Genomic DNA, 70,865 nt, shown 5'->3' with positions numbered 1-70,865 from the left:
AAATACCTAAAGGGTAGGACATGGCAGGGAGGAGACAGCTGAGGGTTGTCTGAGCAAAGGTAAAAGAAGGGTCATCCCCGGGTGTCTCTAAACATCCTAGATAAGCATTGTGTTCACCCCCACTGACAGGTCGGCACAGCTGAAGCTCTTAATGTTTCTTTAAGATTTTTTGCAGTTGCCCAGCAACTTCATGGCCACTACATTTAGCAATAATCACTGCTATAATTTTTTCATTGCATGTAAATGCAAACCTGAAATAAAAACAGCAAAAAATCTTAAGAGCCAATTTTGATAAAACCTCATTACCTACATTAAAAAAGGTGGCATCAAAGCAACTATCGCCTTTACCTTACAGGCTGATTTTGTTGAAATCAGTTAAATAAATGAATATTTTCACTATTTTTATGATCGTGCTCATTTTTCTACACTATTTTGTAGAAAAATATATAACAAAAGCAAAAATTATATTTTTTTAAATACAACCCCATTTCCAAAAAGGTTGGGACGCTGTGCAAAATGTAAATAAAAACAAAATGAAATGATATGCAAATCATTTAAACCCTATATTTCATTGAAAATAGTACAAAGACAACATATCAAATGTTGAAATCGAGAAATTTTATTGTTTTTTGAAAAATATATGCCCATTTTGAATTTGATGCCAACAACATGTTCCAAAAAAGTTGGGGCGGTGACAACAAAAGGGTGGCAAATTTGTGCAATGCTAAAAAAACACCTGGTGGTTGATTGGCAACAGGTCAGTAACATGATTGGGTATAAAAAAGCATCTCAGAGAGGCTGAGTCTTTCAGAAGTAAAGATGTTGAGCAGTTCACCACTCTGTAAAAGACTGTGAGCAAATAGTGCAAAAATTCAAGAATAACGTTTCTCAACTGTGGATGGATGCAGAGAATCTGGAGAAATCTCTGCATGCAAGAGACAAGGCCAAAAAACAGTATTTGCTGTCCATGATCTTTGGGCCCTCAGGCAGCACTGCATTAAAAACACATGATTCTGTAGTGAAAATCACGGCATGGACACTTCTGAAAACCACTGTCTGTTAAAACAGGATCCAGAAACACTGCCGCCTTCTCTGGGCCCAAGCTCATTAAATATGAACTGAGGGGAAGTGAAAAGTGTCCTGAGGTCTGATGAATCAACATATAAAATTCTTTTTTGAAATCATGGATAAATCATGGAAGCCTGTGTCCTCCGGGCTAAAGACCATTTAGCTTGTTATCAGTGCACAGTTCAAAAGTCAGTATTCATGATGGTATAGGGGTGCTTAGTGCATATGGCATGGGTGACGTGCACATCTGTGAAGGCACCATTAACGCAGGATGATCTTTACATATTTTGGCAACATATGCTGCCATCCAGACTACCTCTTTTTCAGGGAAGGATTTGTTTATTTTAGCAAGACAAAGCCAAACTACATTCTGCATGTATTATAACAGCATTGCTCCATATTAAAAGAGTCTGGGTGCTAAACTGGCTTGCCTGCAGTCCAACCCTGACACCTATTGAAAGAATTTGGAGAGTTATGTAATGAAAACTACAACAAATGAGACCCCGAACTGTTGAGCAGCTGAAATCCTATATCAAACAAGAATGAGAAAACATTTCACTTTCAAAACTACAGCAAATGGTTTCCTCAGTTGCCAAATGCTTACAGAGTTTTTTAAAAGAAGACGTGGTATAACACAGTGTTAAACATGCCCCTATCCAAACTTTTTTGGAACATGTTGCTGGCATCAAATTCAAAATGGGCATATAATTTTCAAAAAACAATAAAATTTCTCAGTTTCAACATTTGATATGTTGTCTCTATGCTATTTTCAACAAAATATAGGGTTTAAATGATTTGCACATCATTGCATTATGTTTTTATTTACATTTTGCACAGCATTTTCAACATTTTTGGAAATGGGGTTGTATCTTGTTGTTCAATCCAAAAAAGTACTTAATGTGGTAACAAGCAGTTTAGCTACAACCTCAGCAAAAATCATTCTATATAGTACAGTGGAGAACCTTGACTATTAAGGTTCTTGGATTAGATTCCTATTAAGGTGCTTGGTTTTCAGGTTGGACCATACATGTCAAAAATTAGGTAAATACATTAACAGTTGTTAGCGTCCCTCTGGGATTGTAGTACATTAGTGCTAAGTTAACAGCACTTCACACAAACATTTATTTGGCCATTCTAAATTAAACACTGACATTTGAAGCTTAAGCTTATAAGATATTGCATGTTTTAGGTGAAGTTTATGACATTTTAGCATGTATATTTTACCCTGTATGTTGCAGTTTTACAGTGCCCTGGCATAGATCTGCCATTGCTGGTTTCCACTTCTAACATGTGACTGAGGCTCAGTGGTTAGACAAAAACTCCTGTTCACAGTCAGTGACATTTCTAAGACTTCCAGAACTCCCACAGTGATGTTTTCCCTCACCAAATTTGTCCCTCCAATTGGAAATCAAAATGTGACTGATTCCTCTGTAAGTTCCTAACTATGTTAGTGGTCAATCTGCTGTGTTAGACCTTCAGTCCACCTCCTGAAGACCTAACCAGTGGGAGAGTAGAATGTACAGAGAGAAAATGTCATACTTGGATAATTTCCCATTGGACATTTCAAGATTTTTAACCCTTTCCCTCCAAAACCTAACAATGAAAAAAACTACAATACTTACAGAGCTTAAGTACAATAAGCATGTTGATTCTATCAATTGATAGGAAGTAAAAATAACAGACATTCATTTTTTTTATTTCACAGAACTCATAATGCCTTCTTTGAAGGTCTAGAATGCCCTCGTTTCTCGTCTGTTCCAAAAAGGTTCTTTGATGTATCTCTCATGAAGATCCATTTTAAAAAGGATCTTTAAATAACCATGTACAATAGATTTTCTATAGACGATATGCACAAAATAACTACTATATACTATACAACAATGTTCATTATTTCAAATCTTACAAACACGTCTGATCAATCTCTGTTTTGTTCCATATTTCCATTTTTACAAAGTAATTTGTGCTAAGTGTGTGTGCTATGAATAGTGAATTACTATAAAAGCTGTGCCTTAAAAATTAATTAAGTGGACTAAATAATGTTCAATCATTTATGTGACTTTGAAGTGTTGGGAAACCAATGCTGTTACAACAGTTATCTGTTTTCTAAATTCATGTGATTTTTCTCTATCATTTACTCATATGCTCATGTTTCCATTAGTGCAGTAGCAGATACCTGTCAATCCAGAGACTATTTATCTGAAAGACAAAATCACTGAGCAGAGAAAGTCCCAAAGGAGGTCGATTGAGAGCCCACTAGGGGGCTGATTAACACCTTCTGCTATTCTTCCATGCACAACAGCCTGAAATCAGTGCAAGCGGTACCTCTGCTTCTGATTTATAATTTTAAATTGCCTAATGGCTCCAATTCAGGAGCAGGTAAAATGTTTAACGAGAGCATTACAAATTCTAATGGGGTGATGTAATCTCTATGTGTGAATACATTTATTTACATTGACATTTACTTTAAATTTAGTTTTACTTTAATTTAATCTAAATGTGATGGTAATATCTTTTTGTGCTATTTATATACCTATAACTAACACAGCTATAATCATTCTTTTGATGCTTTGCTGTTATGACCATCACTTTTACAGTGTTAGTCTTAAGAGGATACCTTTGTTTCTGTGGATCAGACTTATGTCCTGAAACTAAAAACACAAAAATAAATTATGTAAAACTAAATCCCATTAGTAGTTATGTTTTACCACCTATGATTCACTCATTTTCATCTATCCTAAAGAGGTGTAATGTCCTTTTCAGGCTGAAGACAAGGATTTGGAAGCTGGATGCTCTTCTAGAGGCCTTTTTGGATGCTAACACAAGAAGGATGAATGCTGCTGACACTGCTGCTGACAAAGCCACAATGACTCAAATATACAGTATACAAAATGAGGCACCAAAATAAATAAAAAACAATGCACAAGCAAATACAAGCAAATCATTTGAGTAAAGTCAATTGCATGTTATTAATGAACTCTACATAAATAAATTTGCATGACCAAAATAAACTGAGCATTATCTTTCAAAAGCATCTTAATTCTAACTATTTAATGTCTCTAAAGGTTACAAAAACTGTCAAGATTTCAACAGGATTAATAAACTATATTAGCCATGTTTAAACTTCTGAAAAATGTTATCAGAAGCCTTTACTAATTCTAGGAATGATGTGTTGAAAATCGACTAAATATTAGATATTATCTAATATATACTATACGTACAAAAAAAAAATTAGAATAAATTCAGTAAAATGTTCTATTAATAAAATCTTCTTAATATATCATTTAAATGACACCACTTAGGTGAGACAGAACTACATTATGGAAATTTTATTACACTATTTATTGATTTGGAGTTTGAAGCTGGTGGAGATATATGCTTAAACAAGGAGCATAGCTATTCATTCTTTATTGCTGGTAACTTGTTCTTACAGCCCCCAACAAGAAAGCTAATAATTGAAGAGAGATGCAAAGGTAGGCCAGCAGACAGTGGCTAAGTACAATGGGGGAAAGACACACTCAATATAGAAATAGTTGGTGCCAGGAGCCAATACAGAGTATAAATTTGCTGTAGAATTAAGTACTTGGGTTGTATTGATGCTTGCAGTAACCAAATATAACAAGATTTAACAAATGGCATTTAAAGTAAGAACGGTATTAGGGACCAATTTAGTGTGGACTATAACAATCAGCAGCAAAAGATAATCTAAATGTCCACTTAGGTTAACCAATCACCAAAATGGTCTGGTTTCATGCTTAAAACCTCATCATATTATTACTTACAATACTGTGGCTTAATTGTATAGGTTAAATATACTCATAGTGTACCATATTCAGATGATATTTTTTACGATGTAGCCCAATATGCCTACTGTATTATCGAAAAAATAATATTACTTTATTGGTCAAGTTGTTGTATTACCTTATAAGGAAAGTTATTACATTATTACAAATTTATTACATTTTTGGGCATTATTACATTATTTGGAAATGATTACAATATTGAAACTGGACATCTCCAATCAACCTTTAGGCTTATTTATAACTGTAACATCCTAAATGTATTTCTGAAAATAATTACAGTTTAGAACAAAACTGTATAAAGTGTAAACTGTACTTTATTTAAATTTATCAATAAAAGATTGGAGCTTAAATTTAACTCAAATTTCCACATCTAAGGCCAGGGTGCTGATTAATACCTCAACATAGTACTGCACTGCGCTTCTAACCCTCTATGACGATTCTTATATAACATGGCTTTTCATGGATGACTGACTCTTCTAAAGGCACTTTGCTTAAGACACTTACAGCATACATATCACTGATAGATCTAACAACCTAAGTGGCTAATGATAGCACTGATAGTACTGTAGCTAAAAGAGTCTTGGTCTTGTCTTTGTAATACCTTCAGGACAGATGTGACATTAAACATTTCCTGAGGTCAATAAAAAATCTCCTGTGATACCGATGTCTGTAATTACAAGCACGATACTTGCTACTGACCATACGGCATTGACCGCAACCTTCAATGAACCATTAATTTTACTCAAGCATGCTTGAGTGTGCCAAGGTTTAATTGGCAACCAACCTGTTTCCACCCTATTCCATTCAATAGCAGAGAGAGTATTTGATTTTGGCTAAATGTCATTGGCTGCTAGAAATATGATGTAAGTGATTAGTGCTAATGTGTTTATCAATGAGTGAAGGACCAAGGAATTTAGAAAGTGTCTTCAAAATTACTGCCAAGTTTAATATCAGACTGACCTGACCATTAACCCACTTTCCAAGCTTTGAATTATTTCTCTAAGGTACATGTGTCAATGGAATTTGAGCTGTCTTCGTGAATGTATTCACCTTTTATTTTTGGGTATATTTTAATGTACATCTTAGACATCATATGGTTACCCTTTGTCATCACATTTTCAAGTTGAATCACACCAAGTATCCAAGAGAACTTTCAACACACTATAACCAAAGAGCTTGGCTGTGGTCCACTCTTATTTTCCATGTATACTGTATGAGCAATCAATTCACGTGGCTGTTCTTACACTGAGGATCTAAAGCTACACTTGCCTTTCTCTTCATTTACTTTCCATGTTTTGTAGTAGATAATCAACTGCAAACATCTCTTATTAGATAAAGACTCCTCAGCCAAAATTCTGTCTTGAAAAGACTAGATTGATTGACACCCCGTCAAAATATTTAACAGTGCTTACCATTAACACTCTCACTGTTCATCCCTCTTATAATTTTAAGAGCCTCAGAGGTGTTCTGTATGAACAGAGAACATTACATACACTATTAGAGTCCTACTCCATTACATTAGAAGAGAAGATCCTTCCTGACAGCAGAGGCTGCCCATGTTCCTACCCACACCTTCATTTCTAGACTTCACTAATAACATTACTTAATATCTATCCTATTTGGACTCTATTGATCTATAAAAAAAGTTCTCTCATGTGATGCTCTTAGATCACTCTGCTGTCTCCTGGTGGAAGTAATGATCAATTACAAAACTCTTGACTTTGCTTTTCAAAGCTGAAAAGTACCAGCTCTACACACTCTCCAAACCATGATACAGAACTACACCCTAGTGGGGTAATTCATATCCACCTCCTCGGAATGCCTGATATGTTCTTCCTTAACTCTTAAATGCATACCTCTGGTCACTAGCAGCCAGTGACCTCATTTGCCCTCCGACTTTCTTTTCATGTTCTTTAGTTACGTCCCCAAATCCCAAAATGCTAAAATATCTTATTAGTTTTACCCTATCATGGTAGTATGTAGAGTAATTTGTGCTAGGTTAAGAACTAGGTTGCTAACAACCAAAGGTATGCACGATTGTGAAACACCCATGCATTTGAAGGTGAAAGTCTAAACATGCTCTAAACAAGGCAAAATCTCATTGCTTTATTGTTCCTGCCCCTCTGTAGTGGAACAATTGTAGAACTTTAGCTCAAAATGCCCCATCCCTAAAGTCCTTCTATTGTGGTCTGTCCTGTGCGCTGTCATGCTTGGCTTGCTTTGTGACAATGTCTGCTGTAAAAGCACTATACAAATTAATCTGAATTGAAATGAAAATGTTAAATATGATTTTTGTCTTTTTGGTTATGCATTGGTTCAGATTTGATATGTTTTCTTTATTACCTCTCGTTTCCATGTCAACCTGGAGCATCTGCTAAATGAGTGAAAGTAATGTATCTATCAGTAAATTAGTATCAGTTAGAAGGTTTTATTTACGTATGCCTGTTTCAGTAGAACTCAGCCACGCTATTATTCCTAGAATAAAAGCTAAAAATTTCAAACAGATCAAATTGATAAAAAATGCATCTGGGAACATCAACACGGGCAATGAATAGCTAAACATGCTATGTAGCTGTTCAGCGTATGAGAAAACTCGCCTTCTGAAACACATTCATCCTCTTAGGCCACATTAAACCATTTATTATTTACACATGAATTTGTATTAAATCAATGTAGGATAAAGCATTTGTTCATAATCAGTGGTTTGCTTTGTGTAATTTCCTAATTTCAAAACCATTTTGTTGCTGCAGAACATCAGGTATTAGTATGGTACAATTTACTGTTGAGTTTGACTTCAGGGCCTGTTCAAAGTAGCATGATCATTGCTTCGCATTTTTAGCCAGCTGTAAACGGACATAAATTGCACAAATTACAGGGAACCACATTGTTTGCCGCAACACTGAAAAAGATTGTTAAAAAGTACAGGTTGTGGTTTTTTCATCAAATAGTCCAGCTTTTATGAGAGAGGCCTTGTCAGCTGTCATATATAAGAGGGAGGTTGTAAAGCAAAACTATAATGACATCATTGTAATGAAGCATCATTGATCTCGGGCCTGTTTAATGGAAGGCGGCCCAGCTTTCATCTTCTGCCAGCCGCTCTTTTTTATGATAACACTGCTGTGGTCTCCTTCCCGACACCTTTATTGTTTACAGAAGGGACTCAGGAGGCCTTCTTATGTTGTTCTCTGTCCTCTACTCTGGACTGCTTTGAAACATAAAAAAAAACTCTCAAGAATGCATGGACTTTAATGGTTTTCACACCTTCCTTTTCTATTCAAACTTTGTCCAATCTGACCTAATTAACTAACAGGGCACCAAAAGATTTTTTTTTTTTTCATTTTAGTTTCTCTTACTTCAACTGCAAACTCTGAAGTACAGAGGCTCAAATGTCACACAAAAAGGCAACTTTGCTCTTGTGAGCCATTTGTAACATGTCCAAATTCAGACCTTTTCTCCAGGCCTTTCAGCAAGCTACTTTTAATAAACAGAACTCAAACATGTGTGCTTTGGTTCTCCTGGCAACTGCGCTTGGCAGACTTCTCTTCCCTGCAGAATCAAACAAACTCAAAAGTTCTTTCATTTAGTCATAGTTGTTCATGACCTAAAGTGGGAATACCATATTGCTTCAAGCGCCGCCAAAACGTTTCATGACTGCTTTAAGTATTTTAGCCTCTATTGATTTTTTTTCCCCTTTTCACAAACAGGTGGGGACTCAACAGGGCCAGGCAATTTCTGTAGTTAATTCATGAAATATGTGGAATTTATAAGACACAGTAGGGTGTAGGGAGCAGTCAATGAGTTGCTGCTGACAGAGAGGGGGGAACATAAAATGGTTGTACTCTTTAATGCCCACAAGATGTCGCTAATTTCATAAGGTTGAGTAGGCTTTAACTCATGGGTCACCAGTCTTATTCACAGAGTCAGTGTGGCTGCAGGTTTTAACTCCAACCAAGCAAGAGCACACATCATATAATAAAGCAATTATTTGAAGACTGAGACTATCATATTAATTAAAAAATCAAGAGTGCTTTTGCTTGATTTGAATGAAAACCTGTAGCCACACCAGCCCTTTGTGGATAAAATTGGGGAACCCTGCTTTAATTACACAAACTAACTCACTAAAAATATTCCTGAGTTGGATGTATCCTTGGAGATAACCTGAAGAAAATTAAAGCAAAACTCAGCATTGCTACTAAAGGAGAAAAATATTCTGTTAGGAAAAAATAATTACTCATCTTTCAGTGTGTTCTCATATTGTCTGAACACATCATTTCAGGTGCCTGAACAGTAGCATTTATGGATTGTGTCATTGCTTTGTGTTGACTCGCTTTCAGAATTAAATCTATTAATATTTAATTGTGCTTTACAATACTATTACAGTACTGATTGGTTTAGAAACTGAAATTTATATTTTTGCTCTATAACAGTTGTTACAAATTAAAATAGTGAAGTAAACTCAAATATACAAAGCCTACTGTAATTGAATTATACTATAAATAGTACAGTTATAAAGAAAAATGTACTTAATTACTGTGACGAGAGTAGCTGTAATTCGCTACTTTCCAGTTCTCACCCTAATTTTACAGTTAGTGGTTAAGTCTAGTCACAGATTAACTGCACAGCGTATGGAAATGCTCGATTGAAAAAGCCTTTTGGTATTTTTTACAGACACGTTAAGTGAGTCTAAATAAGTGTACAAGTGTTAAAATCTTTGTGACCAGTCATTAATTTTCTGCACAGGGATTGTTAGCTGTCCTTGGCTCATTAAAGGCATTACTCAAATGCATATTGTATATACACTGGATTGTATTCCATGATCCAGGAATAATTGGGACTTGGCTTTGGGACATTTTTAATGCAATCCAGCACAAGTAAAACCACATGGATGATTAATAAAATAGAATTAACCCAAACAAGCTATTTCAAATGAATAGATTTCTATGACTATGGCTGTAAATATTTCTGTCAGAAAACCAGTGTACTATATCCACTCTTTTGTACTCATTGTGACTTTGCCTCCTGCCAGAACATTCTTGCTAATGTAGAAGCAGGGCCTATAGTATTGTAAAAAAAAATGTAAGGGTTTTTGTACACATATAGATATTAGTAGACTGATGCGACTTGCTAAACATTATAGGTCAACAGATTTTCCCAGATTTGTTCCTCAACTGCTGTGTAGTGAGTGCTAGCAGGTGACATGCATTAATATTCCATCTACTGGCCTTACTAGCCCTGAGTTATTTATTATTTTTGATTAAGAAACCAGGATTAATACGCAATGCTTAATAACTACAGTGCTTGACACTTACAAGAAATAATCCAGATTTGTCTTCACCTGACTGAAGTTACATGCAACTATTTGCTAAAATCACTGTTTGTTAGCTTTGTGGGCCAAATTTGAAAATGACCTAACAAATATCAACTAGCCTTAGTCATAGACTGTAGCTATTACTCTTGGAGCAAACCACTGATGTAGGCCAGAAACAGTAAAATCAGAGGTTGTATAAAGGTTCATAATAAAGCCATGTTTTGAATTCAAGAGAACAAAACAACAAGGTCCGACTCGTGAATCGTTCTGTTGAACCGATTCCTTAGAATAACTATCCAATCGATTTGCAAATCCAACTGAATCAAACGTATTTTTAGAGCATCTGCTCAATGATAGTCCAAGTAGACTGTAGAACTATAATTAAATAGCTTAGAATAATCTTAATATATGCTAAATAATATTTTCCCAATTTAACCTCATAAATTCTGAAAAAAAAACATTAATTCCATCGGTGAGTAGAAAACATTGTGAAACTCCAAATCAAACTCCAAAACATTGGTCCCTATTGGAACGTAAACGTTTACGTAAAATGACGCGCAGAGCGTGAGAGGGCCAATTGGAGACGAGGTGGGCGGGGCCTGAACACCTTAACTACAGAGTCGTAACCGCAAACGTTGTTCTGCGATACCACTAAGTTCTTCTGAGTAACGGAAACACGCCTCTCGTTGGGATGAGCTGTAGTGACTCAGGACCTGCGACAGACGCGATTATGTTAAGATAGCACTATCCTAACCTCTTCCCACGATGGCCTGCGAAAGTTTAGAGGACAAGTTTCCTGGCCTCAAGGCCGACTGCCCTCATCTTCATTCCTCTTGCGCGTGTACGAAAAACTGCGGCAGCTGCAGGTTCTTCTTCGGATTCTTTGTTGTCTCGCTGTCGTTACACGTGATCACGCTGTCCTGCTTTCTCGATCTTCGGTCTGAAGTCAAACGCGAGCTCTCGCAAACTAAAAGGCAGCCGATGTTCAACGCTGTCGCTGAAGATATGAGGAGACCCAGCGTTCCAGCAGACCCAGAAGTAAACGCCAACGATTTACTCTTCAGCTCTAATGTAAGCAAAAGTCTCCAGAACAGTTTTAACCCTAAGTATTGACTTCATAGCAGCGTCCCCCTGTGTTGAACTGAATTTGGAGTGCATGCAGTGAATGAACACACACAGTGGTCGTTTAAGTCGGACTGGACACAGTCGAACGGTATGGAAGTTAGTTAATTAAACACTGGGCATTTTCTGTGTCCCATTGTGTTTCTCACTAGCAATGTTAAGTTATAAGGCTAATTTCTCTTAGCTGTTAGCTGCCTAAGGCTCTGCACTGATTGCTGTGTGTCCTCAATGCTTCAAGGCAACGATGATTACCCTCTTAACTGTTAGCCGCCAATGACTCCTCTACTGCTGTGTCCTCAGTGCTTTCCAGTCACAATGCATGGTTGTTGCTCTCTTGGCTCAGCTGTTAGTTAACTTAACCAGTGGCACCTAACTGATGCTTAAAATCGCTGTTACTGAGGTAAGCATTGTGTGAGCTCCCCAAAGGAGAATGGGTGTAGTTTCCTCCTTAATGACCACCATTGGCTTCCTAATTTTCTTTAAAAAGGCCAGGCAGCCAGCTACAGGTAAAATGGAAAGTAATCAAACAGTCTAATTGCTGTTATATATTTTGGGTTGCAAGCTAATATAGTAGTAGATACACTTGTGTCATAAAAAATGTTCAGCAAGTTTTGGTTTGGTGTCAGTCAGAAACTACATTTTGCTGCATATTATTATTATTATTATTATTATTATTATTGTTATTATTCAAATAATGAATTGTTTATTATTAATTTAATTCCTTTTTAACCTTTGATTTCTGTACTTGAAAATGAATAGCGGTTGGTCTTGTTGCTTGAAATAGCACTAAATTTTTTAGTATACTTTAGGAACCACCAGAGGGGGTCAAATACTTTCAAAGCAAACCCTTATGTCAAACTGGGATATGCTGCTGTGAACTGTGCCTGTGACATTTCGCATATTTTGTGAAGTAAATTCTAAAAGGACTTCTAAATTCAGTTTGAAAAACTGTTTGTCCATTAGAATTTGAACCTAAAATTGCTTTGAGACTGGCTGGATATTTTGAACATATGTAGAATATGTAATGGGCAGTGATGAACATGCATGTACAGATGAAGCTACTCTGAGCAGAAGGTATTCTTTTACATAAGACTCCTGCCACTCAGATTTTGCATAATTTTACAAGATTAAACTGGTCTCAGATTATCCTTGAGGTTTTATAGGGCATTTGCAAGCCACTTTTCCAGAATGTTCAGTGTACAAAAAGATGATGTTATGTGATTATTAAGGAAATTCATAATCATCAGCAGTGAGCTGGATTGAATGGAAAGGCATAGTGTTGGACCTGTTTGCTGTATCAACATCTTGGTCAGAGTTTAACATTACAGTTCGTGGTAAGGATCCACTGCACAAACCACTCAGTGCAACTTTGTATATGTATTTTTGATAAATACCGTTAAGATGAGAGCCCACCAAGCACAGTTTTCTCTAACAAACCCAAATGTTTAGTGCGTTGGTGTGTTATACTCATTGGTAGGCTTTAGTCTTTTAAATCTGGACCATAAATACAGTTTTTGGTCCTGTATTTTGTAATTTCTGGTAGTTCATTGATGTTGTGATGAACCTGATTGACCACCTATTGACAAGCATATCAAAATCTAGGACTGAAAACTGGATTTAGAATGCTCTCTCTCATGCACACTGGTTCATTTGGCCTGTCAGTTCTTATTCTGGAACAGTAGAAAGCCAGTTGCCAACATTAGAACGTTGGTGTTTGTTGTCCGCACTTTAATTTTGTTCTAGACTAACATCTGTGAAAACGGATTAAAATGGCAAGGAAGTGCATGCTCTAGTCTTCACAGTAGGGTCCAGCTTTACATGAGCTGCATATATACCATGATCTTTTACTGTAATGCTATGTGCTAAAGAAAGAGAAAATTGCACTTGGGGAGACCCGTCTCACTTGAATGTTAACAACTGGAGCGTGATAAAGCAAATATGCATAATAGATGGAACAGAGAAAGCCGAGCCTTGGCGGTGCTGCAAAGCAGATGTTAGGCTGGATCTACAAGGCTTGTTTCATCTGTTTCTGTAGTTGTCCCAAATTGGAAATATTTGAATCCACAATGAATAGAACTGCATGCCATATGGAAGATTTAGGGAGCAGTTGACCATGAGGTAGCAGGTGGAAAAACATTAGCCAAATTACTAGCAGGTGCACCAGCTTTTGGAAATTTAGTGGGGCTTGGATGAACATCAGGAACTTGGACGTGTGCCATTCAAATTTGATATGTGGCTATTGAGTTGCGGCATCAAGCTTTGAAAGAGTAGGAGATGGAATTAATCATTAAGTTCCAGACAGTTCACGCCACTGCAATGGCATGAACACCCCCCACCCATAAAGAACAGAGTGGAGTGTTGTACTTGTTGTTCATTATCAGCTTTTGATGAAGTGCACGTGCAAACTGTATCCATGTCTAATGGTGATGGCAGATGACGAAGAGTCAAAGATAAAAGAGCATATGCATATGCCTTGAATGATGTATGTTTATATTAAACAGTATAGTAAAAATATTTGCTATAAGGGTTTCATTTGTTCAGCTGCTCAAAAACCAGTTCAAGTCTCAGATCAATACATAAGTGAGTACTAAAGCTGATATAAAAGTTATCTATACTATTTCCTTTTCCCCTTATTTATAGTCAGTTTCAAGGGTGTATCTCTCACTGAGGTGCTTTCTTTAGCCAGCAGTGTTGGAGAGTCAAATTCTTTTGCTGGCACTTGCTTGGAGAGAGTTTGAAGCCAGTCAGTGCTGTTTAACATTGTTGAAAAATGCAGTGTCCAGAGACTGCATAGTGCCATGCCATTATGCAGTCTACCACAAGGCACAGGTGGACAGGGGGCCTCTGTTATTATTCCATGAAAATGAGAATGCAGTCAGTTGTGTTCTCAAGAATTGCCAAAATTGTGCATCACATTTGGCATTCCAGTCTGAATTCCACTTGCAAGCCTTACTCTAAATGCTAAGGGTCAGCAATATAGCAAAAATATAACACCACAATACTTTAGGTTTGATAAGTTGGAACAGCCATGATGCACTAGCAAAACAGTTGTTCTGTCCAATGTTTTTACAGCTGATCTCTACTTCCAATCAAACAGGACAGATTGTGCTCTCTTGGAGTCTCAGCATCATAGGGATTTGAACTTGCAATCTCCTGACAACATGGCAAAACATACATCTACACCACTTAAGAGCCCTGTCTACATCTTTTTTTTTAATGAAACACACAGTAAGTCCGTGCTTTTTAGGTACAAACAATACCCACAAAATACTAAAAAAATATTGTAAGTATTTATCGTGATATTATATCATTATATCATTCACCCCTAATGGGTGCTACTCCGATGCATGCAAATCTGTGACAGTTAGTTAGACTTGAAAGAAACTTTGGTGTTAAATACCTGACATTGTTTCTGTGGTTGTTTTTGCTGGGAAAAAAAAGTCTGAGAAATGTCAGTGGTATTTAGGCCAGATGGTGATGCTCTGTGAGGTAAAAAACTCACGCAGCTGTAAACATTTAACGGCGGTGCTGTCCGATCCAGATGTCTGCATTAAACAATCGTGATTACAGATACCACAGTTTACATAGCTGAAGAAACAGGAGCATGTGGGACCAAATAGACTTGTCTCACTTGCGGACTGCCAGACAGCTCCACTTTGAAGATTTAAAAGCGCTTTAATTAATTGTTTCTTTTTTATGCGCATGCCTTAATTGTTGGCATTCCAACACCTGCTAGCTTGCAGTGTCACCAGGCTTTTAATCAGGGCCATGGAGGTAAGAAAGTTCTTCATGGAGAACAAGGGATCCAGTGTTAACAGTGTGTATATGTGTCTAATATCCAAAGTAATTTATTCCAAATGCTCTCAAATCGCTATGTATGTGCAGCAGAGAGGTTTTTTTTTTTTGACAGATTTCCACAATGAGGCTTGAAAGTTGGCTGCGAGAGCAGTTCAGAAAGCCACGTGTTGGAGTGTTCGTTGACACTTCGTTGACTTGAAACCCCTATGCCAGCACCTGGATCCATGCTGTGGAAACACCTGCACACCAAATGAACAACCCCACTGAACAGGAGAACATCTGGGAACTTGTGTGCAGATGAGCCATTCAATCACTGTGCTTTATCAGCACTGGGGTGTTATGCTCATGACTTCACACATACAACTGTTTGTTCTTGAACCCAAGTTGACTTTTATATGACACTCCCAGTAGTCAGTGGTATTGTCCATGGCAAAGATCCTCATGGGCTGTTCTCCCACATAGCACCTTAGGTCATTCTAGTTTTTAGTCATTAAAATTGGAAGGACCCAAATGGGGAAGTGAGGGCAAAGCCCATACTGAGCAGTGCTTGGCTTTGCTTGTATTAGCAAATAGTTCAGAACAAAGGAATACTCTGGGAATATTTTAGACAAATGCTATCAAAAAAGAAGTGTTTTCATACACATGGCACGCGCTGAGAACAAAATGAGGGGGAAAATGTTGTCCACCCAGATGATTTCTTCTCAACATCATTTTCAAGTGTCACAGCATTGAACACGCCAAAATGCAGCGCATGTCATCAAACGAATGGCGTCCTTTGAACAAATTGGTTGCAGATGTTGGGAGCGCAACTCCAAACGATCAAATTGTGTAATATTGTGCAATAATTTATGTCTGCCTCTCTCACAATGGGTCTTGGGAGCCCTCCAAAGAGAATGTGTGTAAACTAGCTGACAACAGTGAACTGTACCTTGAAGAAGTTAAACCTGGCTTAATAGAGCACCATGACCCAAACAGGGTTGCTCCAGAACGTGCTTGTGCCCGTAGGCACACTTCCAAGTGCTGTCTTTTCCATGAACGATGGAAGTCTGTTTTCCATCAGGCACATGCAGAGAGACCTTTCTCATGTGGAAACAGCCAGACAGTACAGGCCATTGGGGCTATTAAGAAGATTTCTCTTCAGCCAAAAACCTGTGACATCTTTTCTATGATCGGGCATTTGATATCAGTGTACCTCCTATTGAAACGCACAGGGTTTTGGAGTATTTTAAGAAGATTGAAATGTAGCGTAGATCTCTTCAGAATCTGTTCGCAGGGCCTGAGAGTCATGTTGCACAGTCTAGACGAGTTGTCCTGTTTTCTTGCCACAGGTCAGTATACACGCCATTGATCTTCCTGCTTTCAGACCAGTGTCAGTTGAACCCATTTGCCTTCTGCTCACTTACTGTCCCAAAGGAGAACAATGAAACAGTAATAGCATCTAAAGTGTAATCTCAACAGGTTAAAACAATTTGTGTCAGTTGCAGTGACATGAAAAATTCGATATGGTTGCTCGAAAATAGGTCATGTTAGGTCATCTGTAGTGTCACACTGAGACACCTGGGCAGCTCTTCGTCCAATTCTTCAGTTCTTCAATAGGAAATAGACACCTTTGTCCTGTTCACAGGGATGCATTTGGTCTTGCCATCTGAGACCTTGATACCATTTTTTTTTTTCTTCTTATAATCAGATAATCCATGCTAGTTTGAATAGAATGGAAACTGGAAAACCCAAGAATGAATATACTTCTTGGATGAGTGACAAATTTCCACCTTTTGTATACAGAGGTGAAATTCAAGGCATTTGTGCTCATGCAAGTGTCTGAAATCTGAAGTAGACAAAAGTGGTTTTGGTTACAGGGTGAGTTACAGTAGCAATGATTTAGACAATTAAATAACTTGTTCTCTTCTGTATTATGTCTCTCATTGTACTTTCATATGAATTTATACAAATCAACCTTGTTTGAAGTGTGTACATAAGCACTTAGTGGGGATCATTGAGGGAGGAGGAGTATTATTTGGATATGATGTATTAACTTATTATTAATCACTTATGATTGGCAGTAGGTTTCATTATTCATAAACAGAAGTCGGGGTTAAAAATACTGAATCTTAAAAAAAAAAAATCACAAGCTAGCAAATAAATTGATAGTCTCAATAAACTGAATAATGAGTTCTATACCAGTTCTATAGATTGTGAGAAGTGTCATTCACTACCCACTCACATAAAACATTGTGTAACATAAACTGCATTAGTAAACATCTATCAGGGTACTTACAGACCAATGTTAGTTTGATTATGTAGATGAATTAATGAAACAAGTGCTGTAACCTCATACATTTGTTTGTGCCAGAACTCACTTTTTGTGACTCCTGTCAGAACGACCTTTCAAAACTGAAATCTTTGGAAATGTTTGGATATTTCTGCCATTTTCAAAGGTTCTGACTGAAGAACTATGCTGCCACGATTGCCTGTTTAGTTTATTATTTGTGACTGTAGTATAGGCTTAGCATATATCCCTGCCTTATCCTTCTCTCAGCATTATGCCATGTAAAACTTGGCCCTTGCCTACTGACTGGCGATCAACTTTGGTATCTTCATCAGATAAAAGTTCTTTACCTCTGGACCCTGGTTTGTAGGGATTCATTATCAAATTGTGTAGGAACAAATATCTGTTTTCCCATCAAGCAGCAAGACTATGGGGCTGCTTTCCTGGGCATGAATTAAGCCTAATCTTGGACTAAATTGCAGTGCCATCTTTTTAAGTCTAGGCTTAGGTTTAATCTGGGTCTGGGGAATGTTTATGTGTAGTATGTTATTGTCTGCAGGTTAGCCATTTAAGGTACAAGAACACTCTCTCGGCAATGGGCCTCTTTGTTAGGCTGTTGGGCTTCAGTGCCAGGCTTGTGCTATACCAGTGACTTACGCCATGTGTGATGTCCAAGCACTATCTTGTCTGCTTGAACTAAAAGCTTTCTGGTTCAGTGGCTTCTCAGGTTTGCATTCATTCAACATTACGCTCTGCACAGAGGCTTTAAAAAGGAATTCTGCACAGCTGACAGGCTTCTTTCGTGTGCTTGTATGCCTTTATCATAAGGATATCACTGCTCCTTTGTTTTGCTCACTCAATGCTTCCACCCTAAAATATACACGTCTTTGGCAATGAAAAGTTTATTCATTGTAGGTTTCGGTGATTTTGACTATCATCACAGTATCAACAATCCTGACCAACAATGTTATTTTTACATTGAGATGGTGATCTGCAACTTTGTCATGCATGTTTATAGGTATGAAAGATGCTATCCACAAGTCAGAGTCAGACATATTACCACCATTATTGCAATGCTTGCGAAAACCACCATGTACAAACGTGAGAATTTGAGATGCAAGAAATACACAAATGCAATAGTGAGAAACAGTTTTCATGCAGTGGAAAAGAATTCTCAACATGCTTGACCATCAGTGAATGCTGCATGAAATTAATGAAGGTCTCTGTCTGGCCAACTTAGATTTATTATTTTTATTTAAAAAAAATTTTTAAGGAGCAAAATGAATTCTGCAGGTGTTTGTTCGAATCTGTTTTGAAACATGAACATGGCCTACCCTAATTTATTGTGTTTCTCTTTTGATCTAAAAAGTGTATCCAGAGCCATGTGGCAAATGAGACACTGTTCATGTAACACCTCTGTTTCTTTAGGGGAAAATGGTATTTCTCTTATTCGTGTGTGCTTTTTTTGTGTTTGTGTGCTCTTTGACTAACATATTTTCGGCTATCACATATACCATGCAAACCACAGTGTCTGATACAGCACATTTACAGTAATTGTTCAAGAACTAAAATCAAAATCTTATCCCTTTACAGGCAGAGATACCATTACGAATGCATGATTTCATTCACCTCACAGAAGAAAACAGAAATGTTCTCTGGAGAACAAAAAGGGCAGCCAAAGGTAAAGGTTTTATTTTACTGTCCGTTCCATTTTAATATTCAAACAGACTTTAAAATACCATTCGCTGCTACAAGTCAGAGACCTCAGAACTGTTGTTTTTTGATATCTGAGATTGTTCAGAAGTGTTTTGTTTGCATTCCAGTTTTATGTTTGAATGTTAAAAGCTAACTAAATTATAACAAATGTTTTAAGTATGGTGACTGGAAGACTGGAAAATGTTTACAAGAGATATCTGGACTGTTGGCATTTCCTTATTCAATTATTCTTTCTTTTTTTTTTTGTAATTTAATTCAGAGCGGTAATCTTTAGCTGTACATTACTGCTTTTAGCTGTACTTCTAGCGTAAAGGCACAAATTGCATACATATTAATATATAACATATTACATATTAATCAGCAGCAGAACATTACAGTGGGTCTGTTGCACCTATTGTATTCAAGTTTCTGTTTTTTAAAACACTAATCTGAAGCCGCAAATGGTTTATGACTGCTTGAGAAAAACAACCTTTTTGGGCATGTGACCAATATGTAATACTTGGAATAAGAAGTGAAAAAGAGAGAATGTTTTATTAATGTTACCCAAATTTGAAACAGATTCCACCTGAATACACAAAAGAAACATTTCAGAAACTATTCTGAATATTTCATTCATATTATGGAACACGTTATGCTAGTAAGACATATGTACCTGTGTCAGGGGTCTAGAATGTTGCATTGTAGTTGACCTAACCATGCTTCGACCGCAAATATGTTCTTTTGTAGCAACTGTTGAGAGCTTAGACAAGCTTTACAGAATGCAGACAAAAATCAGCATCAACCTAATGAGAAATTGTAGTGCACAGCTCAGTTATTGCCAAAATATGTAAATATAGTGTATTATTAATAATATTTTATGTGTGCAACTTGTGTAAGTGAGCTAATTGTGAGAATGGTGCCAAATGCATTTAGATAGCATAGTATTTTAAAATGGAAACTCTTTATGTAGTTATGGAGTTTGCAGTCCAACTTAAATTAATTTCATTGAATTGATTTTTTTTTAACAGCAAAGCTTGTGAAACCTGGCAAAAGTTGGTATTTGTGAGCGGAGCATGGATATGTAAATTCCCCGTGCCTTGCTGTTTACAGTAATTTACAGTCACATCATACATGATCCTGGTCAGGTTGACATGTCTGTATTATGATTTTTGACTCTCTGTAAAAGTTTATTGGCTCTGAGATCAATGTTGATTCTCAGGGCATTGTAATGTCTCAGCCAGTGATCCATATGCTCCATGCAGCTATGTGCTTTTGATGTTTGTCCTTTGAATGCATGCAAATCCCCCAGTGCTCATCCACGGTGATAATTGCTCACATACCCTCCAGAGATCGTCTCGCAACAAGTGCTACAGTATGCCAGGAACATGATAAATTTTCCCACATTCTATTGCGTGACAATGAGCACTTCAGGAAAGTGCACTGATTGTGTTTGAAGGAGCAGGGGAGCGAGAGAAAAAATGTACCTTGCAAGACTTTTGCTATAAATCAGTAAAATTTCGGACTCTAAACAATAATTATTCCCAGGTTCCCTGCACACACCATACAGACAAAGTCTTCTGTAATCTCAACTCCAGATCACAAAAGCCGTCTGTATTTCAGACGTTTGTGCTCATAACATGGACCAGATTTCAGATAGGGTTGCTCATTAGGACAAATTCATGCGGGTGCATCCAGTAATTTGTGCAGTAGAAAAAAAAAGAAAAAACACTGGCCATATGTCCTAGGGGGGAACTCAAACCGTGAATGTTTTAAGGTTAAACGGCCTTTGTAGTTGTAATGACATGGTATACATTAACCTAGAGGAGTGCACTTAAAAAGCATTCTTTTGCAACATGCAAGTGTGTAAACTTTACTAGTCAGACAGGCGTTGTAGTGATGCCCACCTCCCTGGACAACACACACACATACATGCACACACTTTCATCTACATTTTCCATCTGGGCCTAATTCAAAGGAAAGGATTTTGGCAGGATAATGTATCTCTCTAATTAACCTCTCGAGTTCCATTGCCGGCTAATGCTTCAGGCACATGTGTATGTACGGGAATCCACACTTACAAGCTGTAAGTGCACTGCTCTGAGTTACCTGGCCCAAAGTTTCTGACCACATCATTAAAATGCAGCCCAGGTCTTCTGCGAAGCTCAGTGAAGTTTGTGTGTGGGTGTGTCTATGTCTGTGTTTGTTTCTGAAAGGTACAAAATGAACAAAATGACAATTGTGCTTTCATAAGATTTCTGCCCAAGAGGTGCAGTGGGTAGAGCTGGACAATAACTGACTTTGACATTTCATTTATTGCATTGGCTATTTATTTATTTTTTTTATTCCATTTTATATTGTAAATAGTTACTGCACTGGTAATCCTTACTTCAAATACATGCAAACAGTTTATAGAACCTGCAAATTTAGACTAGTCAAAGAGAGTATATTTACAAAACAAACACATTATGCATCCAACTCATAGCACGTATTTACTTATTCAGCACTCTTTTGCTGAATTATGATCATTTGGTGTTTGTATTAATGTCACAACAGGAATAATTGGTTTCCATTTCCTTCTTAATTATAGTCACTTGTATGATTGTTAAAGACAGTCACAAGGTATTTTGCTAAAATATTTATCACAATCATTTTTGTTTCCACACTACCCAGTTCTACCCCAGGGTTTATCCAGGGGTTTTAATTGCGACAGTACACCAACTTACTTATTTTTTTTTATCTTTCAGAATCAGAAAAAAGGGAAAAACGGAAAAAAGGTAATTTCAGCTCACCCCCCCCTTCCAAAAATGTCATTCAAAGCAGGTTTATATAATTGTATAACTGATAATCATACCATGATTGTGTTATAGCCAAGAGGTTTTCAGTTATACATTCTGTTTTACAGAATAATTTCAAAACAGAGAGACGCTTAAATGTAATTATAATAAATGTAACACAGTTTATACATTGTATAAAAACCAAATATAAATAATACTATCTAATAAATATTTAATAATAAAGCATAGAGAACATTCAGGAATGAGCAGTTGCTACATCATGCTGTGCAGTGTCTTTAGGACATTATTACGGCAGGACAAATTTTAGATTTAGTTTGTTTTACTCTTAAAAGACAATCTTCTCTTTTTTGAGGTTTCTCATAGAAAATTACAGAGTTGCAAGGATTTTGCTTTTTGTATGCCTTTCTCCATAATGTTTCTTGCTAGCAATGCCAATGCAATGCACCCTAATAAAATAATGCTTCCACCATCATACTTCACTTTAGGGACACTTTAGGATAGTGAGACCTGGCTACTGGGCTGTATTTGATCAGCTCCAGACATACTGCTTAGCCACTCATTTTAATCTCACTTTCTGCCATATTTGTTCTAAGTGATGTTTTGCAAATTCTTTATAGACAAGAGTGTGTGTATATATAGAAAAAATATTTATATGTGATGTCTGTACCCAAAAAAATCAGTTGTTACATGTGTTTTAATGTCTTCACTTACAGTCAAGAAAAGATTGCCAGGTGCACCTGGTCCTCCTGGGCCTCCAGGCCCTCCAGGGCCACAGGGCCCTCCTGGTATTCCAGGGATTCCTGGTATTCCTGGAAGAAATGATTTAGGCCCTGCAGGGCCACCTGGACCCCCAGGACCAAGGGGCCCTCCAGGGCCACAAGGGCCAGCAGGTAAAAAATGGCTTATACTACAAACACCAAATGCTTATTATTTGTAAAAGCTGTGAAAATAAATGCATATTTTTTTCTCCAGGAGCTGTTGACAGAACAAAGTCAAGGGAGTTCCAGGTAGGTTTTTAAGCAGGACGTGGGCACAATATTGAGCTGTCTTATATGTTGTATAGGTGGTAATTAAGAAATCTCCCCATTGTTTAAAAAAGATGGCCTTCTAATAATATTCAAATTCAAACTTATCTTTAATTCTTGTTTGTTGTTTTTAGCCTGCTGTTGTACACTTGCAAGGTCAGGAGACAACAATACTAGTGAGAGAAGGTAAGGATAAAATTTCAGATTTTTTTACCTCTCATGAGGAAAATTACATCATTAATTGATGACTGTGGAACTGTCTTTTATTCTTGATGATGTGTCTTGATGTGATGTACTTAAATCAGCACACACTTCCATAATTTTACCAAAAGTAGAAAAGTTACATTTTTTGTGACTGGTATTGAGTGATTGGCTTTTTTTCCTCACACTGAGATCTTCCAGAGGGCGTGCTGAAAAACTGGAAAATGGTCTCCGTGCACCACAAGGTTTTCAAGATGCACTCCCGCTCTGGAGAGCTAGAGGTGCTCATGGATGGCACCTACTTCATCTATAGTCAGGTAGAAGTGAGTACGCTCCTGGGCCTCTTCTTCCCGGCATGCACCTCTACAATATGTGTTTCACAACAAGGATTTTACTTCAGTTCACTACTCCCTTAAAATTTACACTTTTACATATCTAAAACAGTAGGTTAATTTGCTGTCACCCTGACATCAAAACCACTGATTTAGTACTTCCCTGTTGATATAATATCTTTCAGTCAAATGTTAAAAGCAATTACTGATTCTAGTTTAGCACTATCATCTCGGAAGCATAATGCAGATTACCTATGATTTTACTAAGCATGTGTATTGTTAAAATGTTAATAAGCTGAGAGCAGATAAAACTATATTTTCATAGATCATTTGCTTATCAGGAAAAAGTAAGTGGAAAGTACAGTGGAAGGGGGAAAAGAATCACAAAAAAAGCACATGAAAACATTATGGTATCCTGTTCTGTGTGTTTTGGTGTCTGACCAGATCTACTATCTGAACTTCACGGACATAGCCAGCTACGAGGTGCTGGTGGATCGCGTGCCCTTCCTGCGCTGCACGTGCAGCATTGAGACTGGCCAGCGCAAGTTCAACACGTGTTACACAGCTGGCGTGAGCGTTCTCCACGCCCACCAGCGCATCTCCATCCGCATAGTTTATGATGACTCGCTAATCAGCATGACTGATCACGCCACTTTCCTGGGCAGTGTGAGACTGGGAGATGCGCCTTCTTCTGGTCTCTCATAAACAGAGAACATTCTTGCCCCCATGTATACTCCACCACTCAATATACATTCACACACATTTGCACTAAAAAAAATTATCATATTAGGCCTATACCTAGTAATACTGCTTTTATTAGTGTTTTCAAAGTAACAGATCAGTTTATGGAAATCATCCATTTCTTGATGTACATAAAATTATTTTCTCAATGTATATATGTACATAAAATAGAAAATACTTTTTTTGTAAATTGATTCAGGTACAATAAATACTCTAATTTGTAATCTATTTTGTGTGGACTGCAGTTTTCATATTTTAGTATGACAATATCTGACTCAAGGATTTATTAAACAGACAAAGAGATTCTGTGGCTCTGTGGAGATTTGAGAGAACCACACAGTGTGGACCAAACTTGGCCAAGCTACTAACAGGCATTTGCTGTTAAGAGGCCATGAAATGAAACATGGCTCCAGTGCCTCATTTTTTTTCTTTCCCCTTCTTCTCATGCTCTCATATTCACATTTTATTTTGTATGCTGAATTACTTGAATTTATGGTTAGTGACTGACACAAACACTAACAAGCTCAAACAAATCCTGTATGATTAAACAAACCCTTGGCTGCTCCATATATTTGACCACTGTTATACAACTTGACTGGTTTATTGTATAAATGAACAATTACTTGATGGAGAACGTTGTAAACTTAGTTCCAGTGGTATCCTAGTACATAGTTAAAAACTTGACTCCAACAACACAAGCGAGTAAGTTTTTTTTTTTTCTTCGTATTTAACAAGTTCCTCATTTGCAGTCTATTTTTAAAATTTCCTGTGAGAGTAACTTCTCCACTCCACCCTTTCAGAAGACAACAAGAAGTTGTACAGTAACTTTTACAGTATTCATACTTAAACATGTTCCACAAGAAGCAGTTTGTCAGCTATTTTAATCTGCTCATTTGTGTAATTGTATTATCAATAAGTTTTTGGGTAATCCAAGAAGTCAGTGTCTTGAAAAGCAAACTGAGGATAATAAAAAAGGATCTGCTCCTTCAGTTAGTCCAGCTGCAATCGTCAAGCACACTCAACGATGACATATTGATGTCTGACACATGGGAGGTATGTCAGGTCATTTCTCAGTTTGACTTACTGTGGTTTTGTTTGAGTCCCCCAAATTGCTTTGAAATTTTGACATGTTTGGTTGTCATGCACTTTATATTACTGTGTTTACTTGATATGCTGGAAACCAACATGACCAATGGTTATTCACTGAGGTCTTTCAGCGAATCAAACGGGAGCTGGCTGGCTGCACACGTGAGTACCAACACCACAGCCATATGTTTGCACTTTGTATGCTTGTAACTTATGGCTATTTTCACATGATCTACAGTTACACAGATCATGTACAGGGCAACATTTGACATCCATTAGAGTACCCACTCATAGCAGTGTATTCCTCACAGCAGAACATTCATTCCTGCAGCTAGCAGCAAAAGGTGATGAGAAGCCACAGTTAAGAGGTAAGATTCCAATCACAGATGCATTAATAGGGACTCGGCAATAAAGATTATAATTTGTTGTCACATTGCGGAGTTATTAATAATTAGTCAACAATATGCACACCTTGTAAAAATAAGCGTTCCTAAATGGTTCTTGACTTGGATGTAAACTTTAATTAGAATGTAACCTGTACCACTACTACTTCAAAAAAAGTCCTTTACTCGTATATCATATCAACAAAAACGGCGCTACGAAGGAGCCTTGACAAAGTTTTAAATTTATAACAGAACCACTAGAGGTTCTATTTTGATGTCTATTTTTAAGAGAGTATACTTACTAAATAATCAAACCTTTTTTTGTTTGCTCTTTTACTTTTTGTGATAAAGGAAATGTGACAGTCATTCCTTGGACTATAGCTGCACAGCGTGGACCAGCCCTAGCTACACTCAACAACAAAATTATAGTACAAGAAGACAGCTACTTCATGGTGTATGGCCAGGTATTATATGAAACTGATTCATGTTCAGCTTAAACTTGCTATATATTTCTCTGGAGAGTGTAAGCAATCAAATTATTTACACATCTAATAAGTGCAATAATGCTCATGAACCAGCACAAAAATGTCTTGAGATAGCTCAGAGGTCTGATTAGTGCTACAATCTGTCACTAATGTCAAGTGGTGGTGAGTAAAACTGTTAAATATTTCCCAAAGAATGGGCCTAAAGTCACTTTTTTTTTTCTAAGGCTTTGAGGCCCATTGCTTAAGAGTCGTTTCACAATAGTTTACAGTGTATATAATTTTCAGTATGATCAATTTTAATAAACTTTTCTAATTGTTTTATAAGCTAGGACTGGTCACTTAGATATAAAGTCTAGCCTGTAGGCTACAGGAAGCCTGTATAAATACAGTCAGGTGACAAATAAAGGGCAATGTTCGGAAGTTAATCAAAAAGTAATCCATTACACATGATCACTTCTCTCAACTGTAATGTGATTTTAATTTATTTCTTGAACAAAGTAATCTTTGTTTTACTCTGGAACACCCTTATACATCTGTATCAGCTGGAAAATGCAGAAGAAAACCCCTAAGTTCTCTGCAGTCATTTATTTAGGAAGAAACAGCCAATCACAATAAACATCATTTAAAAGACTTGTCACTATTCCTGACTTTAAAAAAGACAACCAGTTATGCTTTATCAAAATAATGAACAACTAATGCAGTTTGAAAACTTAGAAACTATTCACTAGAAATGGTCCAAAAGCAGATGTCTCAAAATAAAACGTTTACGAATGAAATATAAATCTTACAGAGCTGCTCTTGAAGGAAAATCGATTCTGGCCTGTTTAGGTGAGGTTGGGGCTTTCTCATCTTCAGCACCGGAATCTTTATCCATCAGTTTCATATTGTGATTAGATGCTTTGACAGACTCTTCCCTGAGTTCATGGTGCTTCCCACGCTCGCACTGTGCTGCACCAAAGTCCTGATAGGAAAGTCCGTCCACTCAGCGGCCATCTTGGCACTGCTGCTTGGCAGTTATTTTTACAGTCATGCGAGACCAGGGGGCATTTTACAGAAACTTCTTAACTCTGAAATCCTATCTTATATCCATTTAGTCACCATGGCAAGTTATGACTCAATTTAGGACAACAGCTAATACAGAACAACAGTTCTTAACCTCATAATTGTATTCTAACCTATCAAAACCAGTTTTGTAATGTGGTTTGTCTTTTTAATGGGTTGATATCACAATGCAAAGGAATAATTTAACAGCTGACCAGTGACTGATTTTTTTTTTTAAATGCATTTGATGGTTTCCTAATGGGATCCAAAGGTGTTCCACAGGAAACTACTGGTCTCTATTTGAAACCATTAAGCCAATTCCCATTAGAAAGCAAAACCATTAGGATTCAATCCTATTGGTTTCGTATTGGTACTTTTTCAGCAGGGAACATTTTACAGAAACCTATTACAGAAATCCAACTACACAAAACTTTCTAAATTCTGCCCTAACTTCAAGACAACCCCAGAGGTGTCTTAACTTAGATTTTAACCGTCTGTTTTTATTGTGTTATGCAGTGACAGACAGCATAGAAAAATCCCAAACACTGCAGACACGATCTCCAGTGTCCCCTCTTATTAACATTGCATGTTAATGTTGATGAAAACACGTCAGATAAAATATTACAGCGATATCAGTGAACAATGAGGAGACAGCATGTTTTTTTGATGGAATAACGTTAGGGCAGTTGGCTAAATCATTTGGGAAACTAACGCTTCAGATGAAGCGTCGCTCAGATAAACAGCACAATGCACTATCACTTTAAGTTCAGCATGGTTTAGTTTTGTTTGTTGAGAGTAACTAGCTGTCTGGCTAACAAACTTGATTATCTCGATTACGTGTTTACATTTCAGTTGTGTACTTACGGTCAGTTGCTTCACAACAGGCATGAGTTAATTGTCGAATTTGATCGAGTACGTTAAGATTTCCTAACTGGAGATGAGATGCTGTAAGATGAGAAAATTCCTAGATTGCTTCTATAATAAGAATTTGTGGAAAATATTATCTTGACCTATCAGATCTAGATGAACGTTTCTGTACTACGACCTCAGGCTCCTGTACTTTGAACGGGAAGAGACCTATAAAACAGAAACCAAAAGCCATATTAATGTTTAAAAACATATTTGAAATCACTGATAAAATCTGACAAACAGTGTAGTTTGTTGTGTTTGGCTCAAATAACACACAAAAACCATGATTTCCAGCTTGGTCTGTCTACTGCACTTGTGCAGATCTCCACAACAGACACCATGTTGAGCGTTACAAGTTTTCCCATTCATATTTCAACAAGTGACTGGTCTCCTTCTTTATAATGTCTCTGACTGTATTCACAATCTTGTATTCACAATCTTGTATCCACAAGTCACGTAGTCGGCTGACGCAGGGGCACGCGCACATGTAAATCAGGTATAGATAGTATCAGAGGATTGTGCAGTGAGCATAATTGCCACTGTAATGCCTGCTGGGTTTGTCAGATGCTAGAGGGCACTCCCAAGTGAGCCCAAAATGAACGGGTTAATATGGAGCATTTTTTTTATATAGAAGGATTCATTCATTTCCTGAACACAGAACAGAATGAGCTGATCAGCTCACCAACCAATCAGCACTCAATAGCAGTAATGCTAGCGTCCATGACTTCCTTGTGTTGACATTGATTGATGACTGAATTTTAGAATCTATCTATTTATGTTTAGATTTCTTCTGCCTTAGCTAGACAATGAATGCAGTTAACGCCAGAACGTTAGCAGGGCTCACGTAACTTATGCTTATGACAAGTTAACACTGCTTAACCTCATCAAACATAGATAAGTAGTAGGGATGTATTGATATTGATACTGGTATTGGGTATCAGCCTAATACCATTCTCATTTACCCGTACTTGACCCTAGAAAAATTCACTGATACTAACATCAGGTACAAGCCAATACCATGTGACGTTAGTTTATGCTGCCACGATAATGAACAAATAACTCAAGCCAACAGTGAACGAGGGTCTGCACACTCAGAGAATACCAAAAAAACAGTCGGTCACTTTAAATATCCTGCCTTGGCAAATTCCCGCCAGACATACAGTAGACATACAGTACAATAGAGCAACGAGATATAAACTGTAAAACATTGATCTTTTAAACAGTCTTTGTAAAACAGGCTGCAGAGAGGCTGTATTGTCCTACCATGTGCATCACCTGGTTTTAGTAGTTAGCTGAGCTCCTCAGTTTCTCAGCAGGTCTGTTCATACTGTCTTGGAGTAACCTACTTAGAATAAAGTAGTTATTAGTGTAAATAAGTGCAATGTACCTTAAGAGTTAAAACATTAAAATCTAGCTGAGTTAAATGATATGCTACATTAATTATCCTTTTGTTTTACATGAAAAATGTGCTTCTCTACAGCTGTAAGTAAAGTAAGTTTGATAGTTGTGATGCTCTTCATCTCTCTAAAACAGTCTCTGTAGCACAGTAACAGCAGGAATCACATCTGAGGAGCTTATTTTTGTGTTGTTGAAGTCTTTTTGGCTGGTTGAGATGTAGTTGAATGTCCTCTAAAGCCAGACATACACTGTGGAAAATCCATTCTATGTGAAACGCAGCCTCTATAGACAGCTCTTTTTATGGACAATTTCATATAAAGCTGTTTCATTCAAAATAGCACACTGCGTGTCTGAGTACTGAGCAAACACGCTGAGAAACTGAGCGGCTCAGCTAACTACTAAAACTGATGATGTACGCGGTAGGACAATATGGCCACTCTGGTGAGAACTAAAACAAAAACTCATATATGCAAATACTCATACTCTTTCTGAAACAAATGGTATCAGTGCTTCCCTAATAGCTATTACTCTCTTTGATGATGACATTTGATGGTGTACCTGATGGTACAAAAGACAGAATATCACTGACCGTTCCACAAACAAAATAATTATACAACTCTACCGATTTGTGTGCTGTTATCTCCTGTGATGTGTATGCTGAGGCAGTAATTACATGATAATTACAGATGTCTGGATATATTATCATGGGCAAAAATGCATAATTTGGACTCAAAGATAATAGCTTGGCACAGATCAGCACCTCAAAGCAAACTGACTTTTTCTTTATTATTTTTCACTATATTCATTTCACTTTGTTTGTCTTATGTCTGTTCTCATGATCTTTGGCTTTTCCTGCTTTTTTAACGTATCTTGTTTGCCTTGTGTACTATCTGTCTGTTGTCATAAAATAAAAAAAAGTAAAAAAAAGGAGAACAAAATGGTATAGGATGACTCATTTGACATTAACACTTTTTTTCCACGTGGTCTCTGTAGACCAGTGCGTATTTTTCACACCTCTGAACTCCTAGATGTGCATTTTGTTTGTTGTAATGAGGTGTTTATGCACTGCACCCCTACTGTGATATATCCGCCTTTATATAGTTGTTGACAGATTGTTCTTGCACTCTGAGAACATTCTGCAGTGACATTCTCATTTACCTGAAGAACAGTTGTTTTTCTGCTGTTCCTTACACACAGCATTAAGACACAAGCATCACGATTACTGAATGTGTGCTCTCAATCACAATTTCAAACCCTGTTTAGAGATGGCAGTTACGTTAGTCATTGTTATTATTGAACCTGTGGCTGTCAGGTTCCCAATCCTTGTCCTGCAGCATCTTCCGCTCTCCATGTTTTTGTATTTTCCTGCTTTTACAAACACATTTCAGCTTGATAATGACCTGGGCTGCGTCCAGAAACCCTGAAAATACATCTTTTTCCTTCTAATTCTCTTCCTCTCCTGGAAACCAATTTCTTGACACCATCTTACTAGTTGTTCCAATACCAGAGGAGAGGAAAGAAACACCTGCCAAAGTGGCTTCTAATGGAGGATACAGCAGTGTATGCTACCCAGTAAGACTTTTCAGATTTTAGAGTGACATCACTGCATACATGGCCAGAAAGGACAGACAAGCATGGAGCAATCCAAATATACTTTAAATTCTGTGTTTTGTTTGTGTTCATATATTCTCTGTGTTATGTTTTTTGTACTTGCTTTATAGTAATAATTAAAAAAACATGGAAAATAAAACCACGCAAATGTAAATTGGCTGGCTCTGTAGAACTGCTGCGATCGGATACAGGATTATTAGGGATGTGCTTTCAAATTCTTTCATCAATAGTTGACATCAAATATAATGACGCTGAAAGGAATCAACATCGTCTTGATCCAACATCGAGGTCAACTGTGCCTGGTCAGCATTTTTATACATGCCACAGAGCATGGCATGATTTAATTGCTTCATTCAGTACATCTGTCTGGAAGCATTTGCACTTCCAGACAAGTGTACAGGTTTCTCCACTCATTTATTCAGGATTTTGCTTTAATTTGTCACCTGTTTGTATATATGCACACCTTTCTATACAGGCAAATCCTATCTCTGTGCAGAGAAAAAGGGTAAAATATGAAAAAAACTTCAAATCCAGACCTAATGATTACTTTCTAATGGAAAAAAGATTTCTTGAAGATTGTGCCTTAGTACTGCACCTTTGTACTATTACTGAATGTCTGAATGCATGATTCATTCTACAAATAAACCAAACTTGCAATGTGCTAATTTTTAGGTGCTGTTTCTAAACCCGAGTGAAGTCATGGGCCATGTGATCACAAGGAAAACATCAAGTGTGGCAGGGAAGGAACAAACAATCACAAGCCTGTTTCACTGTCTGCAGGAAATGCCAGAAGATGACCCAGTGAACACCTGTTACACTGCTGGTAAGTATAAAGTATCATAAAGTATTACAATAATTTAATTTTAATAAAAAAGTAACAGAAAAACAAAACAATTTGGCTAGGGTAGTACTCATCTTTCTTTAACAGCTGTGTACATGACAATAAAGGTGTTATTACATGTCAAATCAGCTGTGTAAAGTAGATTCCCCTTGCTACCTCTGCCCACTTGAAGAACTTTTAACTTTTTTCGTTCCGTGTCCCACAGTTTACAACTGTCATACCAAGTTGAGCCAGATGAGGGCAGTGTAGGTTATACTAGCTCACAAAGAGTTTGAGAGAGTTTCAGAGTTGAAAATGTTAAAATATTTTGATGAAATCAAATGACCATCTCTGCACTCAACACATACCACTGGAAACACTTGTAGATTAATTTCACAAGTGCTGGAAATGTTTTAGTAAGGATAAATTGTAACGTGCTGTTTATGGAACTGAAAACATTTCAGGAGGCTTTTTTATTTTTAAGCTTGTTATTTTTTAGAGGTAAAGGACACTTATACATACAAAGTGGCTGACCTGTTAGAAACATGCATTTTATTATACATTTGAATGAACATTTTCAAAAAGCTGCTCAAACAGGGCCCTAAACTCTGTAGTGGCCCCAAAGTGCATTATGTTGCAGGTAATTACATCACAATTAGTTTGCTAATGTTAAAAAAATACAGAATTACAAAGATGAACTTTTTAAAACGATTATTCAAGATTCTGTAAGGAGAGCAGTCTTAATAAAACAGAAGATTCCTTTAGGTGTACACACTTTAGCTATCGTAAGTGCCTGATATTATAAAGGAAGGAAGGATCAGGGCAACTTTGCAAGCAAGAATGCCCCAATAACTTCCAGTACCAGTTCTGCTGTAAACAGCTTCACACGACACTGTTTTTTCTATGTTGTATTCTACTGAGAAGTGCTTGACTGATGTTTGATCTTTATTTTCCTTTTCAAAAAGGAATAGCAAGACTGGGCTGTCAAGATGAGCTGGAGCTTGTTGTTCCATTCCGACCTGACGCACAGATTGCCATGGACACTGAATCTACCTTCTTTGGAATAATACAGCTCTAAGAACTGCTATCAACAATGTGCAGAGTAACAAACCAGCCTGAACAAACTATACACAGGAAGCCTCAAAGAATGAATTTGCCAAAATGCCCGGGTAAAAAAACACACATTACAGCAGGGATCATAGGACTTCACACAGCTAGTCAGCTATTATCATCAGGAAATAAGGCTGCCAGGGGATGATGTTCATGAGTGACAGCTACAAGCTGGCAGTCTTAGATAGCCAGACGTAGGAAGAGCTTTTCAGAAAAGGAAGAGCTTTCAAAAATAATGTCAGCTTTTACCATATACCAATTCTAAATAGTTTGTGCAATTTAACCATGCTGACAACCAAAGAATGTGGAAAAACCATATGGAGAAATAGCTTATGGGTGGTAATGTGCTACTCGCTTTATTTGTAGGTGAAAATAGGGGAGGGTTATGCTCCTTTTTAGAAAAGTGGTCATGTACTGAAAGGTTAAACCATATCTGTGTATGAGTTTAGCACATACAGGATGATGATGCATATGCCTACACACAGTTTGGGAAAATAAACTGGTTTTTATAGCACAAAAAAAGAAAATCTTAAATCTAAAATCAGGTACCCCGCTACCTGGGATAAGAACAATCCCAAGGCCAGCTGAATCTTAAATCAATTTGTCACTTGAGCGTTATAAAGTGTATAATTTATATGCCTAATCATTTGTAGTCTTACTTTTTAAAAATGAAATTGAGACCTTTATCAGTTGTCTTAATGATTTCACTTCATTTTAATGAGCTTCCTTCCACTTCAAGATACATCAGCTTTTTCTATGAATGAAACAGTTTTTTGTGATTATATTAATTACATAATAATATTATGTAAGTTTATTTAATGTTATTTGTTGGAGCCAGTTAGTAGTTTTAATAGTGCATGCATTTGTTTCTATAATTTTAACTGTTATAGTAATTGGAGGTTTGATGAAACTCCCACTGATGCTCCAGACAAGTGGAAAGCATTATTATTACTAATTATTATTATTATTTTAATTGCAACAATAGCATTCAACATTAATGCTTCAGGCAGATGATTATTTGACATGACAAAACAGATTAAGTAGATATGTAAAAATGCCAAGCTGCAAAACTCGCATACAAACTTATCTCCAGGTGAAAATGTTGCTTAAATTTGCTTCAAGCTACCAATCACTATAGCTAGCATTTAACCCTAATGCTAGTTACTCAGTGAAACTCTGTGAAGTACTTTGTGTCTTTATGCTGAAAATCTACGTAAATAAAATTTGGAGGCACATTTTATATTTTATGCTTTGTTTTTGTTAAACTCAACAAACTCAACAAATAGTTGGCATCGGTGTTACTCTTTATATGTCCCTGTAATCTATGTTAGGAAAAAACAGAATGACAAGGCTGCCTATCGTGTGCAGAATATTTTCAGCCATGATGTAATTTGCATTTTTGTAATACTAATGGCACTGGGAGGGGGAGAGAGATAAAGAGTGAGCTATAAAGGAATGGACTATGTGCAATAAAACACAATGCGTCTTGTCAGGGACACTTCACAAATGGCTGTGGACCTTATCAGCTTGCTTGCTCTGTGCACACTGTGTGCACCCATACTTTCCTCTGCAATGGCATACAGATCCCAGCAGGTAGGATTTACTACTAGATCTGCCATTTCTCCACTTACTTAGATCGGTTTATCCCATTCCTGTTCCTGTTTTTCCTTCTAGTACAATCCTTTGGAGCAGTCCTGGAGAAATAGAAACCTTTGCTCAATTCCTGCAGAATTGGACCTCAGGCTGCAAGCACTTGATCTGTCAAGCAATTCAATTGAACAGTTAAATGTACTCAACCTAAAATCGCTTAAGAAGCTAGACATAAGTTACAACCATCTGAATTTCATAGAGAAAGGAGCTTTCAAGTACCTGATCCATCTGGACTACATGAATCTTGCAATGAACCTACTGGACAGCAATGTAATGAACAACAGCAAAGCCTTTCAAAACCTTTATGGACTGAAGCATTTGGACATTTCACTGAATAATCTAGATGACGGTGCTGTGGGTCTATATATTCACAATGCTACTGCTCTTGAACAGCTCACTCTTAATGGAAATAGTTTGACTAAACTTACACCAACTCTATTTGCAAATAACAGGAACCTTGTAAATATTGATATTGAAAACAACAATATTTTGGAAATTGATAAAGGAACATTTGAACCCTTGAAGAAACTATCAGTATTGAACCTGGCAAGGAATAATCTGGTACATGTTTGTGACTTTCAGCTTTGTCAAGTAACAATTCTCAACTTAAGCCGAAATTCAATAGAATTCTTCTTCACTAATCCGAATTATCAAATGTATCTCCTCGAAACTCTGGATTTAAGCTATAACAATCTTCTGTATTTTCCTGTTGTTCCTAAAAGAAATAGACTGAAGTACCTTTATCTGCAATACAACAAAATTGGTGTTTTAGGATTAGAAATCTCTATTTCAGAAGCTAAAATGTTACACAGAAATATAACCCAGGACACAGAAATTCATAATGCAGGAAACAGTAATGACCTGAACCTTCTGACATTATGCCACATTGACTTGAGTGCTAATGATTTTACAAATTTCTCTTTAAATTCTTTAAGCAAACTGTTGTCTTTAGAGACGCTGAATTTAAGTGACAACTGTCTCCAGTACATCAGCCATGGCATGCTGATAAAGGACAACCAAACAGAAATCAGTAACATCTCCCTGCCGTCTTTACTCCATCTAAATCTGCACAACAATAAAATTGAATACTTGCCCAAAATCTTATTTGATTCCCTTCCAAAATTAGAGACACTCATCCTTAGACAGAATGATGTGAAGCTATGTGAAGAAAAGGCTAATTTATCAATCAGTACCTGTGTGTCTTTCAGAGGAGTACACAGTCTGAAACACTTGGATCTAGGAGAAAATGGGATCAAAATTGTCCCTAACACCTTTGCAAACACTCGGTTAGTGTCTCTCAATCTAGAAGGCAACAAAAACATATTTCTGCCGAGAGGGTCTTTGGAAGGTTTGCAGGGAAGCCTTGAATCACTAAGTATTGCTAACAGCAATGCAAGCAGGTCACGTGTGTTCACTCCATGTATGACAAAGCTGAGAACTTTAAACATCTCTCATAACAGGTTTAAAGATCTTCCAGAATCATTTAGGTGTTCACCACTGAAGGTCCTTGATCTACGAAACAATAACTTCACTTCTTTGAACTTTTTATTAAGAAATATGTCTCAAGAATTAGATTTTATTTATATCAGCAATAATCTATACAACTGTTGTAATACAAGATGGCTAACAATCTTGCGTGAGAATCATGTGAGCATTGCAGACCTGGAAAGAGCTAAGTGTCAGTATAAGACTGGTGATGATATTACATGTCACTTGTTACAAAACAACACCATACAATGTCAAAGGGAAGCCTTTTGGAAAGGCAAAGGCTATGTATGGGTATTTATATCATGTTTAATCATCCTCCTTACTATTGTGGCACTGGTGAAAGTGATGCAGGCCCAGGGACCACCAATTGTTTAAGAAGAACATCTGTTGTCAAAGAAAAGTAATTTATGTTTTATACATGGTTTAGCATGCATCACCAACAGATTTTGTGTCATGATTTTTAAATTGTATTTGGATGATTATATCTGGACATGTAACATTATAACAAATGCAAACAAACATAAATACATTAAAACCTAACAAGAATGTTTTGTTTTTAAAAAGGTTACAATTATTACAATTTTTATTATTCTTTTTATTTTAAGATTTACTTTGAGTAGAGGGCTGAAATGGTCCAGAAGGCTGGCAAGCAGTAGGCACCCGATTAAGGCAGAAGAAGCAACAGCATCAGACCGCACAGGATGGGCAGTTTTTTTTTAAATTTTTTTTATTTATGTTTGTTTATGGGTTCTTACACCTGTCTAAGAAGACATAACTGTTATTTTGGGTACTGACGAACATAAACTCAGTTGTTCATGAATGAACGAAGCTGTACTATTTTCCGAGTTTGCAGCTGCTAGCGCTAACTAGCCTAGCAATGTCCGCTAAAGGGCCAACTAGGCTAGCCATACTGGTAAACTGCTTAAATATCTAAAGTTAGTTGACTGCATTGAAGACAATAATTTGGAGCAGCAGCATTTTGTAAATGCTGAGATACAAAGCCTGTTTCAGTCACTGAGGCGCTCTGCGTTTAGAAACAAGAAGATCCTGAAATAACGGTCTTCATAAACCCCAGAACAGAACAGCCAATCATGATGTCGATTTTATTCCCTTTTGTAGTGATTGAACATTACTACCTATCAGCTATCTCATGGCAGCAGTAACTCATAGCTTGTGGTATTTTCCACTCTTTACTGTATTTATGCTAATGCTACCTTAACATTACTTCCCTCAACCCACAGCTCAGCAGATTCAATGATTTCCTGAACAACACGCCTGATTTAGGTCATGGAGGGCTCTGTAATCAGCTGATAGGCTGCATCAGGAGCAGGTTAATAAACTCCAATTTAAACAGTTGCAAAGATTGCCTAGTTAGCCATTTAGTGGACACTGCTATGCTAGTTCGCGTTAGCAGCTCAATAGGTTAGATTGTACAGCTCTGTTCAGCAGCTAAGTTTACCTAATATACTTCAATTTCCAAAATATACAGCTACAGAATCCTGACTGTGTGTTACATTATATGACAAACATCGGTCATAAGGGCGGACATGTCAGCGCAATAGGCCCTTTTCACATTATCGCATTTTTTGCTGGTGGAAGTAGTCATTGCAAGGTAATGCTGCTTCCGCTAAAGCAACAACGATGATGAGTAGAGCGTGTACAGCTTACTCATGAGTCTGAAGCAAAAACAACCTTGACTCAGTGTCAGTGGATTGTCAGCTGACGATGAGCAGAGGAAAATTTTGTTTGTGCAATGAACAAAGGAATAAACTTTGTCTTACAGAGGAACGCCCCCCTGCTGTCATGTGTGCGTATTTAGCTTTTTGCCAACTAGTTTTCTGTTAGCGAGCTGTTTCAACATTTCCAGCTTTTATTTAGTTTGGACTTCCATATTTTTGTGTGTTTGGTGAGTTGGTCAGTTGACCATTAGAAAGTGCAGGTGAACACCCTCTTCTAAGGCCCAATCCCATTTCTTATTTTTACACTTATCCCTTTTTTTGAGTGTCACTTTGTCCGTTTGGAACTGAGTTACAAGGGCTAGTTGTTTAAATCTTCCCCTACGAAATGAGACAACCCTCAAACAAAAAAGAGCATTACTTCATTGACAGGCAACTAGTGGTGCTCTGTAGGAAAACCTGCCGGTCTGCAGTGATAGCAGAGGAGCGGTAAAGTTCAGCAACCTTGCTGCTGGGCTTCAGTTAAATTTAGGGCTTTATATGCCTTCAGAGAGGAGGGATGTGACAACTATTTATGATTGCCGCCCCTAATTCATCCCAACAAAAACTGGGACACCCTACCCCTAGACATGAACATGCAAAATAGAGGGGTAAGGGCTAGGTGGTAGGGGCAAGAAGAGAAATGGGACTGAGCCAAAGACTTTAACAGACGCTGTTAAAAAGTGCCAAAAGTCAGAAGAAAGATTTCAGAAGCAAAAGAGCAACTCCAGAAACAAAAAATATCAGCAAAATCAGCAAACAGAAAAAAATGCAAGCAAAAACTGGCAAAATTAGTAATAGATTTATATCAAAATGAGAAGAAATGAGTAAAAAATCTTTTTGAAAAATTAAGATTGATTTAACTCTCATTACTTGTATTTGCAACATTTTTTTTACATTTTGAAACTCAATATTTTACTTGAATTTTACTATTTTATTATTATTGTAAGTTAAAATTTGATTTATTGCAGTTCAACCAAACAGGCTCTGGGTCTTGCACAGGGGGTGTAAAGTATTGGTTTTGTTAATAATGGTGGCTACTGAGTGAAAAATCAACTGGTCTAGTGGTTTGATATTATTTTTTAATTTTTCACAAATGCACAAATCATTCTGTAATATACAGTATATAAAAGGTATTATGTTATAGGTCTATTCAGACATGTACAGATATTCACACTTTAGCTCCTTTCACACTGTCCCTTTGTTACTCTATTCTATTTATTGTATTTTTATTGTATTTGTCCCTTAGACAAATAATTTTTGCTAGTCTGTGTGATGGTCTGGTCTGTTCAATATGCTGCAAGATACATGTGTATACTCACCAAGATAAATTCCTTGTATGTGTAACATACTTTGCAAAATAAAGTCATTCTGTTTCTACTGGGAGAAATTTTTGCCCATTCTTTCAACTGTGCAGCCCATTTAAAATCCTCAGCATTTCAAAGGGATTCACACCTGGGTTTGGACTAGATCATTTCATAACCCCCCATTTCTTCCTTTTGAGCCATTCCTTGGTGGATTTGCTTGTATGTTTGGGATCATTATCCTGTTGTAAAGTTCACTTCTTCAGCTTAAACATTTTTACAGATGGCCTCACATTCTCCTCAGTTACTCCCTGGTATAAAAGAGAATTCACAATTGATTCTATGATTGCAAGTTGGCCAGGCTTTGAGGCAGCAAAGTAGTCCATACTTTACAGTTGGTATGAGGTTCTGCTGATCAAATGCTGTCTTTGGTTTTCACCAAACATGGCTTCTGGTACTGTGGCCAAACAACTCTACACTTTTAAAAGAGATGGTTCTTCAAGGGTTCTTTAGTAAAATAAAAATAGCCATGAACACTCAAAGAACCCTCTGCATGATTAAAGGGTTCTTTGCATTATGAAAGCGTTCTTCAGATTGATGGAGAATGTGTTGTAGATGGTTCTATGTAGAACCTTTTTGAAAATGATTCTATATAGTGGCCAAAAGAGTTCTTCTACTGTTACAGTGTTAAGCTCGTAACGACAGAAGAACCTTTTTGGGTACTTTGTAGAACCCTTTTCTAAAAGGTTCTATATAGAACCGTCTATAGCACAACCATGCACATTTTCCATCAATCTGAAGAACCGTTTTATGTTGCAAAGAACACTTTAATCATGCAGCTCTTTGAGTGTTCATTTTCTTTACAAAAGAATCCTTGAAGCACCATCTTTTTTTTAAGAGTGTATCTTTGATTCATCTGTCCATAGCACATTGTTCCAGAAGTCCTGTTCCTTGTCTAGATATTCATTAGCAAACTTTACTCTTGCCCCAATGTTCTTTTTAGACAGCAAAGCCTTCCTCCCTGGCGCACCTCCCATGTGGGTCAAATTTGTGCAGCCTTTTTTTTCTAATAGAAGATATATGCACATTTACATCAACAGTGGCAAGAGCTACCTCCAGATGTTGAAATTCTGGGGTTCCTAGAGACTTCTTTTAGCATCTTAACAGCCTGGCAAAATGGAAAGAAAAAAATGTTTAATCAGAAATAAAATGGGATCTATTTAAAATATATCAGAAAACTCATTACATAAACATTATTATTGTTTTTGTGTTTTGATATTGACATATAAAGAGTTACACATCATAATAACTCGTTATAATTGTATTCATATACTATTCATCTAGAATTTCGTTGACATTGCTGTATGCTGGCTATTGCCTTCTGATGTTAGCCCCTCTGCATGTCAGACCAAATTTGCAACCCAGTGTCAGTATTTAATGCATCCTTTTTTTGATTCTTTACTTCAAGCTCTTTGCATCAGTATTAAGCAGAGAATGCCCACATTTTGATCAGACAGGCTACTAGCACCTGAGAGATAATAAAGGAAATAATGGTGTCGATTCCAAGAGTTGATTCCATCAAAAAATTCTCGATTCCAAAAATTTATAAATAAACCCACTTCACACATGAACTTTACACACTAATTTAACAGTAATTAAATGGGAAGGGATTACATGTGAGTTGAAATGCTGGGAAGACTGACGCAGCAATTAATCTGCACGAAATCTAATTTAGTACAATTCCTGCACAATTACGAAAATCTCACGTGTAGAACTGTCAGTGCTTAAAGCTGACTGAAAAAAGTTGACGGTGGGTCAACCGAAATAAGTTAACGTTGAAAAGCTGGGTTGAGGTTAAAGAGAAGTTAGATCGTTGTTCTGCCAATTGCTGATGGAGAAACAACTCTCCTCTTAAAGGCGCAAACACCCTCTTTTCACGAGGCTGCAGGCTTTGTATTCGACTTTTCCGTTACACTTTGAATGATGCACTAGTTACCTTAAGGGTCCGCCAGCGCCAGAAAGTAATTACAGCACCATGTAAGGTGGAACCGAAAAAAAGGGAGTCGATCTGGTCGAAGTGTCGACTCCGAGCAGATCAGTTGTAGCTGAGTTTCCACAGCGCTTTTGGGTCTGTACGTTGCACGTTGATTTTTATTCATTATTTAACTTAAAACTGGACCTTTCAGAGCGAACAAACATCCAAACTTATTATAACATTAAGAAACCAACCTGTGGACCGCCTACGGACCCGTGGCGTCTGAATAACTGTTAATTGCAGGGCGCCCTCAAGCAAGCTAGCTAGCAAGGTAGGTTAGCTTTAAGTTAACTAGTTAGCTAGCTAGCTGGCTAGAAAAGGACCGTTCATCCTGGAAAGAATCTAGAAAACACGAAGCAAAGAGAACATGATGTCTGTGGGATGGAAATCTACTGGAGACATAAAAAGATCTCTTGTTTACAAACTTATCGATCTCGAAAATGCCAGAAACGCGATGAACGAAGAGTTATATCACTTTACGGAAAAGGTAGGAGAAATAAAGCTTGGAAAACCTTGGACAGTGTTCTTTCAGCTTGGTGGCGGGCGTTGTGGTTAGCCGTAGTTAGCTAGCTAGCTAGCTAGTTAACGTTAGTTATGACCGGTTCGCTGAGGGAAAGAGGCATTTTGGTTTAGACATATTAGGAAATTGAATTTATAAGTAGGTAAATAATGAGTACATAATAGTTAGCAACCGAATGTTTTATAGCTAGCTACCTTTGAGTTAACGTTAACTTAATGTGTAGCTAGCTAACGTTAGTCGTAAACTATTTAGTATAGACCACTGTAAGTTAGTCGTACGTCATTCTGTAGTCCTCGTTACGCCCATATTAGGAACTCCGGGTCTAAGCTCCATTTCTCTATGTCCCGAATTAATAGGGTTTTCGAAAAATCGTCTATATCGCACCATGTGTTAAATAAAAATGTTCAGAACCCGATACCTTTTGTTCTGTGTACATTTTCTCCCGAATACCACTGGATCCTCCGAATTACGAGGTTGAAGAGCTAGCTATAATACTAATATTGCTACATGCGAGCTAAAGCTACTGCGCATCAATTTGATGTTCACTAAGTTACACGCAACTAAGGCGGACTGTGGCGGTGCTCTGACGAGCTGTGCTACCTTATCGAAATGGTCTACTGTCACGCATATTTACGGGTATACCTGTAAATAAAACCTCTAGGTGGGATATTGTGAAATTTGATCAAAAACACTACCCGTGTTAAAACTACGAGGCTGAATTTAGCTTCTTTTTGTTTGAACGTTCCCGTTCCATCTTAAATGATGCTGTGAGTAGCTATTACAAACATAAGCAAACGAGACAAAATACTGACCTATCGGTTCTGTGAAGCAGCAAAAATAAGTTAACGTTACTCAGCTGTTAAGCGGAAGCAGAGAAATCTCCTCAAATCATGCCTCTCAAGCTTCCATGAAGCTGAAGCCAGCTGCTTTTTCGCCGGCTGCTTGTTCGAATTTCCCCGTTCCACCTTAAATGGCGGAACGGGTGGTGGAACGGGAAAAGTCGAACAAAAAGCTGGCGAATGTCCTCAGATAAATGTTAACAGCATTAAAATAAAAATTAGGATATCTGATAGCCGAAATCAGTTTATCAGGGGGTGATAACCTGCTCAAGGAGGTCTAATGACATGAATTCAGTGCGCAGTAGCATTAGCTTACATGTAGCAATATTCATATTTGAACTCTTTAACGACTTCGTAATTCAGGGGATCCAGTGGTATTCGAGAGGAGAATGTTTATAAGACAAAACGTATCGGGTTCTGAACATTTTTATGTAACGCAGGGTGCGATAGAGGCGAAAGCCCTGTTCATTCTGGCCATAGAGAAATGGAGCTTAGACCTGGAGTTCCTAATATGGGCATAAGAACATGGCGCCGACTACAAAATGACATCACTGCAGCGGTCTAATAAAGGTAGGTTAGCGGTTAGCTTAATTATTTGACTCAAGGAACAGTTAGAGATTAATGTAACACATGGAAGTGTCTCCAGATTATCCTGTATCGTTAACTCTTCGGTCCGTTACCTGTCAATATAGAACTACTAAACTCTAATTTTACAGACAGGTGAGGAGATTGAAGAATTTCTGAACTCTCCCGCTTCGACTCGCGCACATGATGGTGCAAATATGTTGAAGACATTAGATGCCAAATGTCGTGTGATAAAGGAACTGATGACGGTCTTTGAAGGCCTTAAGTCAGGTATGGAATCCGTCAAATGTAACGTAGGGTATATGTAGGTGTGAGGTTTTAGAGATTTAAGGTTTACAAAACTTAACAGTTTTCCATTTGTATGTTTAGCTTCAGAGCCTCAAAGCATGAGGAAGCTTCATCTGCCACACAGAATCAGCCTGTCGCCTCAGTGTGTGCTCCACTTCAATCACAAGAGAAGTCGTCAGAATGGAGTGTTTATTCCAAATGTTTTGAAGTTTGGGCCCTTGCTACAAAATGTCATTCAGGAAAGCTCAATTACAAAAGCTGTGCAAATTATTGGAGCAACACTCTCTCTTCAACAAATGGCTTTGTCACTTGAATCTGAGAAAGACAAATCATCTGGCAAAATCTCAACAAATTATGGCACTGAAATTGAGTTATTAAACCAAGATGATTCCAAAAAGAGTGAAATGGAAACTGCCAAGCACAACATGCAGGAGAACATCGTTGCAACAGAAGCTGAAACTCTGAGGAATATTGCAGACATCTCTCCAAGCTTGACTCAGAATGTAACCACTCACATCTTTGAGCCTCAATTAGGAAATGAACCTGAAGTTCAGCACCAAAAACAAACCTCCTCTCAGCTCATGCGTTTTCTTAGAATGAATGGAAGGACAAAGAACTTGCCTGAGGTCAGTTTATTTGGTTCTGTAGAGAGGGCCTTTGTGTTAATGCAGCGACAGAAAATCAATACTGAAGCAATGGATCTGAAGAGAATAACATTATATACAACACAAAAGAGGCAGTCATTCTCTGAGATGAAAGTTTCTGGACCCATCTTCAAAGTAAAAAACAGCTGTGCAGGTTTTGTGACTTACAGTTGTATTATTGCTACACACTCAGAATTGTGGGATATTGGGGATATTTCCACAGAGGTGAACAATTCTTCACAAAGTTCAGTATCTGATGAAAAAGTGGCTTTTCCTTACTGTAATGACTCTAAGGAATTGGACCTCTTCAGTCTAACAGTGTGTACTTCAAGCAGTGAATCTGTTGCCTCAGACAACTTGGAGCTCCAGTGTGACTCTGAGGAACTGACAGACGGAGCAACAGAAGATGAATCCTTAATAAGAATACCTGAATTTCAGATTAGGAAATATGAAGAGATGCCTATTCTTGTTTCCCATGTGGTCAGCCCAAGCAAATTCTACATACAGCATAAGGATTCCAGACTGCAGAAATTATCTGACATCATGGCGTAAGTAGTTGTTTCATTCATAGTGTTGCTGTTTTTTTCTTCATTATATTTGCCAGCGCTCTTTTGTGCTGTTTGTTAAAACAGAAGGACAAGCTGTAAGTCGTGTGCCGAGAGGAACTGCGTCCCGGATATTGGCACTTATGTAATTGGATGGTTTCCCGAGCAGGAGTTATGGTGCCGTGCCCAGGTGACAAAGATATGTGGAATGAAAAGAGGTGAGATCCAGAGCAAAGAAAAAGTTATTGTATGTTCTTTTGAAAATGTACCAGTTATGCTCATTTTTACGCTATGACTTAGGTAGCAGTCACTTGTGCACCCATTTTGGTGGTGTCAGAAACCTTGAAGTGGAGGTCAGGAGAATTGACTATGGAGATTCAGCTTGCCTTTCTCTTTCGAACGTCAAGGAACTCTGTGGAGAAGTTGCAAAAGTGCCAGTGCAAGCTCTGCAAGTCTCCCTAGCAAATGTAGGTGTAATTAAACTTTATTAAGTCACAATCAAGATTTGTTTTCTTATTTGTTTAATGCGTACATGGTTTGATTTATTAGGTGAACCCAGTAAATGGGCAGAGCTGGTCTGTTCAGGCAATAAATTGGTTCAAAGACAAAGTAAGCGGCAGGACACTGTATGCTAGGCTCTATCCTGACGGAAACAAGGTTATGGTGGAGCTCTTCATGGAGAAAGGGAAAATTGGAGCTATGAGGTATGACGACATTATATCAGGTGTTGCAGATGTACAATTACTGATTGTATTGAGTTAATTTTGTGCCAAAAGTTCTATAAATAAATAGTAAAATCCACAAGAAACCTGAAAGGTGTTAGAGGTTCATCTAACAATTAAGTTTATCTAAAACAGTTCGGTTTGTAAAATGTGTCATTTTACACCAGATGACACGGGACTCAAACATGTATTACATTATTCATTTAAATTAGAGTTTGGAAACATTACTTGAAAATCTGACAAGACAGTGCAGTATTGCACTTGATATGATGCTTTCTGTCGTGTAGGGGACTTTCAGGGTGGCTGTGGCTAAGGGTTGAAGAAAAATGCACTCCAAAACAATGGACCAGGAGACACTTAAATTATTACTTTCTTTTAAGACTCATCTGTATAAATATGTCAACACAGTAGCAAAGAAAGACTGCATATATGAAAAAAGAAAGTCCAGAAAAAAGTTTGTTTTATTAATGTTTATTTGTATTTGCAACATATACATTTTGACTTTCATGTTTTTTTTTGTATTTGATTATTTTATTTATAGCTTTTGGTAGAAAATTCCATACATGTGTTGCTGTGTGCACTTTGTCATCCTCTATCCTTTAGTAGAAAGGGACCACCATAGGACCAGTGCTGACCAGATTTTACTGTTTTTTGCACAGCATTTATACTTGTATGCCAATGTGTGTTATGCTGGTACGAGTGCATCAGATGCAGCAGCACTGCTGGGGTTTTGAAACACTACATTCGCTGGCCACTTTCACACACCTACCTTGTTGGCACATCTTGTACGTGCACAGACTGCAGCTCTTCAATGAACACTTCCTGTTTGGCATCCTATAGATTTTCATCAGTGCTCAGTTTCTGACCGCTGAACTACTGTTGGCTGAATATTTCTTTTTGATGAAACTATTCTCAACTCAGCAGTGACATTCAGGTTAAAAAAAAACAAAAAAACTCAACTGTGCCTGAATACACTCCTACCAGCACACCAGCCACTAACATACTACAACAGTGCTGTTGTCTGTGCTGAGACTGAGAGTGGCCCAGCAGCGAAATGGTGTATGCTCAATGGTGATCCTATGCTGGAGCCTTTCCTTTGGCAGACAGGGTAGATAGTGGCTGAAAGATTGTGCAGCAATAAGGCGTATAGTCAGTAATTGTAAATGTACAAAGTGTAGCTATATGCTTGGTTTAGCTAATAAAAGGGCCAACAAGTACAGGTACAAAGTTTGCTATGGAAAAGGAATGTTACATTCCATAATGGAAAGGCTTGCAGATTAAACGTACTAATAGCATATCTAATACTGGATTTAATGATAATTTCAACAGGAGAGGTGATTCTTTATCCCTGAGATTGGCTCAAAATGGGCATGCCAAGCATGAAAAAATGAGCACGAGACTGAAGAAAAGTGAGTATACCTTGTTACTTGTCACTAGAGAGCATTATATTTTCACTGTGCTTTTGGTGAAACTGAATGTGGTAGTTGTCTTTCAGGTCATGCCCAAGAGCAATCAGGAAAACAGTCACTGGAATGGGAGAAGTATCTCATCTCCTGTTACTCTCAAAACAGAAAATGACAGCTTATTGTACAGTGGTTACCAGCACTGGTCATGGAGATTTCTGCCTTTCTGTGGAGAATAGTTCCAGCCACGGTCAGCCACACATTCTCTAGCTACTGCTTTCTATTTCTTCAGAATTCTTTGATTGGCTGGATCAGATATTAAGTAAGGACAGGCTAGCCTATTAGATGCAGGTTTCAACAAAGCTCTAAGCTTGGATTTAAGGAAAGTAGATCTCCCTGAGGAGGGTTTGTGACCACTGTTGTAATGTGATTGTTATACGTATACATGTTGTTGTATAGTGGACACGACTGGACATCAGTGTTCTTAATTAGTGGTTAACTTGGCTATTGTTTTGTTAGTTAACAGTACATCTTGACAATTTGCCCTACGCAGAGCTTTAGTCTGGAGCTTTTTGTCAGCTGAAACATTGAAATCTATTGTTCTTTGTTTTACTTAGTTTTCTTAGCAGTCATTAGCAGGTTAATCTCATTCACAACTTTATATTGTTTTAGCTTATTTTAGCATTTAAAAAGCTACAGATATCCACATTATATTTTTTAGATTTTGTTGGCCATTCCTCCGGTTAAGAGACTTGAGAGAGGCAAGTTTTTTCAATCATTGAAGGCAGAACAAAACCTTGTATCTTCACAGGAGAAGCAAAAATATTCTTAACTTTCAATGCATGTCATGAAATTTTACCGTAACATAAATGACAGTGTATTCTAGTGTAATAAATAAATAAAATTGAGATACAAGGTTTTGCTGCTATACAAATGATATGGAATATTGCTTATATGTATTTCTTTGGTAAAAAATTGGGACTATTGGTCTAAGCTGTTTTTGTCTATAGAAAAATGAATGGGGTTTTTGAAAATCACCCTTTTCTCCCTCTAGAGCTCATATGTATTGTCATATGTACATTTTTGAGTTACAAGGTCCTTAAATAGAAATATTAATATTGCTCTATACTACTACATGCAAACTAACACTCTTGCAAGTCTGATTGACATTGCAAAGTGACACTGTAAGAAAGTAAATTACTATGGTAACTGCAGACTGCTTGGCCACTATTATATAATAACACTAGCTTCTCAAATTGTAGCCTACTACTGCCAAAGCCACTTGACTCACATTTGACAAAGCTTGTTTGCTTGCTTGCGTAGAGATATTTTGGCAAGTTTGCCAATGTTATGACTTCAATTAGATGTACAAGAGCATTAGTTTGCATGTAGCATTTATGCAGCAGTATTCCTATTTAGAATACTTGACAACCTCATGATACAAATAGCAATGTGATATTTGGGGAAAAATGTATTTAGGACATATAAGCTTTGGAGCAGTGTCCTTGAAAATTATGTGAAAAGTGTAACATCTGTTTACATTGTATCATCTGTCCATGAAACATTTGTAAATGGAGAAATGTCTATCTAGGATGAGCAACTTAAAATAGTCACGTTTTGACAATCTATGACAAAATTGTCAGTACTGAACATTTTTATTGCCTGTGGATGTGCACTTAACATTTTCTTCTAACGTTTTCTTCTGCTAATAAACTGAAATTCAATTTAAGCCTGAAATTAAAATGCTTCCACTGTTGAAGTAATAAATGACGTGATGTGTCCGTGTTCTGGGCACATATAAATGTTTAAACTCGTTTAAACTCGTTTTCTGTCTTTTGCTTTTTTTAATAGAAAAATGATATTGCAACTGATATTTTAGACAGGTATTTTGTCCAGTTTGTCCAGTGGGAAAATTAAGAGCAGTGTGTTTGTGTCTTCTGTATTTTGTGTAGCCACGTTTGATGCATGACTATGCATCTCTCTATACTGACAGGGAACACTCCACTTATAAAACAGTGTCTTATCCAACAAAATAAAACAGTCAAATGCTGCCTAGCTGTGTGTTTTTGTAGTTTGTGCAGCACAAATGTTTGATTACCAGTTGATCATAAAAGGAGAATAACATGCTCTCTTTTCTGCATGGACCTATATTGGGTACTCTGCATTTCAGCATCTTGCAATATTAATTATTTTGTTTCCTTTTTCAAATCAGGCAAGATGTTAAAGACTTATCATTATTAAAAGATTAACAACTTATGTTGACATTGTTATATTATTTATTCATTGGTACACCAAAAACATGCATTTGGAATGTGAGATTAGCTATTTTACAATACAGTATATTGAGCTTAGGAGAGATATTAGGGTAAACCCCAAATGTTTATTATACCATTGAGGGGATTTTAGTTGTAGTCTTAGGCAACCCTGCAATTAAAGTGTTGCAACTTGGCTCAGTGGCCAATTTTAATGAACCTAGATGGAAACTTAAAAATTAGAAGAAGTACAATTGACAAGTTGTCTACTACATATACTTATAGTGTGGTTAGTGTTTCAATGTCTTACGCTACCATATGGTGAAAAATGCAGACATAACTCGAGTTCAAACAGATTCTACTATGGGGCAAGTGTAATTCCAAGATCAGTGTGCCAGATTGTATCTGTGCAAACCAAAAAGCAGAGATATTGAGATATGAAATAAAGTTCCAGACACATAAATTTGGTCAACAATCTTAATGGTAATCGCTTTATTTAGGTTCAAAGTGCTGGTTTAAATTGACCCAAAGGAAAAAGATGTTTGTAAATTTGAGGATGAAGTTAATATGCAAAAAATGTGTAAAGACAGTTCCAGAAAGACCAGTTCACTTTGTGATCTATGAGAGTATTAATATGGAGTTCTTCCCCTGCTTTGATGCAGAAACAAGCTTTACAGTAAATGGAGCATTGCTGTGAAGATTTGACTGTACTGAGACACAAGAGCTTTAATGAGGTCAGGAACTGATGTTGGATGATTGGTTATGGATAGTCCATGGTGCGCCATCACCAGGGGTTGGCTACAGCAGTATGAAACCAACGCTTGGCACTGGGCATGGTGACCGTAGGCTCATGTGTGGCTTCTTCAGAGCATTTCCAGAAACTGAATTGAAATTTATTGGAAATTCTATCTTTGTTTAGGCATGTATTGTGCTCTCCAGATATATTGGTAACACAGAGATAGCTTTAAGTGTATTGTTTACTGAATAATGCTCAGCACTAAAAAGTCAAATTTTATGCCAATATCTTGCAGTGGTTAAATAAATAAATAAAAACAAAAAACATCTGAAATTCAACATTTGCTGGGAAATCCTGAAGAACAATCTATTTGACACTGGTATTAATGAAAATTTTTAACCCTCTTATGATCTTTGGGATCAATTACTGTTTAACGTCTCTAAATAAACGATTCACATAATTTTTTTTGTGCAAGGAAACAAAGTTCCTGACACATAAAATAGGGTAACAGTTTTAATATATTATAAATTGCTTATATGATCAAAAGATGCTTAATATATATGATCAAAAGTCGTATTTAATTCATAAGTAACATTATATAAATAAATAACAAATACAAATTATTACACAATACAGAAATATTGAAATGTAATAAATGACAGTATTATGTTGCAGTATGGCTCTGTGTAGTCCAACAGGGAAAGTAATTTATAAATAGCTGCTTTGTTTCTTCATGTCAACCGCAGTTGCTACTCTCAAGCTTCATCTTTGTACTGCCTTTCCCTGATGGAGGCGTTTGAACTGGTCACTTGAATAAACTGGGATAATTCCCTGCCAAGGAGGTGGGTAAGATGACGATAAAGGGTGGAATCCTTACGGCATGGCTCATGTCACAAGATAAGGGGGCAGATCAACAGACGTGCTTGTTTCACAATTACACAACTAAATTGTCAACGCCCCTAATGAGCGCTGTCACTCTGTCGTCACAGTATTCAACATCAGAACCATGAAATGGCATGGCATCATGATACTACTTTCATTTTTTTTTTTGGAAAATTTTGCAACAACACCTTTCCAACACCTAATTAATTACCATGTTTAGTATAGCAGCACTAACTATAAGAGGAGTAAAAGTGCCATTTTGACACAATTTGTGAAGTAAAGATGTAAGACTCTTGCTGATATTCTATTAAACAGGAGATACGTGTTGTAGGAAAAAATCCATCAGATTCCACTGTGTAAAAATTACAGTAATTTTTCCATATTTTAGCACCTAGTGTTCTAGCATTGTAAAAACATTAAGAAAAGTTTGTCATGAAAGAAAACCAATCCACAAAAAAAATTATTTCCAAGATGCAAGTGAACTATGAGATTATTTGCCAAAATGTCAGTGTTGTCCTTTAAGACAGTCATTCATGTCAGAGACACCCTTCACTTCCTTAGCCTACCAGGCACAATAAATAATGATGCTGAGGCCTTTGTGTCCACACAGATTCTTTCTTTCGCCTCCTGTAGGCGGAAATCTAGGCGTTTGATCTGAATTCCAGTCTTGTTAGCCTCAACAAAGGCCACTATTGTATTTAAATGGTTTCTATGAGAGCATATGACTTCTACGGTGCAGGGTAGTGGCTAGTATTGTGGAAAGTATTTGCATTTCCCAGTGATATGGTGTTCTTCAGAGAGACATCTTGGAAAATTTATCTACCCTTTTCTGGACACATTTGTGTACCACAACAACTGAAGGTAAATGTTTAATTCTTTCTAAATTTCCTCTCCTGATAGGAACAGTTTAATTTGATAGCTGCCATTACAAGCCAGTAATTTCTTATCCACATATTCATCTGTAGACCTTTTTTACTCTAGCATTTAATGCATTATACGTATACATTTCAATGCCAAGAGCTGGACCTTGATACAAAGAGGTGAAATGAGCTGTAAAACCTATCCTTGAGAGAAAGACATCAGATGTTGGTGGATGTAGCTATGTTAACAGGTGCTTTGACCTCAGCAAATCTGGTTTTTATAGATCTACGGAGGCTGTCACATGGCCTTGCCACAAACCTTGCTATTGGCCTTTCCTTTTGCATCAGGTGACAGCATGTGGCACTAGGCCATCGCCCATGCTCTTAAACAGCTCCAAGGCATTCAGAACACTTTTGTCATACTTTGCTGCCCAAAGTGTCCAAATGTCCAGACTGCACCTGATGGTCGATACTTTTGGACCCGGCACAGCTTATGCTGCTTACACCACGGGCTGAGCTGGTAAATTGTGCTCATCATTCATTATCAGTGTTTACTATTGATGACTTTTATGCCTTTTTGGAACTTACTGTCAGTAAGAGTGGCTGTAATGCTTGTCAGAAAGTCGTTAAGGACTTTTAGGTTGCTTTGTTTTTTAATTAAATATGATTAGAAATTCATTAAATTCTAATGATTTAGGGTTTGTCAAATTTGAAAGTTTACATTGTTACATTGTTCATCCTCCCTTCTGCAGATCTGGAATCGAAAATGAATTGGGCGTCTTTTTATGCCGTAATTAGCGGTGTAAATAGGCATTCAACGGGCATTGGCCGCATCTGGCTGTCTGTCATCTTCATCTTTCGCATTCTGGTTCTTGTGGTGGCTGCCGAAAGCGTATGGGGCGATGAGAAGTCTGGCTTTACCTGCAACACCCAGCAGCCAGGTTGCAACAGTGTGTGCTATGACCAGTTCTTCCCAATCTCTCACATTCGTCTCTGGGCCTTGCAACTGATTCTTGTATCAACACCAGCTTTGCTAGTTGCTATGCATGTTGCACATCGCCGCCACATTGACAAAAAAATTCTCAAAATATCGGGACGAGCCAGCGCCAAGGACTTGGAACAAATCAAGAATCAGAAGTTCAAGATTACTGGTGCGCTTTGGTGGACCTACATGATAAGCATAATTTTTCGAATCATTTTTGAGGTGGCTTTCTTGTATATTTTTTACCTGATCTACCCTGGTTTCAAAATGGTACGCCTGGTTAAGTGTGATTCTTATCCCTGCCCTAACACAGTGGACTGCTTTGTCTCTCGTCCAACAGAAAAGACCATCTTTACTGTCTTCATGCTGGCAGTATCTGGGGTTTGTGTCTTGCTAAACATTGCAGAGGTGGTGTATTTGATAGGCAGAGCATGTGTCCGATACTTCCAGACACCCGAAGGGGAGCCGAAAGGACCTTGGCTCACTCAAAAGCTGTCTTCCTACAAGCAAAATGAGATCAATCAGCTCATATCAGAGCATCCATTCAAGCCCAGATTGAACGTGGGCAGAAAGAGTCCTATTGACAAGGGGGAGAGGTGTTCTGCCTTCTAGCCATCAACATCATCTGGGTGATTTGTTTCACTAAACATCAGTAACCAACTTGAAGGGTTTCGGTAATTGTGCCCTGCATACTTGTCTTCATATATTTATTTTGGTTATTGTCTTAGACCTCCTGGGGTAGAAGATTTTGAATGGCTAATTCTTGAAAGGAAGGTTTAAAACGCATGTAATATGTAAACATCTTCCATGTTTTCAAGAAATGCAAGATGGAAGGGTGGGCTTTAAGAATTTTTTTTTCTTGCAAGATATCTTAAAGAAATACATGGAGAGGACCTGAAATTTTTTTTTGCTGCTGGATGATATGCAAAATACTCAGATGCAGAGCTTTAAACACATGAAGGTGTCTTGAAATATGAAAATCTTAGAAGAAATATTTCAGATACTTGAGGTTTTAAATTTTATATTACATATATAAAAAACATTAGGTCCACCTTGCGTACAGTTAGAGACTATCGCTCATCCGACACTCACTGCCTTGACACTACCAATTCAAATATTATTTGGTCAGAAAATTAAGTGGTGCACTGGATAGCTGACAGGCCTATGAAGGGCTAAAGGCTGTAATTGTGCACCTATTGAGCAAATAGGTATCACAATTTTTGCAAACATGGATGAAGGGAACATGTATGATACATTTGAACCATTGAGAACCTGTTTAAAAAATTAAATAATACATAAATAATGAACGTTTATTTTATTTTTGTTTTTGTTTTAAAAACAGGAGAAATTACTCTAAAGTTCAGTGTTCAGAATAAAGGGTTTTTACCCGTACACTTTATCATCTTCATTTAAACAATAAAAGATGAATACAAATACACATCATTTACTGATATATGCACTGGCATGTTTGTAAATAACATTTCATCACTGTGGATTTATTGAATTGATCATTGCTGCTTATTTATTGTAGTGCTAAAACTTTGAAAAATAGTAAAAATATAAAGTAATTCAGATTAGCACTTTGTAAGTATAAAAACATCTTGTACAGCATTACTGAATAAAATGTGGAGTCATTTGAATTGTGTCTTTTCAGTGTTTGCATAATACATACTTTTTAACATGTATGGAATCAAAATCTTGTTTCAACAGAATGAACAAACAGTTTTGAATAGGATAAAATGTCAATAATTGTCTTTACCTCAGTAATATGACTATATATTAACTCCATATCTATTGTATGAGTATGTCTTCGCATTTCCTCCTAAAGTCATGTACCATAGGGTGTGCTTACAGCTGTTTCACATTTTGCAGATTAAGAAAAAAGCAAAACAAATGGGCATGGAATAAATTTCAGATATAATCTACCACACAACCACAGCATTGTGAAGCACTGCCATTGTTGTGATTTTCATCAGTGCCTTCAGGGCCTGAATGTCTGTGCACTTCCAAGTCAACTCTCTTGTGATAGGAGAGACCCTAATGCTATATTTAGCCTTGTCCTTGGGTCACTTTGCGGTCGTCTCATTGGCTGCTCGCCCTGTCACTTCAAGAAACGAGCAAGTGGTGGGCCTGATAGTTTACATTAGAGAGTGTGCCCTGTACCAAAATTAACCCCAGGGAGACAGAGGAGGGAGGGGGTCAAAAGAAGACTCTTTGGCAGTGTTTTCAACAGGTCTGGATTGCGTGAACCAACAATACTCTGTGCTTTGGATAAGAAAAACATAATTGACTTATTGTGATCAGAGCCGTGACCACAGACAGTCTGGATTTCATTCCCATTCAAGGACATTGCTTTGACATGGGCCTGAGTTTGGGGCCTGTGTGAGTAACCCACATGGATCCATGCTTATGGCTTCTGTGCCACTGCTGGAGATGTATTCGGTGACAAGGTGGGTCACTTTCTGTAAACCATTCTCGCTTAAAAATAAGCATCATCCTAGAAAAATGTTAGTGTTCGCAACATCAGCATAGTAATAAACACCCAAAAACCATTTTTATGTTTTATGCTTCATGCTTTTTGTTATATCATAGCACCATTCAGTCTCTTTACTAGTATAAGTAATACAAACAGCTGGATTAAATGTCTCTCAAACTTTTAAAAAAAGACTGGTGGGATATTTGATGACAGACTGGTGACAGGTGAGGCGGACTGTTTTTGACTCACCATAGCATTAGCATTAGCTAGTATATCAATGATAAATATGTTCTGTATTTACATTACATATATTACGAATATTCTCATATTATTAATATTTATTTAATTCATTTGTATAATTTGTTGAGTACTGTTAAAAATAGCACAGAAAAAAAAGCTAAGCTTTCTATCCTGGCACACAAGAAAATCTCAGAGATCACAGGTGGTTGGATGCATACAGTTATGCCTTCGTACAAACATTTATGTCTGTTTTCAGGTTTGGTTCTGAGTTGTTCTTATTGAATGTTTTCCATAAAACAGATTTATTTTGTGATAGATGTACATTGTAAAAAAAAAACCTGGCTGCCTTAAACTGTAAAAAAAAACCTTAATTTTGAGTTAACTAAACTTCTAATAGCAAGTTAACAGAGAAAGAATGTGTCTTAAGTTCTGTTGATTTACTATTTGAAGTTTAAGATTTTAAGATCTTTTTGAGTTGAAATATCCTTTTTTCCATCATGTTATTAAATCAAGTTTAGATAATGTGAGTGAAAACAGAGAAACTGTCATTCTACTGCAACACAGTATGTTCTTCTTGGGTAGGGTGCTGTTGTGATAACTGGATCCCTTGGTAACAAGATAAGGGGAAGCTTTTAGACATGAATGGCTTACGTGTGTCAGTTTTCATAGAAGGAAAAAAGTGAGGGAGTCTACTGACAACATTAAATGCTGGATTGCTAAACAGTTAACTGGTGGTTATTTTTGTTTTTCATTTAAAAAGTAAGAAAGAAATTATGTCAGCCCCTTAACACTGGACAGCCTGTATGTGGGCCCACACTTTAGTTCCTTACTCTTACAACCATAAGACTTTCATATTAGTTAATAGAAGTTTTGAATCTTTAATAATATTTACTACAAGTTTAATAATGGGGTACTAAAAAATAAGCCAGGGCCTCAAGGGGTTAATTTCAAATTTCAACAAAATGTTACTGCAGACCTTAATGAGCACATGTTTTGCAGAATCAGTCCAAAGCACAAGCTGCAATGGGAGACTGGGGCTTGCTGGGAAAGCTACTCGAGAGTGCCCAAGAGCACTCCACAGTGGTTGGCAAGGTCTGGCTGACCGTCCTCTTCATCTTCCGCATCCTGGTGCTGGGCACGGCTGCTGAGAAAGTGTGGGGAGATGAGCAGTCTGGCTTCACCTGTGACACCAAACAACCTGGTTGCCAGAATGTTTGCTACGACAAGACTTTCCCTATCTCCCACATCCGCTTCTGGGTACTTCAGATCATATTCGTGTCCACACCCACACTTATCTACCTGGGTCACATCCTGCATCTGGTTCGGATGGAAGAGAAACACAAGCAGAAAGAGAAGGAACTCTCACAGCAGGGTGACAACCAGCCTCTCATTGGTGAAGCCAAAGCCAAGAAGCCTTCAGTGCATGATGAGCAAGGCCACATTCGCCTACAGGGGGATATTCTGCGCACATATGTCTTCAACATTGTTTTCAAGACCTTGTTTGAGGTAGGCTTTATAGTCGCACAATATTTCCTGTATGGATTTGAACTTAAACCTCTCTACATATGCGATCGGCCACCCTGCCCCAATCCTGTGAACTGCTACATCTCCAGACCCACCGAGAAGACTATTTTCATTATCTTCATGCTAGCTGTAGCATGCTTCTCACTTCTTCTTAACCTAGTGGAAATGTATCACTTGGGTTTCACCAAGTGCCGTCAAAGCATTGGTTACAGAAAGGACGAGCTGCCGTCTGAGACATCATCTAAGGCGCCGAGTGAAGCAGCTGATCCATTTGTGCCACCTTATAACTATTTCCACCAACCCTCTTATCAGCCTTCCCCGGGATATGTTCCACGCATTGGTGATCCAGACTCCTTCCTTCCGTATAACAGCAGAGCAGTTTGTAAGCAGAACAAAGACAACTTTGCTGTTGAGAGAAATGGTAAACCAGAGGAATTTGACCTGAAAATAAAGAAAGGCTCAGGTTCACCTCCTGGGTCACCGGGGGCTCAACAGAGCAGGCCCAGCCGAGCTGGCAAGTTCAGCAACAAAACCAGGATAGATGATCTGAAGATCTGACATTTATTTTGAAGATTCTGAGATATTCAAAAGAATCTTTTTGCTTTAAACCATGGCTTTTGAAGCTTTCATAATGGAACATTAGAAAGTCCTGGTGTAATTGTTAAATTTCATCAATTAGCGCAAACATTTTTCCAAAGATTGTCAGATTGTCAAAGGTTGTCAGATTGTTTACAGCTTCCACTTATGCTGCAATAAACATCCCATTTTGCGACTATGCCTTCAACGTGTGGTAGTAGTACTAGGGAAGACTGATTTAAAGAATTGAGAGAACCCTGAGAACTTGGCCTGGAGTTTTGGGTGGCTTCTGCCTGGATTTTGAAGGTTGGACTTATGTGGTAGGACTGATATAGGACTGAGGAACAGGAAGGAGATGGGGTGGTGGTGGGGACTGTGAAAGCTTTATCATGTGAATCAGAAGGTAGAGATGGAAATTCATAGGGCATTTACACAGGAAGGAGGAAGGGTTTCAGGCATGGTCCTTGTCCCAAACTTCAGTTATTTCAAAACTCCAGTAGAGGGTGTTTTTTGTCATGTCAGTGGTATTTTTAAAAGACCATATGCAATGGATATTCTCAGTTTTGTTACAGTAAATGGCTTAAAAAAGCCTTTTATCATCATTAAAATGTCTGACAAACTTTTTATTTATATACTATACTGTGTCTATTTCCATTAATCTCAATTATTTCTATTATCTGCATCAACTTCTGTACAGTTATTAAGATTTCTAGTGTCATTATATGAATTGAAATAAGCATTTACACTTATGGTTTATTATTTGTACGCCCCAAAGGACCTTGGTGCATGTCAAGTTACAGTACATATCAGCAGGCACATGGAATAAGGGCCAAAATAAATAACACCCATCCAGAAAATTGAGATCAAATAAAGATATACCATTACTTCCTTTTAAAAATTTAAATTTAACTTTGAACTCTTCCCTGTAAGCAAAGAAATCTTAGAAATATTTCAATGGAAAGATATTTATTATTTTTATTTACCAATATACATATTTGCACAATACAGCATTAACAGTCTTCATTTTGGAAAGCTATACAGGAAATTACAATTACTTTAATGTTCCACTGGTGCAAAGTGTACAATGCAGAACTTACAGTTAAGATGGATTTATGTTTCACAGCCCTTTTTAGATATAGTGTCTCTTTTCCTAAAGGGTTAAATTTAGAAGTCTTCTCAACGATTTCTAAGTCACATACCAGACTGCACCTCCTCCGCTGACTTCGTCCACTTCAAAGATCCCTAGTCAAGGGTTATAATTAGCTTCCACTGACAGCAAGGGATGCCGAATGCTCTACACAGCATGCTCCCCAATAACAACAGTTTGCAAGACAGACTGTCAAGACTGACCAGTTCAGCTTAGCTCACTTAGTACACTAACTGTTTTCTATATTCAGTGGAAGTTTTGTCACATGTACATTACACTTCTTTGGCACAGACTTCCTGGCAAGTCAGTGAGTTTAGTTAGCCTGTGGTCGTAGGCGTGTCAGTGAGATGCAGCCTGTTTTAAATAAACATTCTGGCATATCAAGAAGTTGGCTCAAGTAAACAGCTATGTTGCAAAGAGAGGGACATGACAAAATTAAATTTCTGATTCTGACCTCTCTGTAAAAATAACTTGACAAGATGTTATTTAAAAATATAAGTTTATTTTATAGTATCACAGGCAAACTATCGCAATAGTTAGAAGGAATAATGAGTGTATGATACATTATAATACAGTTTATGATTCAGTATTTGGCCCCTTTTGGATCGTAAATGGGAAAAATAATTTGTAGATTCTTAAAATCTATCAAATTTCTAAAAATATAAAGTCATTCATTTTGCATAGCAGAGCACTGAGCACATTTCTGACAGTCAGTCTTTAGGTGAAAAATCAACAGCCTTGAAGTGCATGCTTTTGAAAAAATGCTGCCAAACCCATTATCTAATCTAACAATCTTTGTTTTCAGAATCATTAGAATTAGTGCAATCCATGGTGTTACAGTTGATTATTTCAAGCTGCTTTTTAAAGGGCTCTAATTTCTGGGTCAGATAACCCTGTCAGGCCCTTTTTTCCTATTCTTTTCCTTATTATACCCCAGTTCAAGAGACCATCTTACTGAAGACTATGCAGGGAATTCTAAACGTGATGTGTCTGATGGTTACTGTCCTGATGGTCAGTGATCTGCTGTTCCTCTTCAAATGCTTGGTTCTCATAGATGTGCCCCTCTCTCGTGGCATATGGGTCTTCATAAATGTGATTCGATACTTGAATGGCACCTGATGTCATGGGAAAAAAGCATTCATTGACATTCAATTCATTCACTGATCAGTCAATAAGTCAATATTTAAGCGCTATGTGATGGCCTTTTCTATTTACACTAATGAACTGGATTTTTAGCAAGTCAGCTGGCATATAAATATATATATATATATATATATATATATATATATATATATATATATATATAAAAAATTTCATTGCATATGAATTTTGGAAATTCATTCCATAGGATATATATATATATATATATATATATATATATATATATATATATATATATATATATGTATATATATATATATATATATATATATGTGTATCTATTTTCATATATATATATATATATATATATATATATATATATATATGAAAATAGGGAATAAAAATGATTGGTTTTAGGCTAACTTACATCCAGCAGTCTGAAGACCTAAGCCTGGCCTGGCTTCAGCTTGTTGCTCTAGAGATCTGACCACGTCTGGTGTTTCTGCCAGTGACCCTGAGACAGAGCTTGGATAAAACCTGACATCTGCTGGTGGCATGGAAGATTCCTGAGTAGGTTCTACCCCAACCTTCAGAAAAATGAAAAACAAATGTATTTCAACTTTACATTTAGTTGCTTTAACCACACTGTTAAAAATGATAAGATAATTGGTTTTAAGATAATTATAATGACATTATAATGAAATATAATGACATAAAATGACATTTATAACAAATTTTGCACATGCTTGGACTTGAAGTAAGGATTTACTCAGGAAAACTATAAAAAACTATGAAAGTACTATGACACAGATAGACACTGACACTGTTAGTGTTATAATAATGGCAAATCAACTTTGTTCAAATGGAATTTACCTCTCCTTTAAGGATGTCATATTTGCACATAGGGCAGGTATGGTGTTCCAGTAACCATGGTTCAATGCATGTTTTGTGGAAGAGGTGGCTTGAAAAGGTATAAAGGGACACAGTTAAAATTAAGAGTCAACTTATTGGTTCTCATAAAGATAGAAAATCATTGTTACACTCTGTATGGTCTCAAACTGTTACACACAGTTTGGTGACTCAGCAAATTAAGAGCTCTTGGAACTTGAACCCTGAGGGTTATGAAATCATCACATGGTCCATTATGGAAGATACAGTAATGCATTTCTACAAAAAGTTCATACTAGTCAGTACAACCTGCAAATCTGCCTTTCAAACTTCACATACCACCTAAACAGAAATCAAAATATTAATAGGAAATGGGATAGGCCCGTGTAATAGCCTTGCATATTGGATTTTTAATTAAACAGAGAATGACATGCGAAACATCAGCTTTAATTGGATTTTATTTATCTATTTTGGGTGAACCACACAGACCCAGTCTTTAAAACAGCCTCCCTTTTTTAGCAGATCAGTTTGAGAATTGGTGCTCTGTTGTTTCTTGGTCAACGGTATTGTTGTATTGCACAAGAGAGCTCACAAAAGGTTAAAATTGATAGAGTTGATTTCTAGGTATACTTGCCATTGGAGTCCATTTCTGAGTACTGTCAGCATTAGAACCAAATCCATGTCAGTGTTAGTAAAGCTAAACTTTACTGTCGCCAGGGATTGAGCCTTAAAAAGACCTGTTGGTCTAAGGCTAAATGCAGTTGTACTTCACTGTATGTTTGAACACCCCCAGTCAAATCACATGATTGGTGAATTTTCTAAGTGATACTAAGTTAACACGTCCTCCACAGGGAGCAAACTTAAATACGGTATGTTTCTGCATATTTTAGTACACACTTCTTTTTATAGGTTGTCATATTATAGAATGTGCCATAACTTTTACACAGGACATAGTTCATGTTTTATTTTTCCAATAGATTAAATTCAGAAAATAAAGAGTAATTGTGCATTAAAATGTGCAGAAATGTGTTCTCTGTAGAGAATGTGCACTTATTTCCACTTAAAAACCAACAATGTCAAAATATGTAATGTCAAACTGTCTGATCAGAGGCGCCAAAACCTATGACTGTATGTGTCCAAAAAGCAACCTTGAATGTTTATCATGTTTCCCCATAACTATATACCTGCACGGCAGAGTTGTCACAATATCACCCCTCTTGAAAGAGTCAATACACACAGCACAGTTGTTCTCTTCTGCTTCAACTTCCTGCAAAGAAATGCAGTTATATTTATACACATTACACTGATTGTTGTCTTTAAAAATCAACAACTTGGTAACAATGTAATTGCTTCACTGTACCGGATCAGTTCGCCGCAGTGTCCGAACTTGTAACTTGGCAATAGCTCTCTCAGCCACCTTTTTAAGTTCTCTCTGTAAAAATTATTAATACAGGAAAGTTGTCAGTCATGTTTGCAGATGTGTCAGTTCACTTCAGTTCCTCTTAGAGGCACTGAAATTCATACACATAAGTCTAAGATATTATTTCCTATGGAAACGTTATATTTTATGTGGGTTGGTGGAGGTTGCAATAAGATAAAAACCTGCACTGATAAAATAATGAGGACATTGGCCTATTAGACTTTGACTAGTAAACAGCTTTAAATAAGGATGTATTCAAACTTCAAGTTACTAACTTGCCAACACTGTGACGTGGAATGAAATGGTTATTGCAGCCATAAAAACCTATAAAAAGTGCTGTTATTCCTTTGTCTTTTTACCTAACTGCTTCAGCTGAAGTTCTGGTGACTTCTGGGGGGCACTATATATATATTCATCTTTGATTAATTACTGATAGAGTTGATAGAACCATGTCAGTGGACCAACTTAAGTCAGGTGGTAAAATCAAATCATTAATGATAAGCTCACAGTTAAGTCTGAAACTGATTGAATCAGATAAAAAAAAATCCCAACAGGTCAGCTATAGCTGGTAAATACCTAACCTGCTGGATCCGGAGCTGTCTGTTTCGGTAGAGGCGCCTAATGACCACGAAGATGAAGTATCCCAGAATAATGGCTGTTATTCCGAAGAAGGTAAAAGACATGACATAGACCCACAAAGGGTTGCCCCAAGTCTTATATGGGTTGCCCACTAACAGGCTCATATAGACCTCCGTTCCACTCTCAACCAGACTAGTGATTTGTTTCCCCATGTGATTGCCGATCATGATGGCCACTGTGCTGCCAGTCCCTGTTAGAGAGAGTAGGCAAGTAGGTATAGCATTAAATTCTAAAAATTTGCAGTACAGATAATCAATGGCATTTTGGAAAATTGTTTAAAAAAAAAAAACATTGACCCTCAGTGTAAAATAGGATGTATAAAATATGCAAACTGATTGTAACTTCACAAATTGTTAAAATACCCATCTTAAAGAAATTAATGACTCAAGGTCCCAGAATTCTAAATGATACACAACCAAACTATCGACCATGACCTAATAAAGTCTTTGTAGTTTATTTAGAATATTAAAACATTACAAAGAATGAAACTGAACACCCTAATACTTCTCATATCATATCTAGCCCAAAATCAGATTGTAAGAATCCTGCTAGAGTTTTAGCAGGCCAAAGCCAGACACCTTATCATGGTTACACTGCTTTGAAAGAGTGCTTCATGCAAGAATAACAGAACTATCCAGTCTAACAGTCTAATGCTTTACAAATAAAAATATGAGATGAACAAACTGCCAGATTAAACAAAAGTAATCATTAGACAAGTACATACAAGTACTTGGTAAAATAGTAACTCTCCTTTCTGAAGTGGGTCATAAAAAGGGACACTGATCAAGGACATGATAAGACAGGCTGATGGTGGTTTTTACCTAAGCCTGTTAATGAAACTACATTTATTTTGATCATGCAAATGCACAAGGTAGTTCATACTCTATTGTACCTGCATACATTCGCACAGATGTAAATGTGGGCTGTTACCAAGACATGTTAATTGTTAATAGACCCAAGCTTTGTGGAAAATTAGTGAATCATACAAAATGGATGTCTCTCTGTAAGATAAAAGTTTCCCTAATATGAAGTAGGTAAAATTGTAAATACTAAAATAACACAGAGTATAGTTTCAAATTCTTCACTCAAGTTAAAATACTGAAGTACAAGCTCTTAAATTTACTCAAAGTACTACTAGGGCATTTCTAATGCTTTTTGTTGTTGTTGTTTTTTAAGATGTTCTTTATATTAATCTGGTCATGAATGAATCATAAATGAAAAAAGCTGAAAGTGGATAGGGAAGGTATTGAGACAACAATCGCTCAACTTTGGTTGGCTTCATATTGGATGAACTATCATTCCTACTGCTTTACAGAACAGTTCCCTCCCTACTCTCTTAGTAAAATCAGGTCAAAATGTATTTATATAGTACGTTTTACAACAGGTGTTGTCACAAGGCAGTTTTATAGAAAAATCTGGGTCTAAGCCCTCATGAGCAAGCCAACAGCGAGAGTGGCAAGGAAAAACTCCCTAAGAGCAAGAGAAAGAAACCTTAGGTGGAACCAAGACACAAAGGTTCCTCCTCTGGTCAACACCTGATAGCAAAACAATAACACAAGAGCAATATGAACAGAGAATAAGGCTTTACCATTAATATAAAATATTAAAAACACAGAAAAGGGGAAAGGCAGGTGAAGCAATGGCTATGATTAAAGTGACATGCAGGTGAGGTTTGCACAGTGTTGTAGGGATTCACTACTTCACTCCGTTGCTTCATTTGTCCTTTTCCTTACTTTTTGATGTGAGACACTGCATGGAAACATGTGCTCAAATACCCAGTTTTGAGTGAAATGGAGAAATTTGCAACTTGATGTATGAAAAAGTCTTATGTGAAAGAAAATCTCAAGTACAGACTTCTCCAAATCTTAAGCAAATAAGTTCCCACCTCTGGCCCCACAGCATCATTGAAGCCACTCAAACATTCAATACAAAAACAAAAGACCATTCTAACCAAGGCGGGAATCTGACTACAGAGAAGCAATTATGAAGTTTGGTTTAAAACCATTTCAAAGACACTAAACTTCTCTTGGAGCTCACTGTAGCCCTTTATACAGATATGGAAAACATGGGCATTTCTGTTATAAGTTACTGCAACTCTGAATAAGTTATGCACTTTGCAGAAAACTAAACTGATGTTCATACACCTCTGTTTGAAAGTTTGGGATCCCTGTTTAAGCTTTTGGAATCAATTTTGTAAATAAAATAAAAACAATTTCGCTGCAGAAAAAAACAAACAAAATAATTCTAATGTGTTAGTCCTGAGCAGGTTCACAGATTTCAGATACCTAGTACACAGCAAATTTGCCAATGTTGAAATTTTAGTGCTGCTGATTTTAGGGTTAAAGTGTTGAGATTCTGGAAGTAAATTTGGTTGGATTGACACTACATGGTGTAAGGCTGATATTTGGCAAGGTGTAATATTGCAGAGTTTACAATGTCCAACACTCAAGTTTGTTACTCTCCTCATCTGGGATGCTTGTAGCTCTCTGTGAAAATGTCTTCCACGACACCACTTTCTTGTGGTGTGAAGCAGTGCAAACACGGTGAGTATTTGTTAGTACAGCACCTAAATAAGCATTATTTAGGTGCTGTTCTAGCTGTTCTATTAGACATTTTTGGTGACAAATGGTGTTTTGTGACATCTAAGTAAGTCTGATTCGAACAATTTTTTGGTCTGTCTCAACAGATACTTAGGTAGATACTTAGGCGTTAGCTAGCTGTTGTTGAACAGTCAGCTTGTTGGAACTTTGCTGTCCGACCAGAGAATTGCGTAGTGAGGAGAACTGCCACTCTGTAATGTCTTCCGGGTTTGTCAGATGCTAGAGGGCGCTCCTGAGTGAGTACAAAATGAATGGATCAATATGGAGCATTTGACCGAAATCATAGTTTGTAAGTACTTCAATATTTTTATGTTGAAGCAAGCATTCATTAATGAAGAGAGCACAGCAAAACATTTTAACACTGCTGATATATTTTCGAGCACTTTTGAGATCTGGTTATAAGACTATAATAGTGCCTCATGTACGTTCATGATGTCAGTGAGTGTGAACTTCCCTCAGCCAATGAGCTGCTCCGCTCACCAGCCAATCAGCACACAGTAGCACTAATGCTAGCCAATCAGCACTCAGTAGCACTTAAGTTTTTTTTTGCTTTTTTAGTAAAATACATCCTTCTACTTTCTAACATTAAGGGAAAGTCTTGAACAAATGGTTAGAAACTATTTTTACTTTTTGTTTCTAGCCGTTTAACTCCATTTACCCCCATTCATTTAGGACTTGCTCGCTGGTGCCCTCTAGCATTTGCCAGTCATGTTTTTGACGTAACGGGAGAAACAGCTCCGGTAAGACCTCTTTCTACCGGGAGTAGTTGAAGTTAGTTTGTGCATCTTTAAAGTTAGTGTATTTTTAAAGTAAGTCTTTATATCTAATTCTATATCTATATACCTATAGGAAGCTACAAAGCTGTAAAAATATAATCAAAAATAAAAAAAATAATAAAATGTATGTGTCCTGAATAATGAACAAAGCTGAAGAGGATTCTGAAATGATATTGTTCCAGAATAAAGTAAAATTAAATTAATTTCCAAAATGCAGAAGTGATGATCTAATCTTGAGGCAGAAAACCTGACAAAGAGTATTATAAACAGAGAATTACAGAATATGATTTATCATGTAAGAAATTCTTGTTGATCCCAAAATACATTAAAAAAATATTTAATAAAACATCTAAAAAACACTTTTAGTGTATGGTTAATGATATTTAAATCCAGATTATATAAGGTTCATTTGCTAACAAATGTATTATTGTGTGCACACTAACAAAAAATTATTAATATGTCAAGTAATTTTTTGTAGTAATTTTGAAAAGTATTGTAGGTGGTTTTAAGGGATAGTAGCAAAGGAGAAAATGCAAATATTGTTACTATTACTGGATATAATACTAGAATAATTTTCAATAGTCAAAACAAGACCTAGTCGGAATAAAGAAATATCCTTAATTTATTTTTTTATTGTTTTTGCCTGATGTGAAACTAAGAACTGTGTAAATTCCAAAAAATACATGAATAATTTTTAACACAAATACTACATAAATTCAATTAAAATATATATAAATGTATAATATAAATGAAAATAAATAAAATTCAATATAAGCTGTTTTTCTAAGTGTTTATGAAGATTTCAGAATATATCTCTCTGCTTCTCAGTTAGAATCAGAGTCTCTGTATAGCATCTTATTTTCCATGCTTTGATGGTTATACTGCAGATTCAGCATAGATCTATCAAGAGGATCAGTTAGACCACAGCACATTTGGACCATGCAAATACAGTGATTTGTCTTGAACACAAATATGATATATAACTTTGTATATTCAATTTTGTTTGGCCCTATCACAAATTGACAAAACATTTTGAAGAGTTATAATGTGCTTGACACTTGCCAGTGTCCATGACTCTAGTGTAAGTCTGCCATAATGATGAATATCGATCATAATTTTAGTATATACATCAGTGTTAGACTTTACTAACCCATGTGACTTGAAAGATATTTCTTACTGTTGCTTAATAACTATGTGTTTACATTAACCTGTTGAAGCGGACCCTCCCCAACAAGGAATGTGACTCAGCATTGAAGATAAAGACTTATTACTGTACTAAGCAAATGGGGTTGGGCTTTCCTTGGACTCTGATATCGCAAAGCCAGAGTGGTGTAAGTCAAATCAAAATGTGGACCTAATCTGAGACAAAAGGGGATCAAAACATAGAGAATACTCTTAAAGAACAAATGATACTTCAGTTATGATATCTAAAAGGCTGTTTACAGAGGAGATGAAGGTAAAACTGCGAAAAACTAAGAAACTGCCAAGCAGGCTGTCTGAAAGTATGGGCACCGCGACAAATGTCTGCTCGGTTAAGAGTGGAAGTATGTAGGCAAAGTAATACCAAAAAGTTTTTAAAAGTTCTAAATTTAAATTTAAAAGTTCTAAATTTTAAAAATGTTCTGTTTTTGGGCTGTGTAATGTGATTGAGCGGTACTCACACAAGACAAATTAGCATAGTAGGGTAGTTTTATTTTATATGAATTTGACTGTGTGTTTTAAAATAAACAATAACTTCAAATACTCAACTAAATGGCAGGAGAAAAAATTTAGGAAAAGAGAAAAAATACCCTGGCCTTTGAGATTTGTGATGAGCACTTTAAAAGTCTGAAAGAAAATGTATTCAGTATTCAATTTCAACAATACTCAAGTAAAGTACAAATCTTCTACAGTAACTCTTAAGCACAGTAAGTCATTTTCCACTTCTGAAGAAAACAAGCAAAAGTCAGCAAAACTAGTTAGCATTAATTTTATGTTTTATTTAGAAGCCTACTCTGAACAAAGTCAGCAAGCCTTGTGGCAGTGAGATGACAGAAACCATATTCATGATCGGAAAAACAAAATAAAAAACAAGAAATCTGTTGGACCAGAACACAACGAGAAGCTTAAAATTATGTGCCAAATTTGTATGACATCTTCAAATCAACATTCCTGTTTGTGGTGGTTTAGTTGCCAGTATGCCTCCTCATTACACAAGCAGCTTGTAAGACTTAATGTGGACAAACTGTTCCTAGCTCATCTTATCAAAGCATACAATTTCATTACAAAAAATCATACCTGAATGGGACATGGGATTTGTTGAGTTTCCAGTGCCATCAATGTTGTAGATAACTACAGCTGAGGCTCCCTCTTGCTCTGCTGCCTGGATCTTGTCAGCATGGCTACAGTTACCTCTTTTGATGAGAGCTATCCATGGCTTACGGTTGACAGCAAAGGTGATGTTGGGAGAGCAGGCCAGCGGATCTGAATTAGGAAGTGCCACATACCCAGATTCTGCATCCAAAGGCGAGTCTGACCCATACACTCCACACTCACACACACTGGTCGTACTCTGGTTGGTCACTGGACTGAAGTACCGGAGCTCCACATAAGCACTCCAACAGACCATGAAGGCACTTGAATGGGCTGGAAACTGGGAAATCAATAATGCTAGCCAGACCCATGAGAACCATCGGATCTCTCTTTTGTCCTTTTCCATTTTTACAGAGCCAGGTAAGCAGTTCCACTGCTCTTCAACACACTGTGTAGTGCTGCTCTGTACCTGCAGTTAATTGTAATAAGATATCAGCCCACGGTAATCCAAGATTGCTTTACGTCAGGTGGAGCTGGTCTTATCATCCTGGACCTTGAACACTGGTTAAGATAGCATTCATTTAAAAGGGTTGTGCCCTACCCTTTCCTCATCCATGGAAAACTATGCCCTCTAAAGAACAAAACAAAAAAAGTAAAAACACATCTAAAGGATGGAAAAAAAATACTTCCAACAGTATTTATTATTGCATTACATTAGTAGTTGCATTCCTAGGTTAATTTATTTGATACATTATCTAGCTCTTGACAGATTGCAGTCAAGGGACAAGAATTGCTTTCCCTCTACAGCTCTCCATTATGCCTGAGAATCAGTTGGCACTTACAAATTACAATATAACAGTCAAGCTCGGAATGGCCAGTGATAGTTAACTGGTGAGGAAGTGGATTCAAGGCTGTGGAACGTTATCACAGTCCTTGATATGAAATAGGCAACGTTAGAACTTCTGTATTCCTTTCATTTGAAAGGTCATTTATTTCGTAACATGCAACTCGACCTTGAGCAGAATGTTTATTTTTAATTTTTGTAAGACGTGATATGTGTACTTCTGTCAGACTTTTGAATGCTAGAACTACTGACTGTAGCCCATCGGTTCTACAATTTGTCAGCCCTTCCATAATACTACAGCTATCATTTGAATAGAGAATAGCTTTCCTTCCAAAATTATCTGGCTAACAGTGACAATTCAATCAGAAACTTACCACTGATAAATTGTGTATGTAACAAATATCTGTATTTATTACATTTTTTGCAATAAGAATAACTGAAAATTGTAATTATTATAATAAAAAAGGTGGCCAGTAACTGTACACAATGTTTAAACACTCCAGGAGTGTGTCTGATACACCCACCCATTAACAGGCCACTACCACGTTGGCATCCCTCTTGTGGTGAAAATGGTCTACCAACCAAAAAATATCTGTTGGTCCTATGGTGGTCCTCTTTCCATTAGGACAGGTGGACTAGAGACAGTAAACCTACAAAATGCAGCTATTTGGTAGATGCAGCTCATGAGTGTTCCTACAAATTGATATTTGAAAAGATATTTTGACTTTGTAGCAAATAACAAGGACAAAACATGTAGGGTCGGTTTTCCAGACAGGACAGGGTAGTCCTGGAGTATTTTCCTTTTAATGAAGAATTTCCATTCAGAATGTCTAGGCTTAATCCCTGTTTCCTGTCCAGGAAGCCAATCTATTGCGTATGAACTATTTGAAGGGAAAAAAAAAAAACAAAACAAAAAAACATACTTACAGAAAGATTTAAATGTTTATGAAATTCTATGTTGAATTTTACTTAGTTCACTTAGGAAACATTTGGAAAAATTCAATTTGGGTCAAAGTATAAAACACACAGTTAAGAACAAGAGAACTGCCACATATTTTAATTGGGTCCTGATCACAATAGTTCACAAACAACACATTCAACGAAATGTGGAGTGTCTGCACATCAATAAAACAAATATCCAAACACACACGTTAAACACCCTTTATTTGCATCAGACACACTTGTCATCCACTTGTTAAATGTATGTATTTATGTGAACCAATTTAAAGTGATCAATTATCCATATTTATGATTCAGATGTAATAAACCAAAAATGTCAGCACCGGTGATGACATGGGTGTCATCACTGGGTGTCATCACCTAATACTGTAAGTAATATTTTGGCACTGATTCAGAATTCTGAAACTGTTGCATCCCAAAATGACAAATCATAGAAAAAAAACAACTGCATGAAAAAAAAGACTTAGTTACTTAAATTTTTTGTTGTCTTTTGTCAATTTTTTTAGCCTTTGTATTTTGTACCCAAACACATATTAACCACTGCAAGTAAATACTTCCTAAAAGCTTAATACTACTGTCAACTTTAACCTTTCACTACCCTCACTGACAATAAAGGTCAGTTTGGCAATGCAGATGAAGATGTATATTTACTGCCCTGGTCTAATCATGCTTGCCCTTCCTTCTCTGTGATGAACCTTCAGTCCAAGCTACGTAAACAAAGAGGGCTAGGACCACATGCACTGCCAAAACTGCTACAATAGCAGCATAGAAATAGCTATCTGTGTTGGACATCTGCAGTGAACCTGGAGAGAGAAAAGGGAAACCAGTGTTAATTTATTAGGCTGCAAGAGACATGTGAGAATCTCTTCTATAAGGTGATGATACAGCCAAACACGTTTCATCCTTACCTTCAAAGATATATGCCTTTGAGGCAAAGT

At 37.1% G+C, this 70,865-nt stretch overlaps 7 protein-coding genes across 12 annotated transcripts in view; 5 read left to right on the top strand and 2 right to left on the bottom strand.

The window, feature by feature from the left end:
• Positions 1-10,772: 10,772 nt before the first annotated feature.
• LOC118807249 (ectodysplasin-A-like) lies at positions 10,773-24,930 on the top strand. 3 transcript variants are annotated; one of them, XM_036569204.1, is made up of 8 exons: positions 10,773-11,247; positions 18,956-19,043; positions 21,802-21,831; positions 22,566-22,742; positions 22,825-22,859; positions 23,012-23,063; positions 23,280-23,401; positions 23,855-24,930. In XM_036569204.1, exons 1-8 carry the CDS (start codon positions 10,942-10,944, stop codon positions 24,113-24,115), a joined length of 1,071 nt encoding a protein of 356 aa, XP_036425097.1. In that variant the 5' UTR covers positions 10,773-10,941; the 3' UTR covers positions 24,116-24,930. The 3 variants fall into 3 exon arrangements, with proteins under 3 accessions (XP_036425097.1, XP_036425096.1, XP_036425094.1); XM_036569203.1 differs by having other exon boundaries at positions 23,271-23,395; XM_036569201.1 differs by having other exon boundaries at positions 23,271-23,401.
• On the top strand, positions 24,928-33,629 carry LOC118807250 (tumor necrosis factor ligand superfamily member 13B-like). Of its 3 annotated transcripts, none has more exons than XM_036569207.1 (6): positions 24,928-25,204; positions 25,369-25,399; positions 25,552-25,605; positions 25,972-26,084; positions 31,737-31,887; positions 32,850-33,629. In XM_036569207.1, exons 1-6 carry the CDS (start codon positions 25,001-25,003, stop codon positions 32,960-32,962), a joined length of 666 nt encoding a protein of 221 aa, XP_036425100.1. In that variant the 5' UTR covers positions 24,928-25,000; the 3' UTR covers positions 32,963-33,629. The 3 variants fall into 3 exon arrangements, with proteins under 3 accessions (XP_036425100.1, XP_036425099.1, XP_036425098.1); XM_036569206.1 differs by having other exon boundaries at positions 25,360-25,399; XM_036569205.1 differs by having other exon boundaries at positions 25,360-25,399; positions 25,549-25,605.
• A 799-nt stretch (positions 33,630-34,428) lies between these two features.
• On the top strand, positions 34,429-39,203 carry LOC118807248 (transforming growth factor beta activator LRRC33-like). The gene is made up of 2 exons (XM_036569200.1): positions 34,429-34,587; positions 34,669-39,203. The coding sequence occupies exons 1-2, from the start codon at positions 34,474-34,476 to the stop codon at positions 36,505-36,507; spliced, it is 1,953 nt and encodes a 650-aa protein (XP_036425093.1). The 5' UTR covers positions 34,429-34,473; the 3' UTR covers positions 36,508-39,203.
• Positions 39,204-51,357: 12,154 nt separating this feature from the next.
• On the top strand, positions 51,358-54,084 carry LOC118807246 (gap junction beta-1 protein-like). Of its 2 annotated transcripts, XM_036569198.1 has the most exons (3): positions 51,360-51,463; positions 51,811-51,982; positions 52,215-54,084. In XM_036569198.1, exon 3 carries the CDS (start codon positions 52,229-52,231, stop codon positions 53,054-53,056), a length of 828 nt encoding a protein of 275 aa, XP_036425091.1. In that variant the 5' UTR covers positions 51,360-51,463; positions 51,811-51,982; positions 52,215-52,228; the 3' UTR covers positions 53,057-54,084. The 2 variants fall into 2 exon arrangements, with proteins under 2 accessions (XP_036425092.1, XP_036425091.1); XM_036569199.1 differs by lacking the exon at positions 51,811-51,982 and having other exon boundaries at positions 51,358-51,463.
• Positions 54,085-54,545: 461 nt separating this feature from the next.
• LOC118807244 (gap junction alpha-3 protein-like) lies at positions 54,546-57,897 on the top strand. Its single transcript, XM_036569196.1, has 2 exons — positions 54,546-54,894; positions 56,160-57,897. The coding sequence occupies exon 2, from the start codon at positions 56,184-56,186 to the stop codon at positions 57,240-57,242; it is 1,059 nt and encodes a 352-aa protein (XP_036425089.1). The 5' UTR covers positions 54,546-54,894; positions 56,160-56,183; the 3' UTR covers positions 57,243-57,897.
• Positions 57,898-58,220: 323 nt separating this feature from the next.
• LOC118807243 (RING finger protein 148) lies at positions 58,221-68,658 on the bottom strand. The gene is made up of 7 exons (XM_036569195.1): positions 68,109-68,658; positions 62,398-62,645; positions 61,757-61,828; positions 61,581-61,663; positions 60,382-60,469; positions 59,936-60,095; positions 58,221-59,522 (listed from the first exon to the last, which is right to left on the bottom strand). The coding sequence occupies exons 1-7, from the start codon at positions 68,527-68,529 to the stop codon at positions 59,383-59,385; spliced, it is 1,212 nt and encodes a 403-aa protein (XP_036425088.1). The 5' UTR covers positions 68,530-68,658; the 3' UTR covers positions 58,221-59,382.
• Positions 68,659-70,009: 1,351 nt separating this feature from the next.
• The window catches only part of LOC118807245 (vacuolar ATPase assembly integral membrane protein vma21-like), a 3,444-nt gene continuing 2,588 nt past the window's right edge, over positions 70,010-70,865 (bottom strand). Inside the window, exons 2-3 of the mRNA XM_036569197.1 lie at positions 70,836-70,865; positions 70,010-70,730 (exon numbers count right to left, since the gene is read on the bottom strand). The exon at positions 70,836-70,865 is cut by the window's right edge and continues 80 nt beyond it. Of these exons, the coding sequence (XP_036425090.1) occupies positions 70,588-70,730; positions 70,836-70,865 (173 nt within the window). The 3' untranslated portion in view covers positions 70,010-70,587. The remainder of the gene's footprint in view (positions 70,731-70,835) is intronic.

The sequence above is a fragment of the Colossoma macropomum genome, unplaced genomic scaffold (assembly GCF_904425465.1).
Source record: "Colossoma macropomum unplaced genomic scaffold, Colossoma_macropomum, whole genome shotgun sequence".
Classification (NCBI taxonomy): Eukaryota; Metazoa; Chordata; class Actinopteri; order Characiformes; family Serrasalmidae; genus Colossoma; species Colossoma macropomum.
Note: the sequence above shows the minus strand (reverse complement) of the source record. Positions and strands in the feature narration are given on the sequence as shown.

What these genes read in the sequence shown, in the direction of transcription:
- LOC118807246 (XM_036569199.1), top strand. Translation starts at nt 52,229, where the DNA reads ATGAATTGGGCGTCTTTTTATGCCGTAATTAGCGGTGTAAATAGGCAT.
- LOC118807249 (XM_036569201.1), top strand. Translation starts at nt 10,942, where the DNA reads ATGGCCTGCGAAAGTTTAGAGGACAAGTTTCCTGGCCTCAAGGCCGAC. An exon ending in AAGGGAAAAACGGAAAAAAG is followed by an intron (nt 21,832 to 22,565) that starts GTAATTTCAGCT and finishes CTTCACTTACAG; the next exon opens with TCAAGAAAAGATTGCCAGGT. An exon ending in AACAATACTAGTGAGAGAAG is followed by an intron (nt 23,064 to 23,270) that starts GTAAGGATAAAA and finishes CCTCACACTGAG; the next exon opens with ATCTTCCAGAGGGCGTGCTG.
- LOC118807250 (XM_036569205.1), top strand. Translation starts at nt 25,001, where the DNA reads ATGTTCCACAAGAAGCAGTTTGTCAGCTATTTTAATCTGCTCATTTGT. An exon ending in TGATGTCTGACACATGGGAG is followed by an intron (nt 25,205 to 25,359) that starts GTATGTCAGGTC and finishes TTATTCACTGAG; the next exon opens with GTCTTTCAGCGAATCAAACG. An exon ending in GGAGCTGGCTGGCTGCACAC is followed by an intron (nt 25,400 to 25,548) that starts GTGAGTACCAAC and finishes TATTCCTCACAG; the next exon opens with CAGAACATTCATTCCTGCAG.
- LOC118807244 (XM_036569196.1), top strand. Translation starts at nt 56,184, where the DNA reads ATGGGAGACTGGGGCTTGCTGGGAAAGCTACTCGAGAGTGCCCAAGAG.
- LOC118807248 (XM_036569200.1), top strand. Translation starts at nt 34,474, where the DNA reads ATGCGTCTTGTCAGGGACACTTCACAAATGGCTGTGGACCTTATCAGC. An exon ending in TGGCATACAGATCCCAGCAG is followed by an intron (nt 34,588 to 34,668) that starts GTAGGATTTACT and finishes TTTTCCTTCTAG; the next exon opens with TACAATCCTTTGGAGCAGTC.
- LOC118807243 (XM_036569195.1), bottom strand. Translation starts at nt 68,529, where the DNA reads ATGGAAAAGGACAAAAGAGAGATCCGATGGTTCTCATGGGTCTGGCTA. An exon ending in AAATCCCATGTCCCATTCAG is followed by an intron (nt 62,646 to 68,108) that starts GTATGATTTTTT and finishes TCTCTCTAACAG; the next exon opens with GGACTGGCAGCACAGTGGCC. An exon ending in GACAGCTCCGGATCCAGCAG is followed by an intron (nt 61,829 to 62,397) that starts GTTAGGTATTTA and finishes TAATTTTTACAG; the next exon opens with AGAGAACTTAAAAAGGTGGC.